Raw genomic sequence first — 72089 nt, forward strand, 5'->3', positions numbered from 1 at the left:
CCAGCAAGTCATCTAGGCTTGGAATTTTCATGTGGGAAGATTTTTTGTTATAGATGCACCCTTTTAATAGACACGGGTTTTTAAGACATTTTTTTAAGAAACTTTTTTTTTTTTAAATAATATGTTCATTTCATCTAACTGGTTGAGTTTATTGGTATGTTGTTTCATATAGTACGTCCTTATTGCCCCTTTAATGTCTGTTGCATCTGTTTTGATGTCTCCATTCCTCATATTGTGTTTTCTCTTATTTTCTTGAACTATCCTGCAAAAAATTTATCATTTGTATTAATCTCTTTTTTAAAAAAAACAACTTCAATTTAATTTCTCTTTTGTTTATATGACTATCGATTTCACTGATTTCTGCTCTTCTGTTTATTATGTCCTTCTCACTACTTGCTCTGGGCTTAATTTCCTTTTCTTTACTTAGCCCTTAAAAATGGAATCTTAGATCATTGGTTGTAGACATTTCATATTGTCCAATACAAGCATTACATTGATAAATAACCTTCTAAGCAGTGCTTTACCTGCATCCCAATTTTAGTATGTTGTCCTATCATTATCTTTATTTCAGATTTTAAAATATATATTATAGTTTCTTCTTTGATCTTTCTGTTATTTAGAAGGGCACTGTTTGATCTCCAGATATTTGAGGATATTCTAGATTTTATAGTTATTACTTTCTATTTTAGTGTATAACCATAGAATATACTCTATATGATGTCAACTTTATGCAATTTTTATGGCCCAGTATATGGTATATCTTGATTGATGTTTAATTTGTACTTGGAAAGAATGTTATTCTGCTCTTGTATTTGCTGTTCTATAAACTCCAATTAGGTCTACTTGGTCAATTATGTTGTTCACATCTTCTATATCTTTATTGCCTTTTTTTGGTCTACTGTCTACATAATTTACCAAGAGAGATTAAAATCTCATACTTTCATGGTTTATGTTTCTCTAGTTTTGTCATTTTTTGTTTTTAGTATTTTGAACCTCTGTAATTAGATGTATATACATTTATGATTGTTATGACTTCTTGAATTATTTTATCATTTGGAAATATTGATTTTTTTCTTTATAATACTCTGTTCTCAAATCTTCTTTTCTGATATGGTTTATTACTATAATTACTCCAGCGTTATTATTTCTCCTGTTTTTTTTTGGTATCTATTTTCTACTCTTTTACTTTCAATCTTAAATTTAAATTGTGTTAATTTTAATAGCAGTTAGTTGTATCTTGAGTTTTTATTCAAGTTGAAAATATCTGCTTTTTAATTGGCGTCCTCAGTTAATTTATATTAATTATAATTATTGACATACATGGACTTAAAACTCTTATTTTGATATTTTATTTTTACTTATTCCATTTCTTTAGTCTTCAGATTCTCCCTTTGTGTCTTCTTTTGAGTGAATTGTCTATCTTATAGTAAGCCATTTTATATTCTGATTTGGCTTTTCAGCTATGCTTTTTTTGTTTTTGTTTTTTAGCAGCCAATGGAGTCATTTATTTGCTATATGGTAAAAAAGCACAAGAAGAGGTGCTCAATATCATTGGTCATTAAGGAAAGGTAAATCAAAAGCATGCATAACCCTTCCCAATCACTAGAAAGTATATTATTGTAAAAAATTGTTTTTAATTTTTAAAAAAAAGGAAAACAAAAAGTGTTGGTAAGGATACAAAGAAATAGAAACACTTGTACAATTGTTGGTGGAAACGTAAAATTGGCTAGCCACTGTTAAAACAATTTGGTGATTCCTCAGAAGTTTAATCTCACTTCTAGGTATGCACCCAGAAGAACTGAAAGCAGGGACCTGAGCAAACATTCGCACACCAATGTGCATAGCAACATCAATCACAAAAGCAAAAAGGTGGGGGCACCTCTAGTGTCCATCAATGGATGAATGGGATGACCAAATTGTACATCCACACAATTGAATATTACTTAGCTGTCAAAGGAATGATGTTATAACTAGTGCTACATCTTGGCTGAACCTTGAAGGCATCTCATTTCCAAGAGTACATAGCATTTCATTGCGGGGCTTCTCCTCAAGGGATGATAGAAAGCTTCTTTATCTTCTCTGTGGTAGCAAATGACCTGGGAGTGTCCAACTGGCAAAACTCAATGAGCTCAGGCCACTTTTCCTGCCACACCAAGTGAGGAATTAAGGTGTCAATCACAGCCGAATTCACACAGCCAGTATGGATCGCCCTACACCTCCCAGGCCATGGTATTCTCTGAGATCCTTCTGTAGAGCTCGTCACTTGATGTCGCATGCACAAAAAGCCTGTTGCCACTAAGGCTGAGCAGGTAAGACAATGGAGCTACTTTTCTAAACATCTATGCCTTTTTTTTTTTTGACAGTTTTTTAATGGTAGCAATTAGAATGTCTTTTCAACATCTTTTAAATTATAAGTATGTCTTCAAATAATATTATCCTAAATCATAATCAGTGTATAAGTCATACAGCAGTATTATTCCATTTACCACTTCCCTACTCTGTGTTCTTATGTCTTATATTTTCCTTCTGTAAATGGTATGGGCCCCGTAATACATCATTCTCATTTTTGTTTTATTTAGAAAATATCATTTTAAAGAATTTTTAGTATCATATAACATTTATAGATGATATATACTTCTATACTAAATTATGAATAGGTATCTTATTAGTTTGTTTTGATTGCTAGTGTTAACGTGACAATTTCTTGATAATGTTCACTTTCTAAAAGTACATAGTAGTCTACAAATTGAAAAGATCTACAAGGCATGCCTTTAAGATTCATAGAGGTCTTCATATTTACCAGAGTGTCTAAGAGGTACACATTTAAGATACTTATGGGTATGAAGAGGAAAGCACATCTATCTTTTGGATATTGGTACAAAAGGTTTTATAGTCATATCATTGAGAGCTTTTCTCTGAAACCATGCTTTACTAGTAGCCTCCTAGATTGGATATTTGAGAGGTTTTTGCTAATAAAAGAGACTAAGGATGAGAAACAGCTTTATTTTCAATGCAGAAGGATTTTCTATTTTCTATTTCCTCTGAATTTTATGTGAAAATTGAATATCACTGGCTTTTAAAAAATCTCTTGTTATCTATATTTTATCATAAGGAGCTATGATAAAATTTGTCATTTTCAACTTTCTACTTGAAAATCTCTCACCATTCTAGATACCATGAAGACTACTTATGATTCATGGGAGAACTAGAATTAGAAGATGAGCCTGAAGATGTACTGAATTGCTGCAATCTCATAATAAAACTTAATGGTGGGGAAACGGACTTGGCCCAGTGGTTAGGGCATGTGTCTACCACATGGGAGGTCCGTGGTTCAAACCCCGGCCTCCTTAACCCGTGTGAAGCTGGCCCATGCGCAGTGCTGATGTGCGCAAGGAGTGCCGCACCACGCAGGGGTGTCCCCCGTGTAGGGGAGCCCCACGCGCAAGGAGTGCACCCCATAAGGAGAGCTGCCCAGTGTGAAAAGAAAGTGCAGCCTGCCCAGGAATGGCGCCGCCCACACTTCCCATGCCGCTGACAACAACAGAAGCGGACAAAGAAACAAGACACAGCAAATAGACACAGATAACAGACAACTGGGGGAGGGGGGGAAATTAAATAAATAAATCTTAAAAAAAAAAACAAAACTTAATGGATGACATGGACAGTCCAGAGATTCAGGTCCCCTGAGTATACACTAAACCCCAGCGCCAACCACAGGTCCAGTAAATGTAACAGGAGAGGCTTATGAACAAAGATGACATCTGAGTCCAACTCCATCACACTCAGGAACACAAACTCCAAAGTAGGGCCAACTGCCATGGCACTGAACTCCATATGCCATGACCAAAGAACCTGTGGATCTCTGTAGCTCTCAGAAGAATCAATACCTGGGGACTTGCAACTCCTACCCTCTAGTTTATTGGACTTCTCCCAGCCAGCTAACAGGAAGGTGAAGAAGGTCAACCACCACACCAGGGAGCAAAGAGTGCCTACAACTGCAAGCAGGAGAATTGCATCCATCATCCAAGTGGAATCTAAGCACCCTCTCGATATAGAGGTGGAGTAGACATAACCATCCCAGGGTCCACAGAATGGAGGAATAGAGTATGGATTAGAGTGGACTTACTGATACTCCATTCTGGAACTATTGTGATTAGTATTGGAAGTAAATGTAGCACTGATGTGGAGAAAGTGGCCACGGTAGCTGCTGAGGGTAGGGAGTAGGAAGAAGAGATGTGATGTGGGGGCATTTTCAGGACTTGGAGTTGTCCTGGGTGTTACTGCAGGGACAGTTACTGGACATTGTATGTCCTCCCATGGCCCACTGGGTGGACTGGGGGAAAGTGTAAACTATAATGTGAACCGTTGACCATGTGGTGCAGCTGTGCTCAGAGATGTATTCACCAAGTGCAATGACAATGTCCCATTACAATGGAGGAGGTTGTTGTTATGGGAGGAGTGGGGCATCTGGGGTGGAGGGTATATGGGGACCTCTTATTTTTTTAATGTAACATTAAAAAATAAATAAATAAAGACAAAAAAATAAAAGTCATAAAAGAAAAAAATTTAATGGATGAAAAGTTGCTTTTTATGGATGAGCAAAGGAGGTGGTTTCTTGAGACGGAAACTATTCTTGGTGAAGATGCTGTAAACATTGTTAAAATGACAACAAGAGATTTAGAATGTTACATAAACTTAGCTGATAAAGCAGCAGCAGGGTTTGAGAGGACTGACTCCAATTTTGAAAGAAATTCTACTGTGGGTAAAATGCTATCAAATAGCATTGAATGCTGTAGAGAAATCTTTCCTGAAAGGGAGAGTCCATTGATGAAGCAAACGTTTGTCTTATTTTAAGAAACTACTACAACCACACAAACAAACCTTCAGCAACCACCCCCCTGATCAGTCAGCAGCTATTAACACTGAGGCAAGAACCTTCCCCAGCAAAACAATTATGACTCACTAAAGGCTCAGATGATGGCTAGCACTTTTTATTAATAAAGTATATTTTAATGAAAAAACATAAAAAAGAAGAAAAATCTCCTTAGCCAAATACTCTAGGGCTTATGTATATATTTTATTTACCTCATTATAAGCAACAATGTTGCCAAACTTTCCTTCACTACATAAAAGGGGTCACATTTTTTCCAGTGTTCAGTACCAATAACCTTTGCTAATACCTTCTATTAACAATGATAGGACAGCTGTTGGGGTAAAGAGTCTTCAAACTAGAGAACCAATTGCTTCATCAATTAGGTTTTGAGGGCTTATCATCTACAAAGTCCCACACTAAATGTAATCAAGAATGTGATGAACTAAGCCTGAGTCCTAACTACATGAATTAACATGACATGAGGTAGAAAGTGATAAGTGCTGAGTTAAAGTTGAGGGATTTCAGAGGAGAGAAAGTTGTTTTGTTGTTTAGTTTTAGTTTAGTTTAGTTTAGTTTTGTTTTGTTTCCTGGCTGAACTTACACTTGGACCTGCAGAGAACTGGGGACAAGTATTTCAGGTCAGCAAAGAAGACATATGAGCAAAGACCCAGAAGCAAGGTGGGGAAACACAGAATCTATTACTCTGGGTGGATTATAGCAATGGCAGGGAAAGGAGAAATGAGAAATAGTGTAGCACAGTATATGGATTTCACGTTAATGATTTGGGGACATTTTTCCTACAGGAAATGTGAAGCATTGCTATTGTTACTGTTTTGTAATTATTTTTGACTTGGTTTTATAAAAAGTAATCTGTAGGTGCAGGATGGACCACAGAGGACACAATGGGGCGTGCCATCCATGAGGCACTCTGGCTCTATTTCAGGAGCAATGGTTGAGGATATATAAGAGAGCACTGGCAGTGGGTATGGTGGGAATGGAGAGAATGAGGCAAATCAAATTGAGTATTAAGCTTTCACTGTAATGCATTATCTCTTTTTTCTTACCCTATTACTATCTATCCATCTAAATGAGTAATTCCTTTTTATGTATAATTTTTCTAGAACTAACAGCAAAAATGGTACATGACTATTGCAATGAATTTAAATATTTGACTACCTGTTGTAAAAATATAAAGACTCAGTTTCAAAATACTGCTTAGATCTGGAAAGCTACTTTAGTTAAAAGGATTTATCAGTCAGTTCCCATTTATTCAGTTGCTAATGAGTTTCCTAAGAGAGCATCATTGAGATCAAGGAAATGGTAGCTGAAGTCTAGCAAACACTGCTGCTTGTTGTTGACTGGAATCAAAATGCAATTAATCATGCTCTTGACTTCTCCCTCAATGTCACTGTCACTCCCAGTGACTTAAATGTAAGATCATCTTGGACAGTTTTGAAGTGAGATTGCCTTTGCTATTGGACATATCCAAAGGCTAAGAGCATCTTAATTTATTTTAAATATGCTTTATAAAAGGAAATCCATTAATTCAAGAGATTTCCTCTTTATTTCTAGTCCTTCCTCACATATAATTTTCTTTCATAAAGAAAAATGACTGTTCTTTTGTTTGTTAATTTTATTTTTCTGTTCACCATAACGGGAGTAAACATCTCTTTAACTTATCAGTTCATTGACTTTAAGTTTGACTCCCTTCACCTTTCAAAACAACACCTGAAAAATTGATCATTTATCTTTAACATTCTGGCTCCAAAAGCTTTATTCTCAATATTCTGCCATAAAACCCTATGGATATAACAGTTCCAAGGGCAGGAGAATATCTCCCTAATATTTGGTCTGACATTAAAATAGAAATAACAATAAACTTGGTTTAAATCATACAGATTTAAAAATAAAGCAATTATATCATAGAATTCAGCAAGGATTGAAAATGTTTTTTTTTTTTTTCTAATCGGATTGGCATGAATTAACTGATTTTGGAGAAGTAGGATAGTTTCTGTGGTGAACAGAACATTCAATGCTTTTTAAAAATAAATTGATTGAGTTCATTTGAGAAGATAAGCATGAGTTTAAAAAATATTTAATTATTCCAGAACTATTAAGAATTGAATGTATTTACCTACCTGGTAGGTATAATTTGAATATTTCTTTATAACATGGTATTTGATCCCTTTGAAAAGAATTTGCTATGCAAATATTCCTTTATATTCTTTTCCTTTTTTTCTCAGATATACCATTATCTGATATCAGATTTCATCTAAATTACCCAAAATATTCTTGAAACTAAGAGCTACATGGACATGGACCACAACTATTCTGAATGGAAAATAAAAGAGAAAAACATAAAAGTAAATGAGGTACTGGAAATCATCCCAAATGATATTTAAAGAATGATAGAATTTGGAAAATAGAGTCAGTACTGATGCTTACTTGGCGAAGGATCTGGAGCTTGGAAATAAGAAATAAAAATTATCTAAGCCAAGTGACAAAGTACCTAAAACTAAATGAAACAGTACAAGCATGTGTAAGTGACATTTTTTGATGAGTGACATTTTAAGGAAAGTAGAAATGCATACTCTTCTTTAAAATATGAGATAGATAAAATGCTTAAGATTTAATTACTCTGTTGAAGTACAGAGTACACCCAGTTAGCCTGACTTGCCTTAAGACTGCTCATGATCTTTTTCTCATGGCGCAGTTAAGCATGAACTCATAGATTTCATGGTTAAGAGAGCTTGAGATGAGATGCCGGTTGCCTGCATTTAGTCCTGCCACTTCTTATCGGACCATCTGCTGTCACCTCAAAAAGCCAAGACTGTATAATTTTGGTAAACATACAAACCATTCCTGCATTTAATTTCAGTTGGAAGGAAGACCCCATTATGTGTATTGATTTAGAAGTGTCACTACCTTCTTTTGATGAATTCTAAGTACCTTATAGCTACTGACTGCCTTTGCATGAACATAATATAAAGTCTTAAAAGTGTTTACTCCAAACTTCTTACATAAATGCCTAACCAAGTTCATGCTCCTAGAAGTAAATCTAACTTGCACCAAAGCCTGCTTACAGATTTTATTCACCTACTGGATTTAAGTAGTGGCATTTGTCATCCATGGTCCTGAAAGTGCTGGAGCTGGCACGGACCACGTGCTGAGCCGAAGCAAGGACTGCTGGCTGTTGAGACCAGCAGTGTGAGTTAAGAACTCCTGAAAGTTTTCTTGTAAAGAAAGTTTCAATGTAAAGACTAGATTGTACCTGACCCCTGGGGCAAGTGTGTGATCTTGCAAGTGGGCCCATAAGAGTGATCTGGCCTATCAAGGGCAGGTGGGGTAGAGCTGGGGGAAGTCAAAAGAGATCAAGGAATCACAGCTCTGGGAAAAGGAAGTTTACAGAGGTTTTATCTTTTCTCAAATCTTTAGCTGTATATTATATGTTATTTCATTCTCAATTTTAATAATTCTAAGCTCTACAAGATCTATATATAATACCACATTCTTCTAAGCATATTCTCAATTGATTTTTTAAAAATGGAATTGGTTTGATAGTGCTCTTTCCTTTACACACAAAGTGCACTTTCCAAAAGGAATGGTGACTTCTTCCTTTCCAGAGCTTAGGCAGAACCTAGTAATAAAGTTCACTTATATATTAACCACAGAACTATTCAGAAACCTCAGTAAAAGGAAAAGCACCATTTGGGCTGATTTTTCTCTATAGAAACGGATTTGTTGGAGGGCAGGAATTGGAGGGGGTGATTTCTTAACACTTTTAATTTATTATATAACAGATACCATAGTTTAGATACATTACAAGGTATACCATGGACTTCTTCATTAGCAACAAATACCTTTAAATGACTGTGATAAGTTGGACATTGATAGAAACAATGGCTACTGCAGTGATGGAGTGTTGGATCTGAACTGATTTTAGATTTGATTTCATAGAGATAACTCTGGCTCGTGGAGAATGTGAGTAGAAAGACCCGTCTATTCATGAAAGGCCATTTAGGAGATCTTTGCTTTAGTCCAATGGAGACATGAGGGAACCTTGGAATGGGGCATTGACTATAGTTTGTGAGAGTGGGTAGAACTTCAGAAGCTGTAGATCCTGGAGGCATGATGACAATGGCTCAATATTTTAACTAAAAGAAGAAAAGAAAAAGTTCAGAACAAAGCCTGAGATTGTCTAATAAATCTAGACTTTGAGCTAGATATTAATGTCATGTTTACCTATAATGTATGAAGATATATAAATGGTATACTTATATTGAATTAATTTTCAGTGGCATCCATAAAACAAAATAAAAACATTAAGAAATTTAAGTGTTAGATAAAATGCTGTTTTCATTCCTTTATGTAAATAAGATAAAAAAGGATTGCAAAATGTTTTCTTTAGATTTAATATAGCAAAATAATAACACTCTATTAATAGTAGATTTTATACTATTAATAATTACTCATTTTAAATATGTAGAAAGCCTATTCTTTCAAGCTTTTAAAATGATTCCCCTGGGATAATTACAGTTTTGGCTTTACACAAGAAAGCTGGAGGAGTTCTGGCAAGATGGTGTCGGCTTAGGTGGACACTCCCTAATTCTCTCGTGAAAAAAAGGCTGAGAAGGGGCAAAATCCTTCCCAAGTGAGCTCTTTTGGGAACGCAAAGAGTAGGAGGTTTCAGGGCATCAATCTGGAGGGAACTTGAGAAAGAGATAAAGAGCCTAAGGGAAAACCAAGAGTTTCCCGCCCCTGTAGTTGGAAACTGTGGGCGGCTAAGCCCCACCCTCAAGGCAAAAAGCTACCATAAACCCCCTGAGACCCACCAGCCACCTAGTGGGATCCTTGGGAGCATTCTCTGGAAGAGGGTTCTGGTGAAGGGTGGAGAGGGGTTTCCTTTCTGTGGGCTTGAATATATGGGCCCCCTTTGAACTTCAGGGAACATACCAGCTGGCACTAAGGTGGCCCTGGGAAGAGGAGAGAGGCACATCTGCTCAGGCAGCATGACATCCCAGCCACCCTGGGAGAGAGGAACTTGGGTGGGGGAGAGGGGTGGAGACAGGCAACAGACTAGTTTAGCCCTGAAAACTATAAAAATTCCAACTGCCCTAAGGGAGGTGAGTGGTAGGGGGCGCTACTTAGGGTTCCCTGGGAGGAGGAGGGGTCTGCAAGAAGGTTTCTTTGCAGTGAGTTTGGTCACCAGGGTCCTCTTTGAATCCCAAAAGGGACCTCAACCTGACCAGGAGAGGGGAAGGGGGATCTGCTCATACAGGCTGTCATGCCCAGCTGCCTTGGGAGAGAAAGCAATTAGAACAGAAAGGGGGCGAGACAGAACGGCGCCTCATCAGCAGGAATCTTGAAACTGCTCCTTAACCTACTGAATGGACTGGGGAAGAGTGTGAACTACAGGGTAAAGTATTGTCTGTGTGGTGCAGCAGTGCTCCAAAATGTGTTCACCGAGTACCATGAGTGCGCCACAATGATGGAGAAGGTTGTTGGTGTGGGAGGAGTGGGGGGTGTGTGGGGGGGGACATATGGAAACCTCATATTTTTTTACGTAACATTTTGTGTGTGTGATGTTTATATCCTGAAAAAAAACACAATTTGCAAAAATGATGGGGTGGGGGGTGGGGAGCGGTGTGTATGGGGACCTCTTATGTTTTTATGGTTTTTCAATGTAATGTTCTTTGTGATCTATTAACTTTAATTTTAAAAGAGTGTAAAAAATAAAATATAAAAATAAATAAAATTGTGTTGAATTTCAAAAAAAAAAAAGAAAGTGGCTGATAGCTTTCAAAGGCTAACAAACCCAAGGAAAAAGTTTAGCTCAGGGGAGGAGTCCCTGCATTGAATATAAGAGACTGCTGGAGGTGGGGCAAGATGGAGTCTGAGTAAGTACACCATCGTCATCTCTCTTACAAAAGACCGGCTGTGTGGTAACCCGGTCCTACCGGAGCAGGCTGTTTAAGAAACCTGCAGGGCGGGTGTCTGGACATCGATCTGGAGAGACTGCAGCAGAATTGGTGTTTGCTCAAGGCAGAACTGCGGGTTTCTAACACTGAAGGCAGAATCCGTGGGAAGGTAAACCGCCCCCTAGGGCTAAGAGCCACAGCATTCACTGAGAACTGCGGGCCGTGGGGTGGAGTTTCCAAGCTTCATGTCCCCAAAACACGTGAACCCCAAGTCTGTGTCCCCTGAACCCCTGTGGCCTATGCTAAATATCCTGAGTCCACATTCTCCCAGGCCTCTGTTTCCCAATCCCAGCACTCCCAGAAATCCGGCATTTCCCTACCCCTCCGAACACGGATTAACTCTGGAAGTGGGAGAGTTCAGGAGGGAGGTACAGTGGGGCCAAGGAGTGCCGGTTCAATTTTCTGCCCCCCCCCCTTTTTATTGAGTTTGGAGGAGATATTAGCTGACTTGGGGAGAACCTAGGAATAGAGAAAAGGCAAATCTAGTGAGAGAGCCCAATTTACCTAAGCGCCCTGGGATAGGAAACTTGGTCTGGAAGAAGGTGGAGTCAGAAAATTAACCAGCTCCCTTGTAGCACACCTAAGGGAGAGGGACAGTAAGATGTGCTTTACAGGCTTCAATAGCATATTTAGTGTTCCTGCCAAGGGGAGGATGCTCTCTCAAGAAATTTAGAGTCATTATTTTCTCAGGTGAGTTGGTTCACCAGGGACCCATTTGAATTTCCTACAGGAGCCCTCACACAGCCTTCCTGCTGCCTTGGGAAAGAAGGAAGTTGAGGAAGGGGGAAAAAGGGAAGGTCAGACTCACAAGCAGTTTATTCAGTTGCAAAGAGGATTCTTTGCGTGGGGCCTTGTATGGTCTTTTTTGTTGGTCTATTTTCTTGTTTTTTCTTCCTCTTTATCCCCCCCCCCCCCCACCGCCCTTTTTTTTTTTCTCCCCTCTCTCTGCTTTTTTTTCTTCTCTTTCTTTCTCCTTCTGCCCCCCCCCCCTCTTTCTTTTTTTATATTAGTGCTGCTGGCAACATTTCTTATTTGCTGTACTTCCTCATCCTCAATTTTCTCTTTTCTGTGTGTACTGATTTTGGCTACCAATGCTATCTCCTTTCCTTTACATCATTCTCTCCTCCATCATTTATTTTTTCACTTTCATTCCACCTCTCTCTGTTTAGCCCCCATTATTTCTGATTTTTTATCTCTAATACCTCTAATCTGTTTTCTATTATTTATACACTCTTTATGTTATTGTCCTCTCTTTTTGTTTTCCCTCTCTCCTGACCACACTGACCTTTTAATTCATAGTATATTCCTCCCCATATTCAGTTTAATATCTCATTATAGGTACTCCACTTTTTTACAGTTATCACTATATACAGCTTCCGTGAGTTCTATATCCATTCTTCTAGATCTCACATGGTTCTTCTGCTAACACTCACTATCAATACTACTATTACATTTTTCTTTTCTTACCCCTTTTGCTTTCTCTGGACTGATATTTTCCTTTGAGGGAATTTAGCCAACAACAAGGGAATAGAATAAGAAGAAAAAAGTGACAAAGAGAAGATTTAACATGCACACAGAAACAACAAATAATTAAACCCCAAGGCTAGAATAAGAAGATAATCAACAGAATAAACTCAACAAGATAAAATAATGACCGAAAGCAACAAAAACTTACAGACCATACCAATAATCAGGAAAACATGGCCTAATACAATGAACAAACTAAAAACCAGGAAGAGAAGGGGAACACCAAACAAGTAATTAAAGCTCTCAAAACATGTACCATGGACCAATTCAATGAAGTGAAGGAAGAAATTAAGCATATTAAGAAAACACTTGGAATACATACAGGAGAAATTGTGATCATGCACAAAAAGATCACAGAGATGATGGAGATCAATAGCACAATCCAAGAAATCAAAAATACACTCTCAGCAAATAACAGCTGATTTGAAGAGGCAGAGGAATGAATTAGTGATGTGGAAGACAGTACATCTGAAATCAAACAGATAGTAGAATTAATCCATAAAAAGATAGAAAAAATCCAGCAGGGACTTAGGGCCATGAATGACAATGAAAAATGCACAAACATACACCTTATGGGCATTCCAGAAGGAGAAGAGAAGGGAAAGGGGACAAGGGGTGTTGGAGGAAACGATGGCTGAAAACTTCCGAAACCTATTGAGGGAGATGGATATACATGTCCAGGAAGCACAATGCACAATGAACAGCATAAATCTCAACAATCCTACCCCAAGACATATACTTGTCAAATTATCCAATGCACAAGACAAAGAGAAAATACTAAAAGCAGCAAGAGAAAAGAGAACCATCACATACAAGGGAGGTTCCATAAGATTAAGAGCTGATCTCTCATCTGAAACCATGGAGACAAGAAGGCAGTGGTATGACATAGTCAAGGTACTAAAAGAAAAGAATTTCCAACCAAGAATACTCTATCCAGCAAAGCTAGCATCCAAAAATGTTGGAGAGTTCAAAATATTCACAAATAAACAGAAACTAAGAGAGTATGTCAACAAGAAACCTGCCCTTCAAGAAATACTAAAGGAAGTTCTGCAGGAGGAAAGAAATGAAGGGGAGAGGCAGAGTTGGAGGAGAGTATAAGAACAACTAAAACTACAAAAAGAGAAAAAAATCAAACAACATAAGACAAACACAAATCCAAAGAAAATATGGCTAGTATAAATAATTCCTTGAAAGTAATAGCACTAAATGTCAATGGATTAAACTCACCTGTTCAGAGATGCAGATTGGAAGATTGGATAAGGAAATATGACCCAGCTATATGTTGTCTACAAGAAACTTATCTTAGGCCCAGGGATTTAAGGAGGTTGAAAGTGAATGGCTGGAAAAGAATCTTACAAGCAAATAATAATCAAAAAAGGGCAGGAGTAACTATATTAATATCAAACAAAATAGACTTTAAATGCAAAATAATTGTGAGAGACAAAGATGGACACTACATATTAGTAAAAGGGATAATCTTTCAAGAAGAACGAACAATCATAAACATTTATGCTTCTAACAAGGGTGCCTCCAAATACATGAGGCAAACACTGGAAACACTAAGTGAAAGAATAGATGCCTCTACAATTATAGTGGGGGACTTTAATACACCACTATCAACTTTGAACAGAACATCTCAAAAGAGAATCAATAAAGAAACAAAAACTTTGAACAGTGTATTAGAGGAGCTGGACCTAATAGACATATACAGAACATTACACCCAAATACAGCAGGATATACATTTTTCTCAAGTGCACATGGATCATTCTCCAAGATAGAACATGTGCTAGGCCACAAAGAAAGTCTCAATGAATTCAGAAAGATTGAAATCATACAAAATAATCTCTCTGACCACAGTGGAGTGAAGCTGGAAATATGCAAGGACCAGAGGTCCAGATTTTACAACAAGATATGGAAATTAAACAGCACATTCTTGGAAGAACAGTGGGTCAAGGAAGAAATCTCAAAAGCAATTAATAACTACCTTGAAACTAATGAAAATGATAACACAACATACCAAAACTTGTTGGATGCAGCAAAAGCAGTATTGAGAAGGAAATTTATAGCCATAAATTTATACATCAAAAAAGAAGAAAGAGCTAAAATTGAAGAACTAACTGCACACTTGAAGGAATTAGTAAAAAAACAACAAAGTAACCCCAAAGGAAGAAGAAAGAAAGAAACAACAAAGATAAGAGCAGAACTAAATGAAATAGAAAATAAGAAAGCACTTGAAAAGATAAACAAAACCAAGAGCTGGTCCTTTGAGAAGATCTATAAAATTGACAAACCCTTAGCTAGACTAACAAAGAAAAAAAGAGAGAAGATACAAATACACAAAATAAGAAAGGAGAAAGGAGATATCACCACTGACCCCACAGAAATAAAGACTATCATAAGATGATACTTTGAAAAACTATATTCCAACAAGAAGGACAATTTAAAGGAAATGGACAAATTTCTAGAAACATATAAGCAACCTCTATTGACAAAACAAGAAATTGATGATTTCAACAAACCAATCACAAGTAAAGAGATAGAATCAGTCATTAAAAACCTCCCAACTAAGAAGAGGCCTGGGCCAGCTGGCTTCACAGATGAATTCTACAAAACATTTCAGAAAGAACTAATGCCAATCTTGCTGGAGCTCTTCCAAAAAATCAAACCAGAAGGAACACTGCTTAACTCATTCTCTGATGCAAACATTACCCTAGTATGAAAGCCAAGCAAAGACACCACAGGAAAGGAAAATTATAGACCAATTTCTCTAATGAACCCAGATGTAAAAACCCTCAACAAAATAGTTGCTAATTGTTTTCAACAACACATTAAATGAATTATACACCATGACCAAGTGGGATTCATTCTGGTTATGCAAGGATGGTTCAACATAAGAAAATCGATCAATGTAATACACTATATGAACAGATTGAAGGGAAAAAAATCTCATGATCATATCTACAGATGCAGAAAAAGCATTTGACAACCTACAGCACCCTTTCTTGATAAAAGCACTGCAAAAGATCAGAATACAAGGAAATTTTCTGAACCTGATAAAGGGTACATATGAAAAATGCACAGCCAACATCATTTACAATGGTGAAATCCTAAAATCTTTCCCTCTAAGATCAGGAACAAGACACTGCCCACTATCACCCTTTCTATTTAACATTGTCTTAGAAGTACTTGCTCGAGCACTGACGCAAGAACCAGATATAAAAGGCATCCAAATTGGAAAGGGAGAAGTCAAAATTTCATTATTTGCAGATGACATGATTCCATACATAGAAAACCCTGAGAAGTCTACAAGAAAGCTTCTAGAACTCATAAATGAGTTCAGTACAGTCGCAGGTTATAAGATCAATGAGCAAAAATCAGTAGCATTTCTGTACATCACTAATAAACAATCTTAGGAGGAAATCAAGAAACAAATACCACTTACAAAAGTAAATAAAAAAGTCAAATACCTAGGAATAAATCTAACTAAAGATGTAAAAAACTCATACACAGAAAACTACACAACACTGTTCAAGGAAATCAAAGAAGACTTAAATAAACGGAAGAATATTTTGTGTTCATGGATAGGAAGACTAAATATTATTAAGATGTCTGTCCTACCAAAACTGTTCTACACATTTAATGCAATCCCAATAAAAATCAACACAGCATTCTTTAATGATCTAGAAAAACTAGCTATGAAATTTATTTGGAAAGGAAAGAGGCCCCAAATAGCCAAAGACATATTGAAAAGGAAAAATGAAATAGGAGGAATCACACTACCTTTTTTCAAAACATACTACAAAGCTATAGTAGTGAAAACAGCATGGTATTGGCACAAGGATAGACACACTGACCAATGGAACTGAATTGAGAGTTCTGATATAGATCCTCAAATATACAGTCATATAATATTCCATAAGGCTACCAAACCCTCTCAACTGGGAGAGAATGGCCTTTTCAACAAATGGTGCCTGGAGAGCTGGATATCCATATGTAAAAGAATGAAAGAGGATTACCAACTCACACCTTATACAAAAATCAACTCAAGATGGATCAAAGACCTAAATATAAGAGCTAAGACCATAAAGACTTTGGAAAGCAATGTTGGGAACCATCTTCAGAACCTTGTAATAGGAAATGGTTTCATGAACTTCACACCCAAAGCATGAACAGCAAAAGAACAAATAGATAAATGGGACTTCCTCAAAATTAAAGCCTTCTGCACCTCACAGTAGTTTGTCACGAAAGTGAGAAGAGAACCTACACAATGGGAGAAAATATTTGGTAACCATATATCTGATAGGACACTTATATCCTGCATATATAAATAATTCCTATATCTTGAAAATAAAAAGACAAACAACCCATTTAAAAAATGGGAAAAATATTTAAACAGACACTTCTCCAAAGAAGAAATACAAATAACTAAAAATCACATGAAAAAATGCTCCAAATCTCTAGCTATTAGGGAAATGCGAATCAAAACTACAATGAGATACCATCTTACTCCCATAAGATTGGCAGCTATGAACAAAACAGAAGAACACAAGTGCTGGAGAGGATGTGGAAGAAAGGGAACACTCATCCACTGCTAGTGGGAATGCATAAGGATCCAGTCATTCTGGAGGACAGTTTGGCAGTATCTAGTAAACTATCTATAGATTTGCCATATGACCCAGCAATTCCACCACTGGGTATTTACCCAGTAGAACTGAAAACAAGGACACAAACTGATATATGCACACCAATGTTCATAGCAGCATTGTTCACTATTGCCAAAAGTTGGAATCAACCCAAATGCCCATCAACAGATGAATGGATAAATAAAATATGGTATATACATACAATGGAATACTATTCAGCTTTAAGAACGAATATACTACAAACACATGTGATAACATGGATGAATCTTGAGAACCTTATATTGAGTGAATCAACCCAGGCATTGAAGGACAAATACTATATGACCTCAATGATATGAAATAAGTAAACCAAGCTGCCTCAGAGAGCTAGAGACCAGATGATAGGCTTAAAGGAATTTGGGGGGCAGAGGAAGGTTGCGAGCTGACACCTACCTGGGTCAAATCTATGATAAGATGGAGGTAAGTATTTCTACAGGAAAGGGATTAAATGGGGGCATAGGGATACCTTTGGGTGGGGCTTTGTGGGCTTGAGGGGGGCTAGGGATGGGAGGATGGGTAATATGGCCAAGAAATTGGGGGGAGGGTAGGAGAACATATGAACATAGGAGATTGTCAGGTATGTGGTTGAGAGTATAATGTTGAGAAAACTTCTTCAAAAATATAATAAGTAGGACTACCTGTTTAAGATGCTTAAAGGGGAGAATCTGAGAGAGGACAGGCTTCTAAAGAGTGTGTGAGTGCTCATTTTGTCATAGTGAGTTATATCATTGGATGGATACCTATACAATGAGAGTGAAGATATACCCACATCCTGAGGAGGACTGATGTTCTCAAATAGAGGGAATTGTATCTCTCGAGAGAAATGGTGGCTCCCAATGCATTAGGGCAGTGGAGTATGTCAAGCCCTCAACATTGTGGCAAGTATCTCTGAACATGGCCCTTCAGGCAATGAAGAGTGATTGTCACTGTGGGCCCTGAGGAGAGGGGGAAAGAGGTATTGAATAGGTGGAATCAGTGTAACTGTGGGGCAAGGGAAGTGTTCCACAAGATTATGCAAGGATGGATATAGAACATGTTAAATTACACCAAAAATGTATAGGGGCCTATAGGATAAAATGTAAATCATAATGTAAAACATAATTAAAAATTTAGAAAACTCTATAGTCTAAAATATAAACCATAATGTAAACCCAAGTTTAACCTTCTTTGAAAGCTATTGTCTCAATATCTGTACATCAGTTGCAGTAAATATAGCATGAACATGTAAAAATATTATTGTTGTGGAAGGGACAAAGTATCTGATTTGAATATGTGGGAGTACTGTATATTGTATATATGAATTACTGTGGTCTAAAACTTTTGTAAAGACAAGTTTAATAATTAGGAAAAAAAAAGAAAGGATGTAGACCCTGAGAAAGAGATGGAAGAAGTTGCCTTGCCAATGTGCATGCAGGGCAACACTTACTGCAGTGATGGAAGGCAAAACATCAAAAACAAAGCTTTTTCATTTTTTAATTTTTGATACCCCAATTTATTTTTACTTTAATTTTTCTAAATTAGTATGTATTCTATATCTGACCTTTAAACCCATCACTATATTCCATTTTACTCTTAATGGAACCTGGCAATATATTGGGCTTCATTTTCAGGGAGGTTTTGGACCACAGAGAGGTTCAATGGTGGTGGGGGAGGAATACTGGTGTGGGGTGTTATTGGTGGGGGGGTGCATGGTTCGGAGGCAGCTCTCCAGGGCATATGTGTGGGGTGCATAAAAATGTTTGGATATTTTCATAGTGGTTACAGTTGGGAACGATGGCTGGGAGAGTGCCGAGTTCCTGGCTGGGAGAGCTCTGTCGCATTCCTTAATGGAATAGCAACAATCCCCCAAGTGCAATGGCTAAGACCAATAAGAAAGGATGGTCCAACAATGAGCCCTTGATGCTAATGACTATGCTTGTGAGCCTGTGTGCCTGAAATAAGAACTAGGCCTAGAGTTGCAGGGTGCCTAAGAGTTACCTCCTGGGAGCCTCCATGTTGCTCAAATGTGGCCAGTCTGAAAGCCAAACTCAGCATATAAATGCATTGTCTTCCCCCCACCATGGCACATGACTCCCAGGGATGAGCCTCCCTGGCACCAAGGGATTACTACCAAGTACCAGCTGATGATGTTGCTGGAGAATGACCTTGAATAAAAGGGTCAACTCAGACCAGCAGAATATCTCAGCCTATATGTAATATCAGGAGTTAAAAATGCTTTTTGATCTTGAATAAAAGGGGGAAATGGAAAGGACAAATGAGTTTATATGGCTATGAGTCTCCAAAAAAGTCAGGAGGTCATCAGAGGGGTCGCCCTTATGCACACCTCAACAGAGTTCCAGAAACAAGCTAAAGTAGATACAACCCCAAGTGTTGGTTCTTCTGAGGGCTATAGAGACCCACAGGTTCTTTGGTAATGGCAGATAGACTTCAGTGCCACATCAGTTGGCCCTACTTTGGAGTTTGTCTTCCTGAGTGAGACTGCCCATGTGATAGCCAGGCCCTGAGCCTCAACAGACTTGCAACTCCCACCCTCTGGCTTATTGGTCCTACCCCAGCCAGCTAACAGGAAGGTGAAGAAGGTCAATCAACACACCAGGGAGTCAAGAGTGCCTACAACTGCAAGCAGGAGAATTGCATCCATCATCCAAGTGGAATCTAAGCACCCTCTCGATACAGAGGTGGAACAGACATAACCATCCCAGGGTCCACAGAATGGAAGAATAGAATTGGATTAGAGCGGACTTACTGATATTCTATTCTGGAACTATTGTGATTAATAATGGAAGTAAATGTAGCATTGATGTGGAGAAAATGGCCATGGTAGCTGCTGAGGGCAGGGAGTGGGAAGAAGAGATATGATGTGGGGGCATTTTCAGGACTTGGAGTTGTCCTGGGTGTTACTGCAGGGACAGTTACTGGACATTGTATGTCCTCCCATGGCTTACTGGGTGGACTGGGGGAGAGTGTAAACTATTATGTGGACCATTGTCCATGTGGTGCAGCAGTGCTCAGAGATGTATTCACCAAGTGCAATGAATGTTCCATGATGCTGGAGGAGGTTGTTGTTATGAGAGGAGTGGGGTGAGGGGGGTGGGGGGGGGTGTATGGGGTCCTCATATTTTTTGAATGTTGCATTAAAAAAATAAGTAAAGACAAAGAAATTTTTTAAAAAGGGAGAGAGACATTGTTGGTTTGATTCCCAGGTCTTCTTAGAGAAGTGATCCACTGGGTTATCAGACATCTCCCTGATACTTTAGGACAGGAAACATAGAGACACTTTTTCTGTATTAGCTTTTCTTGGATCTCTTATTTTTATTTAGAAAGATTCCTTTCTTCAATTTATCTTCATTTACTTGCTAAAACCTGGTTCAAAATCTGCAGAGAGCAGGCTGCAGGGTAATTGACTGCTGATCACTGGCAGCCTGAGGCACTCCTTAGGGACCTAAGAGGGAAGACAGTTTTTCCATGGTTTTTGTTTATTTGTTTGTTTATTTGCTTGTTTTTTGTTATTTTTCTCACTTTTATCCTCCCCAATTTTTGTTGTTAATTAGTTGCTGCTCACTTATTTCTTCTTTGCTGTGCTTCCCCTTCCTTTGTTTCCCTATTTTTTGTTTACCAATTTTGCCTACCTATGCTATTTCATTTCCCTCCATCATCGTTTTATCTCCTGCTTTCTACTGTTGCTCTTTCATTCCATTTTTTTGTTTGTTTGGTCATTAATTTTTCTTGTTTTTATTTGCCTCTCCTTTTTTCTCTGTTTTCTTTCTTTTTTTACTTTTTTGTCTTTTCTTTTCTCTTTTCCTCTCTCCTTACCATTCTGGCCTTATAGTTTATTCTATATATTTTTCTCTATTCAGTTTCTCATTTCATTGTTTGTACTCTACCTGTTTACTTTTATTCCTCTGCACTTCTTACTTGAGTTGATTACTCATTTTCCTAGGTTTTATATGGTTTCTCTTGTACCTTTCACTATTATTACTACTATCCTTTCCCTATTCATACGTCTGTCCTTTTCTCTGCCCCTAATTTTTTTTTTCCAAGCGAACACGGACAACAGCAAGAAAATGGAATAATGGGGGCAGCAGACTTGACCCAGTGGTATTAGGGTGTCCACATCGGAGGTTTGTGGTTCAAACCCCGGGCCTCCTTGACCCATGTGCAGCTGGCCCATGCACAGTGCTGATGTGCACAAGGAGTGCTGTGCCATGCAGGGGTGTCCCCCACGTAGGGGATCCCCACACGTAAGGAGTGCGCCCCGTACGGAGAGCCACCCAGCACGAAGGAAAGTGTAGCCTGCCCAGGAATGGTGCCACACACATGGAGAGCTGACTCAGCAAGATGACACAACAAAAAGAAACACAGATTCCCATGCCGTTGACAACAACAGAAGCGGAGAAAGAAGACGCAGCAAATAGACACAGAGAACAGACAACCGGGGTGGGGGTGGGGGGGAAGGGGAGAGAAATAAAAAAAAATTAAAATCTTAAAAAAAAAAAAGAAAATGGAATAAGAGGAAAAAAGCATCAAAGTAAAAACTGATCACACACACAAAATCACAAAATCTTAGATTAAAAAGGGAAGCTAATCAACTGAACAAACCCATCAATATAAACTGATGCCTAGACACCAACAAAGAATTACAATACATACTAAGGAAGAGGAAGATATTGCCCCGTCCAATGACCCAACTAAAAAAATTGGGGGAGATGAAAACATGGAACAACTAACCAGAGATGTCCAAACAAATATTATGAATCAACTTAATGAAGTGAAGGAAGAGTTTAAGATATTAAGAAGACACCGAGAAGACACCCTGAAAAAATTGTAAACATACATAAAAAGATAACAGATTTGAAGGTGATGAATGGCACAATACAAGAAATAAAAAATACATTGGAATCTCAATCTACATATATTATCAGGAGTTAAAAATGCTTTTTGACCTGAATAAAAGGGGGAAATGGAAAGGGCAAATGAGTTTATATGGCTATGAGTCTCCAAAAAGAGCCAGGAGGTTATAAGAGGGGTTGCCCTTATGCACACCTCAGCAGAGTCCCAGAGACAGATAAAGTAGATACAATCCCAGGTATTGGTTCTTCTGAGGGCTACAGAGACCCACAGGTTCTATGGTCATAGCAGATGGAGTTCAGTGCCATGTCAGTTGGCCCTACTTTGGAGTTTGTGTTTCTCTGTGATGGAGCTGGACTCAGATGTGATCTTTATTCACAAGCCTCTACTGTTACTTTTACTGGAACTGTAGTTGATGCTGGGGTTTCATGTATACCCAGGGGACCTGAATCTCTGGACTGACCATGTGATAACCAGGCCCTGAGCCTCAACAGACTTCAGCTCCTATACTCTGGTTTATTGGACTTACCCCACTCAGCTAACATGGAGTTGAAGAATGTCATCCACCACACCAGGGAGCCAAGAGTGCCTACAACTGAAAGCAGGAGGATTGCATCCAGCATCCATGTGGAATCTAAGCCCCCTCTTGATATAGATGTGGAGTGGACACAACCATTCCAAGGTCCACAGGGTGGAGGAATAGAGTATGGATTAGAGTGGACTTACTGATATTCTATTCATGAATTATTGTGATTAGTAATTGAAGAAAATGTGGCATTGGTATGGATAAGTGGCCATGGTGGCTGCAGGGGTAGGGAGTGGGAGGAAGAGATGAGATGTGGGGGTGTTTTCGGGACTTAGAGTTTTCCTGGGTGGTGTGGACATTGTATGCTCCCATGGCCCACTGAGTGGACTGTGGGAGAGTGTGGGCCATGATGTGGACCATTGACCATGAGGTGCAGAGGTGCTCAGAGATGTATTCACCAAATGCAATGAATGTCTCATGATGATGGAGAAGATTGTTGTTATGGGGGGAGGAGTGGGGGGCGGGGGTGGGGGGTATATGGGGACCTCATACTTTTTTAATGTAATATTAAATAAATAAATAAAGAGATGCTTGAAAAAAAACATTGGAATCTTATAAAAACAGATTTGAACATGCAGAAGAAAGAATCAGTGATGTGGAAGACAGTAGAGCTGAAATCAAACAGATAGTAGAACAGATAGATAAAAAACATAGAAAAAATCCAGCAGAGACTCAGGGATTTGAATGACAACATGAAAGGCACAAGCATATGCATTATAGGCATACAGAAGGAGAAGAGAAGGGAAAGAGTTTGTTGGAGGAAATAATGGCTGAAAACTTCCCAACCCTATTGAAGGACATGGACACATCTGTCCAGGAATCACAGCACACCCCAAACAGTATAAGTCCTAGTTGACCTACTCCAAAACACAAACTTATCAAATTCTTCAATGCTTAAGATAAAGAGAGAATACTGAACACAGCAAGAGAAAAGAGAATCATCACATACAAGGGAAGCTTGATAAGATTGAGTGCTGATTTCTCATCTGAATCCATGGAGGCAAGAAGAGAGTGCTATGACATAATTAAGGTGCTCAAAGAAAAAACTTCCAGCCAAGAATTCTCTGTCCAGCAAAACTGGCAATCGAAAATGAGGGAAAGTTCAAAAATATTCACAGATAAACAGAAATTAAGAGAGCATATCAATAAGAAACCTGCACTTCAAGAAATACTGAAGGGAATTCTGCAGGTTGAAAGGAAAAAACAAGAGAGAGAGAATTGAAGAGTGTAAGAACAACTAAAAAGATAAGAAGAGAAATAAAACAATATGTGGCATACATAAACCAGAAAAAAATATATGGTTAATGTAAGTAATTTTTGACAGGAATAACACAGAATGTTAATAGGTTAAACTCACCAGTCAAGAGATACTGATTGGCAAAATGGATAAGTAAATATGACCAATCTATATGTTGCCTATAAGAAACCCACCTAAGACCCAGGGATCCAAGGAGGCTGAGAGTAAATGGTTGGAAAACAATTTTACAAGCAAACAATAACAACAACAATAAAAAGGCAGGAGTAGCTGCACTAATAACAGGCAAAATGGACTTTAAATGCAAAACTAATGTAAGAGACAAAGATGGACATTATATATAATAAAAGAGGTAATCTATCAAGGAGAAAGGACAATTATAAACATTTATGCACTTAACCAGGGCACCTCAAATTACATGAAGCAAACACTGGAAAAACTAAGTGGAGAGATAGATGTCTCTACAATTATAGTGGAGGACTTTAATATACCATTATCACCGTTAGAACATCTTGTCAGAGAATATATAAAGGAACAAAGGCTTTGAATAATGCATTAGAGGATCTGAACCTATTAGACATCTACAGAACATTACATCCAAATACAGTGGGATATACATTCTTCTTTAGTGCACAGAGATCATTCTCCATGATAGACCACATGGTAGGCCACAGAACAACTCTCAATGAATTCAGAAAGATTGAAATTATACAAAGTAATATCTCTGACCACAATGGAATGAAGCTGGAAATCAGTAGGGGACAGAGAACCAGATTAGGCACAAAGATATGCAAGTTGAACAAGATAATCTTGGACAAAGAGTGGGTCAAGGAGAAAATTGCAAAAGAAATCAGTAATTACCTCAAAATGAATGAAAATGACAACACAATGAATCAAAACCTATGGGATGCATCAAAAGTGTACTGAGAGGAAAATTCATAGCTATAAATGCCTATATTAAAAAAGAAGAAAGAGCTAAAATCAAAGACCTAACTGCACACCTGGAGGAATTAGAAAAAGAACAACAAACTAACCCTAAAGAAATTAGAAAGAAGGAAATAACAAAGATTAGAGCAGAACTAAATGAAATTGAAAATAAGAAAGCACTAGAAAAAACAAACAAAACCAAAAGCCAGTTCTTTGAGAAGATCAATAAAATTGACAAACCCTTAGCTAAGCTAACAAAGAAAAAAAAGAGAGAAGATGCAAATACATAAAATAAGAAATGAGGAAGCAGTTATCACCAATGACCCCACAGAAATAGAGAGTATCATAAGAGGATACTTTGAAAAATTAAATGCCAACAAGATGGATAATTTAGAGGGAATCAACAAATTCCTAGAAACATACAAGCAGCCTACATGATGAAAGAAGTAATTGATGAATTCAACAGGCCAATCACAAATAATGAGATAGAATTAGTCATCAAAAACCTCCCAGCTAAGAAGATCCCAGAACTGGTTGCCTTCACAGGTGAATTCTACCAAACATACTGGGAAGAACTAACACCAATCCTGCTTAAACTCTTCCAAAAAATAGAAATGGAGGGAACATTGCCTAACTCATTGTATGATGCCAAAATCACCCTAATACCAAAGACAAAGACACCACAAGAAAAGAAAACTATAGACTAATCTCCAAAGAGCTTAGATGCTAAAATCCTCAACAAAATACTTGCTAATCATATTCAACAACACATCAAACAAATTATACACCATGATCAAGTGGGTTTCATACCTGGTATACAAGGATGGTTCAACAAAACAAAATCAATCAATGCAATACACAACATAAACAAATTAAAAGACAAAAATCAAATGATCATCTCTATAGATGCAGGAAAAGCATTTGATACAATACAACACCTTTCCTGAAAAAAAGTAGTATAAATGATAGGAATAGAAGGAAACTTTGTCAACATGATATGAAAAACCCACAGCAAACATAATATTCAATGGAGAAGTCCTAAAAGCTTCCTCTAAGATTGGGAACAAAACAGGATACCCAATTTCACTACTTCTATTTAACATTGTGTTAGAAGTACTTGCTTGAGCACTTAGAGAAAAAGATATAAAAGGCATCCAAATTGGAAACAAAGAAGTAAAAATTTCACTATTTGCAGATGACATAATCCTATACATAGAAAGCCCTATGAAATCTACAACAAAGCTTCTAGAGCATATAAATGGGTTCAGTTAAGTCACAGGTTGTAAGATTGAAGTGCAAAAATCAGTAGCATTTCTGTACACTAATAATGAGCAATCTGAGGAGGAAATAAAGAAAAAAATACCATTTACAATAGCAGCTAAAAGAATCAAATACCTAGGAATAAATTTAACTAAAGATTTAAATGACTTGTAAGAAGAAAACTACACAACCCTGTTAAAGGAAATCAAAGAAGACTTAAATAAATGGAAGAATATACCCTGTTTATGGATAGAAAAACTAAATATGATTAAGATGTCTATCCTACCCAAACTGATCTACAGACTTAATGCAATCCCAATAAAAATCACCACAATATTTTTTACTGAATTGGAAAAACTAACTATGAAATTTATCTGGAAGGGCAAGAGGCCCCAAATAGCCAAAGACATATTGAAAAAGAAAAATGAAATTGGAGGAATCACACTACCTGACTTTAAAACATACTACAAAGCTACAGTGGTCAAAGCTGCATGGTATTGGTACAAAGACAGACATACTGACCAATGGAACTGAATTGAGTGTTCTGATATAGACCCTTACATATATATTCAACTCAACTTCAACAAGACCACCAAGCCCATTCAACTGGAGAGAACGGCTTCTTTCAACACATAGTACTTGGAGAACTGATATCAATATCCAAAAAAATGAGAGAGGAACACCATCTCACACCTCATACAAAAATTAACTCAAGATGGATCAAAGATCTAAATATAAGAGCCAAGACCATAAAGACCTTGGAAGATAATATAGGGAAACATCTACAGGATCTTATAATAGGAAATGGTTTCATGAACTTCACACCCAAAGCATGAGCAGTGAAGAAAAAATAGACAAATGGGACTGCCTCAAAATTAAAAACTTTTGCACCTCAAAGGAGTTTGTCAAGGAAGTGACAAGGCAGCCTACTCAAAGGAAGAGAATATTTTGTAACCATATATCTGAGAGGGACCTAATAGCCTGTATATAAAAAGAATTGCTACACCTTGAAAATAAAAAGAAAACCCATTTGAAAAATGGGTAAGGGATTTAAATAGACACTTCTCCAAAGAAGAAATACAAATGACTAAAAAACACATGAAAAGATGCCCAACATCACTAACTATTAGGGAAATGCAAATCAAAATTACAATGAATATCATCTAAAACCCATTAGACTGGTGGTTATTAAAAAAAAAAAAAACAGGACTACAAGTGCTGGAGAGGATGTAGAAGAATGGAAACTCTCATCCACTGCTGGTGGAAATGTAGAATGGTGCAGCCATTGTGGAGTATAGTTCGGCAATTTCTCAGAAAACTAACTATAGAACTACCATACGATCAGGCAATTCCACTGCTGGGTATATACCCAAAGGAACTGAAAGCAAGGACATGAACAGATAGATGCCTACCAATGTTCATTGTGGCATTATTCACTATTGCCAAAAGTTGGAATCAACCCAAATGTTCTTCAACAGATAAATGGATAAACAAATTGTGGTATATACATGCAATGGAATATTACTCAGCTGTAAGAAGAAATACAGTATTAACATATGGGATAACATGGATGAAACTTGAGGACCTTATGTTGAGTGAAGGCAGGCCAGGTGTTGAAGGACAAATATTACATGACCTCACTGATATGAATTAAACAAATTGAGAAGACTCACGAGTTAGAGTCTGAAAGATAGGTTTACAGGAAATAGAAAGGGAGAAAGTTGTGAGGCAACACTCCAAATCTATGATGAAGTGGAAGTATGTAGTTGTATAGTGGTGAGTTTGATAGTGATGTAATGATACTGTTGGGTTGAGTGGTGCTGGTTTGTCAGGGGGGCGGGCAGGGTGTGTTTATCCATGGAACTGGGGGAGGAGTTGAGGGAGGAAGCAGGTGAACACTGGAGATTGGCAGGTCATGGTTGAAACTACGACGTTGTGACTGCTCTGTTGGCAATATGGCAAGCGAGGGTTGCTGGTTTGGGATGTTGGATGTGGGGGGCATTCGGTGCACCTGGGGCAGGTTTCTAGGGAGTGTGTGAGTGTTCATTTTGCCATAGTGTGTTATATCTGTGAGTGGAGAACCACATAATGAGTGGCAAGGTGGTGGACTCCCATCCTGGGGAGAATTGCTATGTTCTCAAATAAAGGGGCAAGGGTCTCTCAAGAACATAGGCAGTGCCTAATAGGGGAGGACAGACCAGTGTGTCAAGCTGTCAATGTGGTTGCAAGTAACTATGAATCTTGTCCTTCAAGGCATGAAGTCTGGTGGTTGCTGTGGATCCTGAGGGGAGGAGGAAATAGGAATATAATAGATGGAACAGGGGGCAATTTGGGGGCAATGGAAGTGTTCTACATGATCTTGCTATGATGGATACCGGCCAAGTTAAATTACATGAAAATTTATAAAAGTGTATGGTCCAAAATATAAACCAAAATCCAAACCATTGACCATCATTAGTGGCTATATTTCAATATTTGCTCATCAGTTATAATGTACCATCCACATATAAAATGTTATTAATAGAGGGAGGGGGAAAAGGGTGAGGATGTTGGGTATATAGGGGCCCCCTGTATGTGACTTTTCTGTAACCTAAAACTTCTTTGAAGACAAAATGAAAAAAGTAAGACACTGGGGGAATAAACAGAAGAAAATGTCACTGTACATATAGGACAACAGATCTTACAGTGATAAAAGGTAAAATGTCAAAAAAAAATTTTAAGTATTTTCCCATTAGTTTCTATAAACCCAAATTTTTTTAAAAAATTGTATTTTATTTCTTATTTTTAAAACTAACATTATTGTTTCATTTTCTTATTAATTGCATTTGGCTATTTTATTGTCTTCATTTTTTATGACATTTTGGATCACAGAAGGGTTACAACTGTAGCAGGGGATGATTATTTTGGTGCGGGGTATCAGTGATGGGGGATACATGGAAGGAAGCTCAACTGGGCATACATATAAGGCATATAAAATGTGTTCAAATGTTCATGGGGTGTTGTCACAGTGGGTAGAGATTCACATAACTACTGAAGGAATATCAAATCTCTATCCTGGGGAGCTCTGCCATATTCTCTAATGGAGCAGCAAGAATCACCCAAGTACAGGGGTAATGACTAGTAGTAAAGTAGGCTGGTCCATTGACAGGCCCTTGATATTGATGACTGTGCTTATGAACCCTTACTTTTGATATTGAAACTTAGCCTTGTATTATAGGATTCCTACAAGTTACTTCCTGGGAGCCTCCTTGTTGCTCAAATGTGGCCTTTCTCTGAGCTGAACTCAGCATATAAATACACTACCTTCCCCCCAGGGTAGGACATGACCCATGGGGATGAGCCTCCCTGGCGATGAGGGATTACTACCAAGCACCACCTAGCAATGCAACTGGAAAAAGACCTTGACCAAAGGGGGGAAAGGTAAAGACAAATGTGTTTATAGCTAGGAGACTTTAAAGTGAGTCAGGAGGTCATTCCAGAGGTTACACTTATGCACGTCTCAGCAGGATCTCATTGACTGCAAAAGCAGATACTACGCCAAATAGCGGGCTCCTGAGGGCTCTAGAGACATCCAGACACTATAGTCAGGGCAGATAGCTCAGGAGTTTGGTGCCTTGCCAGTGGACTCTACTTTGGAATTTATGCTCCCCAGAGTGACAGAGTTGGATTCAGTTGTGGTTTCCCTACAATGGCTCTTCTGTTCATCTATTTGAACCTATAATTAGGACTAGATTGGTAGATGTATATCCAAGAGACTAAAATCTTTGAGCTGTCCATGTGCCACCTGGGCCCTGAATCTCAACGGAATTGTAACAACTACTCTTCAATTCATTGGTCTCACCCAGGACAACTAACAAGGAGGTGACAATGGACAACTACCATACCAAGGAACCGAAAGTCCCATCCATCAGCCATATGGGATTGCACCCCCCTTTCAATTAGAGGCAGAGTAGATATCACCATCCCAGAATCCTCAGGATTGGGGAATGAATTATGGACTAATATAGACATACTGGTATTCTACTATAGACTTATTGTGATTCTAGCAATGGAAGAAATTATATCATTGATGTGGAGGCAGTGGCCACTGGAGGTTCTGAGGGCAGAGAGAGGGAGAAACAGGTGTAATATGGGGTATTTTGGGGACTTGGGAATTATTCTGAATGACATTGCAACAACAGATACAGGCTATTATAAATCATTCCATAACCTACAGAATTGGGTGGGAGACAGTATAAACTAAAATGTAAACTTTAATCCATGCTTAGTGGCAATGCTCCAAAATGTGTTCATCAGTTGCAATGAATGTACCACATTAATGAAGGATGTTGTTAACACAGGAAAACATGGGAGTAGTGAGGAGTGGGGCATATGGGAATCCCCTATATTTTTTATATAACATTTATGTAACCTAAGCATTTAAAAAAAACAGGTGCAATATGGAGGCATTTGGAATCATCCTGAATGATGTTGCAGTGATGGATACAGGCCATTATATATCTTGTCATAACTTACAAAAATGTGTGGGAGAGAGTTTAAACTATAATGTAAAGTGTAACCCACACTTGATGGAAATGCTCCCATATGTGGTCATCAATTGTAACAAATGTACTACTACTAATGAAGGATGTTGTTAATGTGGAAAAGCATGGGAGGGTTAGGGAGTAGGGCATATGGGAATCTCTTACAATTTTTATGTAACATTTATGTAATCTAAGTATCTTAAAAAAATAAAATAATAAAAATAAAGCTTTATGGTAAGTATGTAGTTTGACTTTTACAAGGGAAATTACCAAAATTTGTACATTAAACAAGTGACCCCCATTGTCTGTTCAAAGTGTCCATGTTCTGCAAATATTTAGCTGAATATGGAATTAATACAGTTTTTGTGGAAGGATAGCTTGTATTGAAAATCTTTGGGATATGTAAAATAGTATTTATAAGCTATTTCATAATAGTTTTTGTTTCTGCTTTGTATTTTAATTTTTAACATGCCAACAAATTTCCAGGTATTATTTTGTACTAAATGCAACTCTTGCAATGCATTATTTTAATCTAAAATAATCAATGATATACATCCATGAAGGTTTTTGGTTATGTTTTATTTTGTTTGAAGGGAGTGTGGAATAGGGATCGGGGAAGGCTAGTTAACTCTGGTCCTTGAAGGATTAACTTTCCTCCTAACTACTGTTAGACTGATAAAAAAGAAAAGAAAAGAAAAAAAGGATACTCAGTTTCCAATGTGTTTGTGTCTGAGCTTTTTAATCCCTTACTATGATTCTTAATATTTAAAAGAAATGCAACAGTAGATACCAGGAATTAATCCAGGGCTTAAATATCAATCAGTCAATCTCTAGTTTTAGACATCTTCTTATTATACTAGTCAGCTTCTGAAGAGGTGGGACTATAGAATTATTGAGATTACCCTGTCAGAAACCAAAAAACTGATAGATATGTCATGGTATGAACCAATATGGCATGTATGTAGAGTGCCACCCTCCCCTTTCTTAGTAATCAGGAATGCACTCAAACTCTGGGAACACATGGGGACACATACTTTTTGCTGTGTAACATTCGAGCCAATCCCCGTGGGATGACTGACTTTCAGTTTTGTAATTCAGCCCCTGGAACTGGCAAACAGTGACACTGGAAATTCTTATATCCTAATGTAAATGCCACAAAATCTTCATCTGGAATTTATTTTAAAGCACTTTGAAAGAATCATTAAAAGCTAATTCACAAAGGTTTTACCTCAAATATGGAAGAGTAAGCTCCTAACAGACTAATCCTATAGGAGACAACTATAAATTTTGGGGGCATGGTTGTGGAAAGGGGACTATCTGAAGGCTTTGGAGAGTAACAAAAACAGGGAGATTTTGAAGACAGAGTTGAAATTTGGAGGGAGCAACTTGTACAGGGTGGCTTCCCATTTTGAAAACATGCCCTGAACACAGCCCACAGTGGTGGTCTGGCGTATGGCAGCTACCACTCTGATAGAAATCCCACTGTCTCTCTGGACTAAGGAACCAGGGTCTGGCTATCAAGGCAAGCAGGACCACCGGAGGGTAAGAGGGAATCTTGAAGGAAAGCATCTTCAAATTCTATATGCAGACTCTGCATATAAATTGGACCAAATCTCTGGGTATTCCTTGAAATGTGTGTGCATGAGGAAGACCAGGTAAAGATAAAATAAATTAACTGAGATTTGAACCTCACTCTTCACAGGGAAGACAGAACTTGCAGTTTAAGTCTAACTAACTTAATTTTCCACTTAAACAAACAGACAATCATAGACACACTTTGGAGATATATAACCAATTCATAATCTCTACAGCATGACATTCAGAAAGGCTGGAATTTAGTGCAAAATTTTTTAATACATGAAGACACAGGAAAACATGTTAATTTTCAAGTCCACCCTCAGATAATAAGGATGTTAAAATGATCAAATAAGGGCTCTTAATCAGCTATTGTAAACTATTCAATGAGTTAAAAGGAAACACATGAGAAGAAATAAGTGAAGAGATCAGAAATCTATGCAAAGAAATAGAGAACATGAAATTTAGAATTCAAATGTATACTATCTGAAGGGTTAATAGAATGGAGATGACAGAATAAGTGAACTTGAAGATATATCAATAGAAATGAAACAATCTGAAGAAAAGAGAGATAATTATTGAGAAAAGGAAGGACAGAGCCTCATGGACATGTTTAAAATATTAAAAAATTAAAATATCAAAAGATATACTGGTAATTGGAATCCCAGGAATAGAATGGATTAGATAAAACATATTGAATGAAGTATAGTTGAAAATTCTCATTGTAGGTAGAAGACACCATTTTTTAAAAAAATATTTATTTATTTATTTCTCTCCCCTTCTCCCCCCTGCCCCAGTTGTCTGTTCTCTGTGTCTATTTGCTGCATGTTCTTTGTCCGCATTTATTGTTGTCAGTGACATGGGAATCTGTGTTTCTTTTTGTTGTGTCAGCTCTCTGTATGTGCAGCACCATTCCTGGGCAGACCGAACTTTCTTTTGTGCTGGGTGGCTCTCCTTACAGGGCACACTCCTTGAGCGTGGGGCTCCCCTACACGGGGGACACCCTTGTATGGCACAGCACTCCTTGCGCGCATCAGCACTGCATGTGGGCCAGCTCCACACAGGTCAAGGAGGCCCGGGGTTTGAACTGTGGACCTCCCATGTGGTAGATGGATGCCCTAACCACTGGGCCAAGTCCGCTTCCCAAAAGACACCATTTTGCAGATTGAAGAAGCTCAGTATACCTCACATTTTAGTCAAACTGGTGAAAATGAAGATAAAAAGAAAATCTTGAAAGCTGCCAGAGAAAAAATAACACATCTCTTAAAAGTCAATAATACCTCTAAAGATGGGAGACTTTTTGGAGGTGAAAGGCAGCGTGGATTCATCATTTAAAAAGTAAACAACTTCTTCCTTGATACATAAATCATACCACAATAAAGTTGATAAACAAAAATTTTTAAAACTTGAGTCTAAACTTGATTCAAAGAGTAAAATGAAACAAGCTGTTGAATGTAATATTAAAGCATTATCTTATTGATATTATGCAATATCCCCCCTCGTAAATAACCACACACATAGATTACGTGGGTCCTTTGCTCAGTACTGTGGGGGAACAAGACTCAAGCAGAAGTTCTGAAGGCATCTCCTGGAAACTCATTATCAGTGACTTTCATGAATCACAATGCTCTGTTCTTTTCCTCAAATCCTGTATACCAACTAGTGAGGGAGCTAGAAATAATTATACCACAAGAAAGCAAGAAGTGGAAACAAAACCACAAGGAAGTCCAGAAAATAGACTAATTTCCAACTGAACAGGATCAGAGAAGCCTTCACAATAGAGCTGACACCATATGCAAGTCTTAAAGACAGACGACATTGAGTAGCTAGAGGAAGAATAGCTAAACTAGGAAACCATGAAGAGTTATCAATGAGAGGGAAGGAGAACCAAGACTGTAGGGAAGTGGAAGCTAAGGGAGCAGAATTACAGGGAGGCAGCATCCCAGATTCTGTTTGATTCATCCTTGCCAACATCTTGTTGCATTATTTATTTGTAAAATTTAATACATCCCAGAAGCACATTAACAATGCCATTTTCAATTTAAAGCCCGTGTATGGGCTCTGAATAGTGATTTTGATGTGTTCAACTGGGAAGCCTGCCATTGATAAAATGAGACTTCACACATGCACATTGTCTCTTGGCTAACTCTATTATGGATAGAATAATGCCTATTCATCAATTAGTCAGACTGACTCACTGGAGCTCAGAGCAGCCAAGCAGCGATGATTTAGATCAGCTTTACAAGCAGTTTTCAAAGAGAATTAGTCCCACAGAAATCCTGTGGTCCACCAAAGTTGCCTCAATCTGGTCACAGACCTCCAGTTGGCCCTCAGTGCTCTCAGCCATCCCCACATTTGTCAGCTCGCGCTCTGTTCTTAGTCACTCTTGCCCTGCTTCCAAGTTTCCTCAGGCACCACCCTCACTATCACCAGATGTCGTTGCTTCCTATCTCACAAAGAAGTGGAGCTGAGCAGTCTTGAATTTCTTCAATTTACTTGCCCACTCTACCTTCAGAATCCTCTCAGGTTATGAGGAGTCTCTCTCCTTGCCCAATGTAAATTCGTTCCTCCCATATTTTTCTGACCTCCTTTAAGACTTTGTTCCGCATATTAATATATTAACTACTTTACCTCCATTGTGAAATCTTTACTTTCTTTCACTGAATGCACATTTCCCTTGTGATAAAACTAAAAGCAAGCGTAGAAGTCCTTTCTTCAAAATTGCCTTTTATTCTAGCTACCATGCCAAAATTCCTGTTTCTTCAAAGATGGAAGTTATCGAAGTAGTTTTTACTTCTTACTTTCCGCTAGGCTCAAGTAAATATGACTTGGGGTCAGACATCTTTAAATTGCCTTGTCTCTGTGTTCCTAGATTCAGTCCTGCAAAACCTACACTCTGCCCTATCTAGCATTCTAAAACACGCATCTCATGTCCTTCCTCATGGCTCTGCTGGTAAGAGATTAAACTCATCAGCCTCTCATAAAGAAAGTTTCCAATCTCTATCTACCACCTTGATCATGCTCCCTTCAAATGCCTATCTGTCCATCACATTAACTTATTTCAAACTGGTGTGTTCAATTTTGTTTACCTCCATGTCTTTGTACCTGTGGTTAGCTTTGCCTAAACAACCATTAACCTCTACTCCCTGCTTCCACCTACCTCAATACCATTCATTAATGTGGCAGATTGAGTGCATTATGACCCCCATTCTTCCATTCCCGCCTTGTGGGCAGGAAGTTCTGCCCACAACTTGGCCTTGAGATTAGCCATGTGATTTCCAGCCAGCCTTGGAAGCATGGGAGAGTAGAGCTGGGACAAGGGAACCAGCCACACTACCCTCAGACTTGTGAGAAATAATAACTGGTTGCTGTTTTAATCCACTACATCCACTGAAGATTATTATATAACAATGACTATCTGACACAATTAGTTTAGTATTACATAGATGAAGACCTCTCAAAAGCTATGTGTTAATCACCTTTACATGTGAAGTACTTGGCAGAAAGTTGTGGCTCAAAAATTGTGTGATGAATCAATTCAATAAATGAAATAGTATGCATTTATCAATACCCACTCCTCCTCCATCCTACTTTTTTCTCTTATCATTTGTACAACATTTATTTCATGCCTTTTTAAAAGGATGACAAGCATGTTACTGCAAAATATAAATCATAATTTCATCATAGAATAGGTTGTCATAAAAACAAGGCTAAAGAAGAATGAAAAATCCTTACTACTGAGACTCAGGTATATAGGATTATGAGCAACCTGTGCTTAATATACCAGATTTCATAGCTATGATGCTATTGCACATAATGAAATTTTGTAATTCAAGATGCTATTACTGGTGTGACATCATCAGCATGGTGATCTAAGGCACCCCTGGAAAAGTCTCCCCTCAGAATCAGCTAATAAAGGGTCTAGTAATTCCATGTGCCTATAAATCTGGAGGGCAGCAGAGACTGGAGAGAGACTCCACAAATGCTGAATCTAAGAAAAAGAGAAATATTCTACAAGATCAGGAAGGAGATTTTCTTCCTGGAGTCATGTCCAGACCACTCCCCATCCCTCAGTCCCAAACAGCTTGGGAGATGCAAAGAGGCAACACTGTCTGAATTCACTCCTGCCCTGGATGTAGACTATAGAGCCACCCACAGGAGTAAGTTAGAAACCAGGCATAACCAAGCACAGGGACCCAAGTCCACAGAGGCTTAGGGAGGAGAACAAGCAGCTAAGGTATGTTGCATACAAAAGGGTCTGCAAGGGAAAGAAAAAGAGAGAGAAAAAGACCATGGAAAAACTATTAGCAAGAGGTGCACACACTAAATACAGTTTCTGTTGGTATAACTACCTATATGAAAAATGGACTTTTCTGAATTTCTCAGTCTAGTTTCTGTTAAGTGAATCATTAAAAGCTGACTTTTCTGGATTGACCCACCTATCTGGATTGACTCCATCTGAGTCTCCAGAGTGGGATACACTAACAAGTAAACTGAAGGTGACTGAACTGCTCTAAGATAGGAAAGAACAGAAAAGTACAAGGAAAAGAGAGCATGGAGTGAGGGAGAGAATTTAAACAAATCATAGAAACTGGGGAGAAAATTCTGCATGAAACCAAACACAACCAATCAAGGTTCCTAGAAAAGAAATGGAGGAAAGGAAGCTTACACCCAGAGGTGAAACAATAGCACAAAAAGTACAATCTTAAAAACTGTACTGTATGTCCAGGGCAAGAATTAGATGTAGAAGAGCTGAGAAGAGCTATAGAAGAGCTTATCTGTTTATCTAAACAGATAAACACAAGTTACTCTAAAAGTCAAGAATAAATTGGACCAAGTGTTAAAGAAGAGCCTTAACAGAAAGCCAATCAATAAGAAAACCCTAAACAAGAGAGAGATACTGATTTTCAGAGTCAAATCAGATGCCCAGACATCAGCAAAAAATTACAAGCTTACTAAGAAAGATTTAGATATAGTTCAGTGAAAGGAACAAATTAAAATTCCAGAGGATTCATAGAATTTAGAAAAACTAACCAAAGAAGTTCAAACAAATCTAAAAATTATTTCAAGAAAGTGAAGGAAAATATGGATATAGAGATAAAGGATATTAAGACAAAAATGTGTGAACATAAAGAAGAATTTGAAAGTTTAAAAAGGAACATCACAAAAATTATAGGGATGAAAGTCACAACAATGGAGATTAAAAATACACTAGAGGCATACAGGGCAGTGGATGTGGCTCAACTGACAGAGTGTCCACCTACCATACGGAGGGTCCAAGGTTCAATACCCAGGGCCTCCTGACCCATGTGGTAAACTGGCCCATGCGCAGTGCTGCCACATGCAAAGAGTGCATGCACAAGGAGTGCACCCTGCAAGGAGAGCCGCTCCACATGAGAAAAGCACAGCCCACCCAGGAATGACACCGCACACACACAGAGCTGATGCAGCAAGATGACGCAACAAAAAAGAGATGCAGTTTCTCAGTACTACCTGATAATGCAAGCAGACACAGAAGAACACACAGTGAATGGACACAGAGAGCAGACAATGGGGGAAGGGGATAGAAATAAATAAAAAATAAAAAATAAGTACACTAGAGGCATACAATACCAGATTTGAGCAGGCAGAGAAAATAATCAGCAAACTAGAAGACAGGACAACTGAAATCATCCAGTCACAAGAAGAGATAGAAAAAAGAATAGAAAAGATTGAATAATGTCTCGGGGATTTAAGTGACAGCACAAACCACAAAAACATACGCACCATGGGTGTGCCAGAAGGAGAAGAAAAGAGAAAGGGTCAGAAAGAATATTTGAGGAATTAATGGCCCAAAATTTTCCAACTCTCTTGAAATATACATGTCCAAGAAATATAACATACTCCAAACAGAAAAAAATCCTAATAGATGTATTCCAAGATACATACTAATTAGAATGTCAAATGCCAAAGATAAAGAGTGAATTCTAAAAGCAGCAAGACAAAAATGATTCCTCACAAACAAGGAATTCACTACAAGACTAAGTGCCAATTTCTTATCAGAAACTATGGTGATGAGAAGGCAGTGTATGATATCTTTAAGGTACTGAAAAAGAAAAATGAGGGAGAGTTTAAAATATTCACAGATAAACAGAAACTGAGAGAGTGTGTCAATAAAATACCTGCCCTACAAAAATTACTAAAGGGAATTCTTCAGTTTGAAAGGAAAATGTAGGGGAGAGTAGCTTGGAATAGTGTAAAGAAATAAAGATCTTCAGTAAGGTTGGCTAAAAGGATAAGTACAAAACCCAAGAGTAATGTATACTCAATATTATTGAATACTGTATACTCAATATTCTGACTCTATTTAATTTCTATAAGAGTCAGAATACAACTAAAAAAGAAAAAAACATATTTCCTGATAATGGATGTACAAAATAGAGGTATTGTGAGACAAAAGCAACATAAAAGTGGGGAACCAGAGGGACATGTGATCAAAGAACATGTATGTTATTGAAGCTATATATTGGTATCTTTTCAAATTAGTAGGTTATAGATGTAGGTCATGTAATATAAATCCTAGGGTAACCACAAAGAAAATATTTTAAAAATATACAGAAACAGAAACGAGAAACTGATCAGTCAGATACATCATACACAAAAAAAATCAATAATACAAAATAGGAAGTTGCATAAAGGAAAAGAGAGGTAAAAAAAGAAAAGATATGACATATAAAAACCAAAGGACAAAATGGCTGATGTAAATACTGCTTTACAGTAATAACATTTAATGTTAATGAATTAAACTCCCCAATCAAAAGACACGGACTGGCAGAATGGATAACAAAACATGATCCAATTATATGTTGTTTACCAGAGACTCACATTACCCCAAAGACACAAATAGGTTGAAAGAAAAAATATGGCAAAATATAATCCATGCCAAATATTAGTAACCAAGAAAAGACCTAGGGTAGCTATAATGATATTGGACAAAATAGACTTTAAGTCAAAACCTCTTATAATAGACAAAGAAGAACAATGTATATTAATAAAAGGGACAATCAACCAAGAAGAAATAAAAATCATAAAATTTATGCACCTAACACAGGGCCCCAAAATACATGAGACAAACACTGGCAAAACTGAAGGGAGAAATAGACATCTATACAATAATAGCTGGAGACTTCAATAATGCACTCTCATCAGTAGAATATCAATATAGAAGATCAATAAGAAAACATAGATAAGTGAGCTTGACCTAATAGACATCTATAAAACATAGTACCCCAAAACAGCAAGCTATACATTCTTCTTGAGTACACATGGATCATTCTCCAGTATAGACAACATGTTGGGGCACATATCAATCTCAGTAAATTTTAAAAAAATGAAATTATACAAATCATCTTCTCTGACCATAAAGGAATGAAGCTGGATATCAATAAGTGGCAGACTACTGGAAAAAAAAAAAACCACATAAATGTATGGAAGTTAAATAGCACTTCAACAAACAGTGGGTCAAAGAAGAATCACAAGGGAAAATGGTAAATATCTTGAGATGAATGAAAACAAGAATAAAACATATAAATACCTATGGGATGCAGTTAAGGCAGTACTGAGAGGGAAATTTATAGTCCAAAGTGCTTACATTAAAAAATAAAAAAGAGGTAAAATCAAATACATAATTGAAAACCTGGGAGAACTTGAGAAAGAAGAGCAAATAAAACCTAAACTTTGCAGAAGGAAATAAATAAGAAAGCTTAGAGCAGAAATAAATGAAATTGAGAATAAAAAAAATTGAGAGCATTAACAAAACCAAAAGTTGGTTCTTTGACGAGATCAGCAAAATTGACTAAACAACTAGCTTGACTGAAAAAGAAAATAAGAGAAAAGACACAAATAGATAAAATCAGAAAGGAGAGAAGGGGCATCACTATTGACCCCACAGAAATAACTAGGATCATAAGAGGATACTGTACACCAATAAATTAGGCAACTTAGAGGAAATGGACAACTTCCTAGAAATACTAACCACCTATGCTGAATCTAGGAAAAACAGAAGACCTCAAGAGACCAATTACATGTAAACAGATTGAATCAGTCATCAAAACCCTCCCAACAAAGAATAGTCCAGGACCAGATGGCCTCACAGGTGAATTTTACCAATCATTCCAAAAAGGATTAACACCAATCCTGCAAAAAATCTTTCAAAAAACTAAACAGGAGGGAACACTACCTAACTCATTCCAGCATGCCAAAATCACCCTGATACCAAAGCCAGATAAAGATACTACAAGAAAAGAAAATTACGGACCAATTTCTCTTACGAATATAGATGAAAAATTCCTCAAGAAAATACTTGCAAATTGAATCTAACAGCACATTAAAAGAATTATATTATCAAGTGGGTTTTATCATAGGTATACAAGGGTGGTTCAACATAAGATAATTAATGAAATAGACCACATTGAAAAATGAAGGGAAAACAGCCACATGATCATCTACATTGATGCAAGTTTTAGTTTGTCAAAGGGCTGCTGATGCAAAGTATCAGAAATTTTTTGGCTTTTATAACAGGAATTTATTTAGGGTAAAAGTTTACAGTTCCACGGCTGTGAAATGTCCAAATTAGGCATCAGCAGAGATGCTTTCTCACCAAAGTCAGCTGCCATGTGGTGAAGCAATATGGCCACTAATTTCTGCAGAGATCTATCCCTTCCCCTCCAGATCTAACTTCTCTCAGAGCCAGCTCTAGAGTACAGCTCCCAGAGCTCAGATGTGAGCAATCAGGCATAGGGCTTGCCTCTTTCTGGGCCCCCTCTCTCAGTCTTGGTTGCTTTGCTTTCTTCCTAAATTCAGGGGCAGACTATCATGCTTATGGCTCATCTCTTCCTGGACCTCAGCTTCTTGAGCCCCTTGGGTGTTTCTCTCCTTGCAGCACAGCTGTGGGTAAAACTGGCAGGATTGAACATAGTGGTTCTCTTTTCCTGTGTCTTCATTTTTATCAGATCCATCAAGAGGGGAGAGACTAAACCTGAGTTATGCCTCACTGACATAGTTTAATTGAAGGGGTCTCACACCCACCAGAAAGGATTAATTCACAAACTTAATCTTCTTTCTGGGATCCATAAAGAATTTTAAACACCACAAAGCAAAAAAGGCATTTGACAACAATCCAGCATCCTGTCTTGATAAAAATGCTCAGAAAAATAGAAATAGAAGGAATCTTCCTAAACATAATAAGGGGCATAAATGAAAAACACACCATACTTAAAGGTGAAAAGACTGAAAGCTTTCTCTCTAAGATATGGAACAAGACAAGGCTGCCTACTGTCACCACTGTTGTCCAACATTGTATTAGAAGTCCATGTCTGAGCAGTTAGGCAAGAGAAAGTAATAAAAGACATACAAATTGAAAAGGAATAATTAAAGTTTTCTCTAGTTACAGATGATATGATCCTATACATAGAAAGTCCCCAAAAATCTACAAAAAAAAGCTACTAAAGCTAATAAAATTAATTTAGCAAAGTGGTAGGATACGTGATCAACTTGAAGAATTCAGCAGTGTTTCTATACGATAGTAATGAACAATCTTAAGAGCAAATCAAGAACAAATATCATTTATAACAGCAACTGAAACAATCAAATATTTAGGAATAAATTTATCCAAGGATGTAAAGGACTTCTGCATGGAAAACTATAAAACTTAGCTAAAAGAAATCAAAGAAGATGTAAATAAATATAAAGACATTCATGCTCTTGGATTGGAACACTAAATATTATTAAGATGTAACTCTAACCAAAATGATTTACAGATTCAATAAAATCCCAATAGAAATTCCAACAGTCTACTTTCCTGTTGGAAATGGCAAGCCAATTATCAAAACTATTTGGAAGGTAAAGGGCCCTGAATAGCCAAAGTCATCTTTGGAAAAGAACCTAGCTGGAGTACTTGCACTTCCTCACTTTAAAGCTTATTACAAAGCTACAGTGGTTAAAACATCATGGTACTGGCACAGGGATAGATATATAGAACAATGGAATCAAAATGAGTTCAGAAAGACCCTCATATCTATAGCTCTTTCTTATTTTTGGTAAGACTGCCATGTCCACTCAGAGAATAATCACTTCAACAAATGGTGCAGGGAGAACTGGATCCCCAAAAGAATGAAGAAGGACCACTATCTCAAGCCATACACAAAAATTAACTCAAATTTAATATAAGAACCAGGACTATAAAACTTCCAGAAGAAAATATAGGGAAACATTTTCAGGATCTTGTGTTAGGCAATGGTTTCTTAGATTTCTCACCTGAACCACAAGCAACAAAAGAAAAAATTGATAAAAGGGACCTCATCAAAATTAAGAACTTTCAAGCATGAAATGACTTTTTCATGAAAGTGAAACACAATTGTGACTGTTTGAAGTGGGTGGGTGCCAGAAAATTCTGTTTTTAAAGCTAATCCGTACTGTGCATAGTAAACCTACTAGATGGAAACTTTGAATAGATTCAATAAAGGGACCTCCCTTTTGATTAGATCACTTCAGTTGGGCATGACCCAGGGTGGATCTTAATCCTCTTACTGGAGTCCCTTATGAAGGGAAGAATAAAGAACTGCAGACATACAAACAAATGGTTGCAGAGACAGAGACCCACCATGAGAGCAAGAAGCTAAAAGCAATGCAGCCTGGAGAAGAAGGGATCAGCTGAACCACCATTGTGCCCTGCCACATGGCAGATGTCCAGGATTGCTGGATACTGACTTTTGGGGAGAGAGCTTCACCTGGTGCATTGATTTGGGCATGTTTCTGAGCCTTAAAGTTGTAAGCTTTTAACCTAATAAACTCACATTATAAAGCAAGCCCATTTCTGGTATATTGTTTCTGTCAGCTTTTAGGAAACTAAAGCATCCACCTTCTCAGTGGAGGAAAGTATTTGGAAACCACATATCCAGTAAGTGTTTGTATGGAGAATATATAAAGAAATCCTACAACTCAACAATAAAAAGACAAACAATCCAATTAAAAATAGGCAATAGACTTGAATAGACATGTTCCCAAAGAGGATATACAAATCGATAAAAAGCATATTAAAAGATGCTCAACATCAATGGCTATCAGGTAAATGCAAATCAAAACCACAATGAGATACCATTTCACACCCACTAGAATGACTACAATTAAAAAACAAAATAAAAAAATACAAGTGTTGGAGAGGACGTAGAGAAATAGGAACACTTATTCATTCCTGGTGGGAATGTAAAATGGTACAATTGCTGTGGAAGACAGTTTGGCAGTTCCTCAGAAAACTATGTGTAGAATTACCATACGATCTTGCAATCCCTCTACTAGGTATATACTCAAAAGAATTGAAAGCAGGGACTCAAACAGATACTTGCACACAGGTTCATAGTGACATTATTCACAATTGCCAAAAGAGGGAAGCCGTCCAAGTGTCCATCAATCAATGCATAAATAAAATGTTGTATATACATAAAATGAAATATTATTCAGCCATAAAAAAGAATGAAGTCCTGACACATGCCACAACATGGATGTACCTTGAAGACATTGTGTTGAGTGAAATAAGACAGACATGTTAAGACAAATAATGCATGATCTTACTCATATGAAGTAATGAGAATAAGCAAACCCATAGAGTTACAATATAAAATATAGGTTTCCTGAGGCTGGGGATAGGGAAGGGTCAATTAATGCTTAATTTATACAGAATTTCTATTTAGGTTGATTTTAAAGTTTTAGAAATTGATGGTGGTAATAATAGCACAATATTGTGAATGTAATTAACAGCACTATATTATATATTCTAATATGATTAAAATAGAAACTTTTAGGTCATATACACTGCTAGAATAAAAATTGAAAGACATAGGACTGTACATAGTGAATCCTATTGTAAATGATGGTCTATAGTTAACAGTACAATTTTAATATTCTCCTTCAATTATAACAAAGGCACCACACTAATGTAAAGTGTTAACAATAGGGGGGTATATTGGAATGCTGTATTTTCTTACATGATTTTTCTATAAACCTACAACTTTTCTACTTTAAAAAATTTTTAAATGGTGTTCCCACTTGTGAAATGACAAAACATTAAAATGTTTTAAGTCCTAAATTGATTTGAATTTGCCTGAATGAGAACTACAGACCCTAGCAACCTTCATGTCAAATATTAGTCTATTTTATGGAAATTAGAAGGAAAAATATTAAGGAGTTACCCATTAGTTCTCTTTCCAAATTAACCTGTTATGATTCCTAAGAAGTTGCCCTCCAAAATCATATCTCTTCTACTATAGTTATTCAAATATTAGCCTCTCTTATTTTACAGGAATTACAATAGAATTTCAAGCCCTTGTTTTCACATGCCATAAGATTGCTAATGGCAATTTATAGGTTATCTAATCAGTCAAGCATTCAGCAATCCACAAATTTTGCTCTGTTTAGTTTATTATTAATGAAGCTACACAAACCCCAGTGTATTGTCATACATTTAATTTCCCAAACATTGTGATAATATAAGCAATATACAAGAAAAATGTTTTTCATGAATATATATAAGAAGATTAGTTTTCTTTTTCCTATTTGACATGCACTAATTCATACATATATTAATTCAGCATCTATTTCGAGGGCCAAATATGTTCTAGCTTATGAGAAAAAAGGTAGAAGACTGATGGGTTTAGTGGGAAAGCATGATATTTAAATAATCACACCACCATGAGTGCTGCAATGAAGTGCATATTAAATCTTAGGGAAATAGAGTAGAAGTTGGTAAATCTGGTAAATCTCCAAAGGGAGTTGGCTTAAAGGCTAAGTAGGATTACACAGGTGGACAAAATATGAAAGCACATGCTGACACAGAAAGAATGGCATGACTAAAGTCAAAGTACCTGGGAAGTACTTGTTAGTTCTGGGAAAAATTCACTTTCGAGTATCCAATACAGTCCTATACAATGTCTTGTCTGGGGGCCAGAAGCATTTGTGCTAGCTGAGAGCTTATGAGAAATGAAAATTCTCAGGCCCCATTCCATTCCTACTGAATCAGTGTCACAGCTGGTAGGGCCCAGGAATAGGTGTTTAATAATTTCTCCAGATGATTCTGATGTGAGTTTGAGAAGTCTTATCTAAAGAAGTGGTACTTAAACTTAGGGTGTATCAAAATAACCTGGAGGGCTTATCAAAATAATCATATGTGGTCTGTCCTCCAGAATTTCTGATCCAGTAGGTCCGGAGGAGTGAGAGGGCTTGAGAATTGCATTTATCGCAAGTCCCCACTGATGACAATGATGCAGGTCCAGGGAATACAGTTTGAAACCACTGACCTAGAGGTGGAAGAGCTGATGAAGAATTTTCAAATATAAATTGGGTCCAGATTATGAATCATGGGAAGAATTCTAAGCTGGCCTCCAAATTTCCTGACCCCTGGTTTACATAAACTTCTCTCCATTGTTCAATTAAACACTATTCTATGCCCTACTGTGAAGAGAGCTTGCAGATGTAACTAAGTTCTCAAATCCATTGACTTTCAGATAAGATCATCCAGATGGGCCTGCACTAATTACTTGTGCCCTTGAAATCTAGATGTCAGAGATCAAGGAAATCAGAGTTTGGGAGCAGGAAGAAGGATTAGACACAGTTGGAGTGGCTCACGTGACAAAGAATATGGGGAACCTCTAGGAGCTCAGTGGGGCTCCCAGCTGACAGTCAGCAGGAAAATGGGCACCTCAGTTCCACAACTCCAAGGAACTGGATTCTGCCCCCCAAAATGAAATTGAAAGTGGAATTTTTCCTAACTATCTGGCTGACACCTTGACTTCTATTTTGTGATATCCTAAGCAGAGGAGCCAGACATACCATACTAGACATCTGATCTACAGAACTGTTGGCATCAGTTTAGGCTACTAAATTTGTGGTAATTTGTTATGCAGCTATAGATATAAATAAAGACTATCACTAACATCTTTATGAGGGCTTGTACTCTAACTTCAATCCTTAAAAACATGTTTAAGCTAATGTTTGTTTTCTCACTTATGTCTTTAGTCTTTAGTATTTCTAAGTCCTGGAACCATGAGGGAAAAAGTTTAGAAAGAGGCAAGAGAGGACCTGAGGAACTCAGTTCTGTGCCCATTCAAGAGTCCATGTGAGGCAAATGACAGACATCTGAAGTATGCATGCAGCAGTGGTCCTATTAGAAATAGGAAGGCGGAGACAGATTGCAGAGATCTGGAGAGGTTATAATGGGCAGGAGTTTTGTTGTTGTTGTTTTTGATGGACTTTATATGGAAGACCCCAAAAGGAAGGTGTCAAGGTGATTCCCAAGGTATCATTACTAGTGAATCTCTTAAATCCCAGTGAGAACATAAGCCCTAAATAAAGAAGAAGAGATGCTTTCCTTTATGAAAGTTCAAAATAGTAATACATTTTTGCTCAAGTTTCTAAACAGAGAAAATTAGATAGAAGCAAGTCAGGGGAAGCAGAAATGACTCAAGCAATTGGGCACCCATCTACTATATAAGAGGTCTTAGATTTGATTCCCAGAGTCCCCTGGTGAAGACGAAATGGCTCACCTGGAGAGCTGGCCCATGTGGAGAGCTGACACAAAAAGACTATGTCACAAAAGAGACACAGAGGAAAGACAATGAGAGACACAACAAACCAGGGAGCTGAGGTGGCTCAAGAAATTGAGTGCTTCTCTCCCATGTTAGAAGATCCTGGGATTGGTTCCCAGTGCTTCCAAAGGGAAGATAAGAAGAAAAGACAAGCAGACACAGAAAAATATGCAGTAGATGGACACAGAGAACAGACAGCAAGCGTAAGTAACTGGGGTGGGGGGAGGAAGGGATAAATAAATAAAATAAATCTTTAAAAAAAATTTAATATAAAATAAAAGCAAGTCAGATGAAATGTGTACCCCAAAATGAATTTAAAACAGAAACAAAACTTATGTCAACTATTAACAATTAACTACTGCTAAATAAAGTTGTATCCACCTTTCTTTCCAATGACTACCAAATTTTCCTTCAAAACATATTTGTTATGCCTTTAATTTCCTTAAAGATCTGTATTTTCCTCTCTAAGAGTAATATGAAGGCACTTAGAACTAAGATGTCAAAAATCTGGGAAAGTCTCAAAAGAACTGTTTCTGCAAATGAGCCATATGCCCCTGGGTTAAAGGACAATGAAAAAGTCTTAACCAGTCATGCAGTTTTCAGCTTGTACCCTGATAAATGGCAGGTCAAGGAGGGCTGTATTTAATAGTATATTCCTCGATGAAATGTCACTTTTCCTCAATGTGTCCTCTGTGTGAGCTAATTAAAATCATGTTTTGCTGCAATGTCAGCACATGAAGTTGCTGACTTTCTTGTTGTCTTAACACATAGTACAAAATGAATGCTGTCATATGATAAACTTGGGCTGTGAAAGGCTCTGTAGCATGGAATATAATGTATGATCTCTTACAATCTATAGCTCTTCCTCCCTCTCTCTTATTATATTGTATATTATTAGTGTCCATGCATATCACGTGTGGATAAAAATTAAATAAATTGAAAAAGCATGGCAATTTCTTTTTTACCCAAATGCATAAAAATAAATTCATACCTTACTAAATGTACCTGGCTCAGTTCTATTCAATGGAAACTTGCTTGGGTATCACAACATTATACAATTTTAACTAACACTAGGTAAGTATGTTTGCTAAATACCATTTAATCCTTGAAATTACAAAAGTAAGCGCTGATTTGAATAAGGTAAAGATACACTATTCATATGTACTAGTGCAACATTAATTATCTCTTCTACCCTCTCACACTCTTCCCATCTGAGCAAGAAATCCAATACTAAAATTGTATTGTATATTCTTGCACAACCTTGTCCTTTATCATAAATACCTAATACATTAACACATGGTTTTAAAAGTTTCTATCATTTTCCATTAAAGTATATTTAGACTCACAAATCTATGGCCAATTGATTTTTGACAAAGGTACCAAGTACATGCAATGGAGAAAGAAAAATCCCCTCAACAAATGGTGGTGAATCTCCACTTGCAGAAGAATGAAGTAGGACACCAAAAAGTATGGCATGACACCAAAAGGCAAGAGCAACAAAAGAAACAATAGAGAAACATGATTTCATCAAAATTACAAACTTTTGTGCATTAAAGGACATTATCAAGAAAATGACAAAGACAACCTATAGAATGGGACAAAATTGTTGCAAATCATGTATCAGTTTTAAGGCTTAATATCCAGAAAAAAATAAAGAACTTTAACAATTAAACAATAAAGAGGCAAACAACCCAATTTAAAAATAGGCAAAAGACTCGACTAGATACTTTTCCAAAGAGGACATACAAATGACCAATAAGCATGTGAAAAGATACTTAGCATCATTAATCATTAGGGCAGTGCAAATCAAAACCTAATACTATTTTAACAAACAAGGATGGCTATTTTTTTTAAAAAATGGAAAATAACAAGTGTTGGAGAGGACATGGAGAATTCGAAACTCTAGCACATTAGTAGGACTGAAAAATGGTATATCCACTGTGGAAAGCAATATGATGGTTCATAACAAAGTTAAATATAGAATTACCATATAACCCAGCAATTCCAATCCTAGGTATATACCTAAAGAAAGGAAAAATAGGGTCACAAATGGATACTTGCACACCAATGTTTACAGCAGCAATATTTACAGCAGACAAAATAGAAATAGCCAAGGTGTCTGTTGACAAATGAATGGATAAACAAAAGGTGACACATACAATGGAATATTATTCAGCCATAAGAAAGAATTAAGTTCTCAGGCATGCTACAACATGAAAGAAACTTGGAAACATTATGCTCAGTGAAATAAGCAAGATACGTTAAGGACAAACATTGCATGATGCCATTCATAAGCAATATCTAGAAATAGCAAATTAGCAGAAACAGAAAGTAGATGGTTACCAGGGGATGGGAAAGGAGAGGGTGGTAGCACGTGTCTGGTGGATATAGAGTGTTTATATATAAAACTATGAATAATCATAAAACACAAGTAATGTATTTATCAATAAATTATTACTTGCACTGTGAATAATTGAGAGTACATTACGCTATAAGATATGGAAAATTATATAACTCTCCTGTTATATACACAGTATGTTGTTATAATGTTATTCTCAAAGTACATCATTGAATCTTATTGCATATTATGTCCTAAAATATTGCCAAGTGAACAAAATTTCTAAAACCATCCATGAGCAATTAAAACATATAGAAAATAATTTCATTTTCTATGAAATTGAGAGCCACTTTTACAGTGAAATTTTATAACTGAATAAAAATGATGTCACAGAATATAGAATTAACTGCCATTAATACTTCACTGCATTTTACCTCTACTGCCATTATTCCTACCCTTTCCATAAAAGTAATTCCTGCAAAGTTTGGAACTTTGTAGCGCAGTGTTCATGAAAAGAACTAGAACTAAAGCTTTCCTTACTTATGTGTGGACTGCATCATTTGTTTTCTGAATAACCTCAGAAATGCTTTGATCCACTGGTTTACTAAGTGAGATCAGTTTTTAAGTGACATACCAGTAAGGCTTTCTTTCTTCCTGTCCCAGCACTAATGCATGGTAGAAACTACCTTGATAGAAAGCTTTTGTACATATGCAATTCTTTCCAGTTTAATGCTGATAATGCTTATGCACTCTGGTCAATGTTAATGCTAACTTAACACAGAAAACCAGTTTTCAGTTCAATAATCCAATTAAGAAATACATACAGGATCCAGAACAGAAGATTTCTGTGGAATGCTGCAGAGGTAAGTAAGACAAATTACAGAATTGGGGATTCACTTATCCATGTTTTCATTCAAATATTAATTTAATCTTACTATATTCAGGCATTTTTGCTACTCACAAAATACCTACAATAAGACCTATAAAGAACTTCTTGTCACTGCCTTAGAAGTTATCATTTCTTGAGTGTCTACTGTAGAAGCAATGCTTTCCAAATATCACCTCTAATTATTAGAACAGCCCTCAGAAACAGATTAGGATACTGGTTCAAAGAGAACAAGTCATTTAGCAAAGCCACACAATTTGTAGAATGTGAAGCCCGGGTTGGAATTTTGCATGTTTGAGGCCTATGGCACATGAAAGATGACCACCCTTCGCATCCAGAGGCAAAGTTAATTTTTCCACATCCTTGAGTCTAGGCTTGCTATTTGACTACTTTAATAAAATACGTTGGAAGAGTCACCTTGCCAGGACTGGGTGAGACCTTAATTGGCCCAGCAGCTTCTGCTTCCTCTCTTTTGGAACATTCCCCCTGGGCATGCTCCCTCCAGGAATTCAGAAGCCACACATAGGTGCTCTGGTCAAGAACCATAGCTGAGCTCCCCGCTGACACCCAGCGTCAACTGCTAACTATATAAGGGCTCTCTCAGGCATCCAGTCCATTTGAGTCTTCAGGTAGCTCACTCTCAGGCGCATCCAGCTGTGAGCACATCAAAGACCTCTGTGAGAATGCCCAAGGGCCCAGTGGAACCACAGAACTGGGAGAGATAATAATAAATTATTATATTAAGGCACCAAGTGGATTATGATGCTTTGAGATGCAACAACAGAAGACCAAAACAGTTTCCAAACTTTTGAACTTTCCACTGCTATTTCTGCCTAGAAGGGAATGAAAGGTGAATATATAAATAGCACAAATGATAGAGAGAAGATGACAATGTAAATGGGATATAATATCAAATCAATCAGAAGTCAAAGTATAAGCAACTGACATCAGGTGGTGGGGCCTAATGGTGTAGGTTGAGAAAGATTTAAAATATGAACCCTTTCCTTGGCATATATTCATGTTTTGGGCCATTCCAGATTTACTGTTTAGTACTACTTTTTTTAGTGTTTAGAATTCAACTTTGTTCTATACTGCTTGGCTTAAACTTTCATCTTTTCTTTGGCAAAAACTCACCACTCTCAACAGAGTACTCTAGACTGATTTTTTTTGTTAGAACATGAGAACAAGTCCTGGTTTTAAGAGAAAAAATAGGGGATAAAGAATAGATGAATGAATGGGAGTACTGAAGCGTGATGGAGGAAGTGCTGCAATAGCATTGAAGGGCATTAAAGGACGGTCTGAGGACAACCATAATCTTCACCCACTGTAATACTTTTACTAGAGCTGGTTCTGACAGTTCACTCAGAAAGCTTGTCTGGGTCCATCTCTGTGCTGATTTCTCTTTCCTTTCGTACTTATTGCTGGATTTACAGTGGCTCTCACACAGGCTTCTCTTCCTGGCTATTTCACTCCTGAAACCCTTAACCCATCAGAGTATATACATGGCATTTTATAGCATTATTTTACAATTCTTGAGGGCTATTGTTCATTATACTTCTCATACATGTTTCGTTATTCCTTACCATATTTTGAAAGGGGGCTTCTTCCAAATTATAATTTTCTGAGTTATTTTTACTACAGTAGTCATTGTCTTTAAATAAACATTTTTTCCAATGGATTACCAATGCTCCTGCCAAAAAAAAGCACAGGGAAGCAGTCCAGTAGCCCTGAAAAAAAAAAAAGGATTAGTCACTTTACTTAGTATTTCCCCCCAAAGATGAAGTTATTTAATCTTTCATTTCTGTCATAGCTAATCCCTCCCTAAGTCAATGAGTAGTGCACAGTCATTTTTAGTTCCAAAATCTTCTAAATACAATTAAGCCTAGTAGATTGTAAGGTCCTTTGTTTATGTCAATTCCCTAATTTTTATTTACTTTGAATCTTACCCCATTTCCATGCAAACTACAGCTAACACCATACTCTTTAATGCATATGGTCAGTATTCTCAAACTCGTAAACCATAAATACAGAAATAGGAGAAAGGATGTTAAGTTAGATGGAACTAGTGCATTATGTGTAGTCTTGAGTATATTCTGGAAGAGAGGAAAATTCGTAATGGGAATACACAAGGCAGAGCAATGTGCATTGCGTCCATCTCCTGATTTAAGCTACAGAACACTCTACTCACTTAGTGAAGAACTGAGGATTGAAAAAATGCCAGGTACACCTCTCTTTAGGAACATATATCAGTGCTCAATACTGATAACTGAGGATTGTGTGAAATGTTGAAATTGCCACTTACAAACCCACTTTTCATTGTAGCCCCTCCCTTACTGGTTCGTAGCCGTTTCTCCTTCCCTTTCATAAAATGCCTAACTCCCATTTAATCATAGGAGGTTTGCTGCCTTAGGAGATGAGTTACTGTTTCATCCCCACCTGGCAGCACCTGCTAAAACCAGCTCCAACCAGTTCTAGTCACTGAGCATGCTAGGTCTCTATTTTAAGACCAAACATAATTTGCAGCTGTGCATACTCCCGTTAACCCCACCTTTCCTGAACTTGATTGTCAAACATCATCCTTAACCATGCCACTCAGCCACATTTCCCAAACTGGATCGGTCCATGTCATCTTACCCCATCCTTATCCACTCCCTTAAGCCCGCCTTCCCCAGACAGTATAAAACCCCAGCACACATTTTGTTCAGCAGTACTAATCTGAGCTTGCCTCTGGTCTCCTTGGTGGTTGACCACACAATAATCTCTTTCTTTTCTCAAAATCCTGGTGACGTGGTATTGGTTTCTTTGTGCATCAGGCAAACGAATCCACTTGGGTGGTAACAATATCACCCTATATCTTCTCTATTGTTAAGGACTCTTGCAAAGTTACTGTGTTCTACTTGATGGAGTCCTTTTCCTTATTGTCCTCTGTGGTGCCTATGTTGAATTGCTATTAAGTACCATTAATTGAAAGTAAATAGGAGAGAAAATTATAAAGGACCATTCATCTCAAATCAATTTCTATATCGTCATCAACAATGCCTCATTTTTGTACTTTTAAAACTATCATTATTTTCCATTATTTTATTTGTAAATAGTTTAAGAATGTTTTATACACAAGACAAAAAACCTTGCTGTCTCATTTAATTTTTTCCTAAAGAAAAAGTGTCTCACTTGAATTTACAAGTAATGTGCTATTGTGTTGTCAATTATTTTTGAATCTATTATAACATGAGATTGGCAAAATCATAGGCCAATGTCTCTTCTTATTGAAATAAAATATTAACAGTCAGTGCCCAAGAACAAGGTGATATTTCAAAGGGCAGTCTGTTTAAAGTGTTCTTTTCTGGTTTCAAATTCTGCAATGTATATGAGAAAACAAATGCAGATTTCAAAGATAAGATTCAAAACAATAAGTAGAAATCTGGCAATGAAGAATATTTTAAATAAGCTGATTCTCAAAATTCAGCAACTGAGTGTGTTGCCTATTCCTTGAGTGCTGCAAGGCTCCCTTTGGGCCCAGTTGGGCACCAGTTGCTGTGATCAGCTCACAATAGGTTGGCTCGAAGGGAAGGCAACACAGAACTTTACCAAATGAAAGGTTAGAGAGATACACAAGAGAGGAGATAAAGATGGGACCAGGGGACTCACAGCTTCTGGAACTGAGAGCCTCGACCCTAGTTTCCACCTTGTATTTATTTATTACAACACATACACTGACATTGAACAAACACACACAAAAGCATTTTCAAATCTATTAATCTAGAATTTTTTCATTGCTTCCTTTTATTATTCAATATTTCTTTTCCGGTTTTCCTCCTCTCAATTTCTTTCTTAAACTCTTTCTGTCCCCAAGTCATACTTGCATTATGATGCCATGCTTGAACAAGTTCTGTAGTTTAGATAGTTTGATGTAAAGCCATTCTAGTCTTTGGAATGAGACCCAGCCGTGCAGTTTCCGGCGTCTGTCTCTCCATCTGCATGACTGGAGGTTCTGGGTTCCATAGGAACTTTTGTCCTCTCTTGGCGTTTATGGAATGGCTTTATCTGATGAGCTGGTACCCACACAGGACGTTCTCCATCTCCTGGGGAAATACAAGCAAACCCTCGAGGACTTTGAAGGCTTTCCAAAGCATTCAGGGCTCTATGCCATTACACCAACCTTAGTTTCTCTCGAGGTGATCCTTCTTCCCTTTGTTCCCCACATTGGGCACCAGTTGCTGTGAGTCTTCTTCCCTTCGTGCCCCATGTTGGGTGCCAGTTGCTGCCAGCCTCCCTTTGGGACCCACATTGTGCACCAGTTGCTGCTATTAGCTCACAATAGGTTGGCTCGAAGGGAAGACAATGCAGAACTTTACCAAATAAAAAGATAGAGAGAGAGACACAAGAGAGGAGATAAAGATGGGACCAGGGGACTCAGAGCTCCTGGAACTGAGAGCCTCGATCCTAGTGTCCACCTCATAGATACTGGAAACTACCAAGCAGCTGTTTGCTATTAGAACTGCAACATCCTCTACAATAATAAGGAACAACTGTAACATCTAACAAGTGCAGCATCTACAATAGAACAGGAGTAACATTTACAATAAGGAACAGGTAAGCCAGTTTTCCACACACTTGAGGAAATAATTCCCAGTTTCTATGAACCAAAGCATCTATAATGTCTAAAATAATTATACAATTTCTTCTATCATTTCCCTTTGATATATAATTTAAAAACAAAATTTCTCATTATGAATCTTTTTAATTCTTCACATTTATACCACTGCTCATTGTGACAGTTTGAAAGTGGATAGACCACTGAAAAGATCATATCCTTAGAGTTAATCCTTTCCTGTAATTGTCAACCTATTGTAGGCGGGGCCTTTTGTTTAAATTACCTCCACTAAGGGTCTTTCATTAGATTGTATGACCCAGGGTGGGTCTTAATCCTTTTACTGGAGTCCTTAAGAAAGGGAAGAATAAAACTGCAGAGAACAGAGAAAAGAGCTGCAGAGACAGAGGGAAGGCTCCAGAAGTTGAAATCAATGAACCTAGAAGAGAGAAAAAGCCACAGACAGCACAGCCAGAAGCAGAATTAGGAGAGGCAGGAAAAGAGCCAGTGTGGCCCTTGTGCCCTGCCATGTGCCTAATTGACCACAGCTACAGCTCGGAGAGAACACATCTCTAATGATGCCTTGATTTGGACACTTTCATGGCTCAGAATACAAGCTTTTAACCCAACAAATTCTCATTGTAAAAGCCAACCCATTTCTGGTATATTGCTCCCAGCATCTTATAGCAAACTAAAACACTCGTATTTGGACCATAATGGTGGGGGCTAGAGGATTATCCTTTAACAATAATTGATGATTTACTTTCCACCACACTTCTACTTTGGCCTTCCCTCCATGTCAATGTTCCTATTTCTTGTATTGCTAATTGTTTGGTACCTATTTTTAAATCTTAATTCTATGTCAAGAAAGAATCATTCAACCATTTCTTCATCTTTTTCCTTTTATTCTCTACTCCCTCCTTTTAATCATTAGAGCTCATGGGTTGTTTCTCTTCTTTTCACCCGAGTTCTCATGGTCTCTTTTCATTGTGCCTATGTCAAAACCCCAAAGCTCTCATGGCAACTTTATAGAATTGATGGGATAATACCAACTGTTGGGCTTCCCTACCTGGAGCAAAACTAATTGTAGGTAGGGTCATTAGTAGACAAAACCTTGCTAGAAGTATTTACCTATGAGGTGTGCCTATTATTTCCTTTGTACTATTCTAATACCCACTGTCTATATAGTAATATTTGAACATGCCTGTCCAAGTGATAACTTTGTGGAAATGTATTATGTATTTCTTGGAACAATTAGTAAAAACTAAACCAGAATTAGCTTAAACAAAGCACAGACCTTCACTGTCTTTGAAAACACCAAACCAGGGATGGAAGCATATCTGACTCACAGGAATGACTACATCTAGAGAATGGAACCAGGCTGGGCTCCTTCACCAATCACCCAGCAACTCTCAGACTGTTGGCTTCATGCTCCCCTACAGAACGTGGTTTCTTCCACACAGAAAATGCTGGACTCTTAACTCTAACTTTACCCCTTGGGGAGGGGTTGTGGTGGGTGAACCTCTTCCCTGATCCCCATTAGAGAAGTCCTGGAGAGGGCTTCTGAGTAATCAGCCTCAGACACTGAGCCAGGCAATACAATTATTATACCTTCCTTAGGAAATCATGGTGACAGGAAGGGCAGGGCAAAGTTAACTCATTAGAAGAAAAGACTTCTCTCAGAAGAAAGGAAATATGATAGACAACAGAGCAATAGATTTTCATTCCTGACTATTAATTATTGGTGTTCATATCTATTTCTTTCTCTAAATTGTAATTTCATCAAAGATAATATCTAAGGATTTTCATATCTGTTTCCCTAGTACAGTGTCTGGCCCATACCAAAAAATTAATGAATTTTTATTGAATTAATGAATAAGGTTCTCCCACTTGAAGATTTCTTTTGATAAATACAAGTAGTTATAAAAATAATGCATCATCTCATGTACTGTTTACCATTGCATCTTTTTTCTCTCTTTGCTTGGTCTTTGTAACTAAATCTGTTAGTGCATTGGATTATAGCCGTGTTTTATCCATCCTGCTTAACGTAATCCACAGTCCAATGCCAGCACTCAATAAATAAAATATAATGATATATTTCCCTGTGCACTTTCACTATCTCCCAACCAGAAAAGGCTTGTAATTTATGTGCCATCTTGGACTAATAACTCTTTTCTTCAGGACATCTCAGATTTTATCAATCCTATTGACCTTTCCCCTTCCACTCTGACTGCCCTAGAGACTTCAGCTTAACTTCAGCTTGGCTGTCAATTCCAGCAGGCACACTGATTTTCTGCTAGGTTTCTTGTCTCCCAGTCAACCTAGGACTTCCCTATCACAAGCCACTAACTTCTCCCCCTTCTCACCCATTTGTCAACTGCCTAAAAATTTGTCACCTTTGAATAGAGACGTGGCAAATGCCTGATTGCAACTCTATCTGTATTTACACATGATTTGAGAATCAGTGTGCTACCATGAGTCATTTCACGTGTTTTCATGCAAACTATTCAAATTTCCAACGACACCATCAGTGTGTATTTTTTCATCAAACCAGAATAACTGCAAAACCCATTACACTAAAGCAAGCTGCCTCTCTTTGTCATTTAAAAGCTTCTTTACTGTGCCCCAATTTTATTTATTCAAGTACTTAAACCAAAATAAATTTCCAAAGATTTCAGATAATAGGTAACTTACATACGGCAATTGAAATACAGATCCTATTGTAATTATATTACATTTCCTTGGATTCTGCTTTATTAATTCTATCAGGTTGAAAATGCTGGAATTATAAACAGAGATATAGACTCTGCTGTAACACTTGAGCAAGTTCTTTCTCCTCTTTTCCTCCTCTATAAAGTTGGGCTATAACAGAATGTTTCAAAATAATGTAATAAGAACATAGTAGGACTTTCCTTTTTGCCCAAAACCTAAGGACTGGGGCACCTATTAGCAGAAAACAAGTAGCACTGCATGCCTCATATTATAAGGCAAGCGGCCAATATTTGGTGCCAGGGAATGCCTTGCCAAGAGGTGGCAGAACTGCTCTTAATATCATCAGACATTTCTCCCCTCTATATAGGAAGAGCAGAAAGGAGAGGGATAGCGATTCCTGATAGTCATCAGCATCCTGGGCTCTATGAGAACTACAGTATTTCTATTCTGAAGCATTTATCCTACACCCAGCTTGGATGACTACAGGAATCAGTGGCTAGCCATGCTTTCCCTTCTGGGATGTCCCCTTAAGCATCAGACTTTCTGCTCATCCCCCATGCCTACCTCTTCAGTGTGAAGAGAAGTAGAGACAGATGGCAGGCACAAGCACAGAGTAGAATGACAGCTTAGAGTTCCAAGAATGTGTGACTTTCTTGTGGATACTGCAGAAAGTTCCTCTCTTGAGCAGCCTTGCCAATACTGTATCCAAGAGAATGGGCTCCATAGAAGGACCCATAGTGACAAAACTGAAGGGGGAGAGATGTTGACGGTGGGAGCAGGAGAGGGCTTTAAAAGATCTAGCCCAGGGAATTCTGCATGAGACACATCCTGGCAGAGCTCTCCAAAGAACCCACTCCATACCACTCACTGTCCTTTTAGACATCTCCTCCCAAAGGATATTATTGTTAGACAGTCAGGGTTGTTTTTTTTTTTTCACCATGTAATTCCTTTATTTTCTACAAATATTAGAGCTTTACCAACACAATAACCATAAAGAACACAATTCCCAGTACTGTACTTTTTAGTTTGGAAAGATCACAGTCTACAGACTCATTTACTTATATCATTCAAAACTTACTGCCGTTTATAAATTTATATACAGAAGTTGATGTAATTAAAGAAAAACTTCAAGGTCTTATTTTTAAAGCAATGTTTTTTGGTTTCAACTTTTTCTGCAGGTTATTACCTGCCCCCATGATCACCACTAGTTATGGTTCAGTTTAACTACATTAATTATAAACTCTTTTCATACTTAAAGAAAATGTAAGTGCAAATTGCAATTTCTTAGCAAAAAAAAATATTTGTTCTCCTATCTCACCTCCCTTTAGCCAGAGAGTTATCAAAAAATCAACACAAATGGGATCACAGTAGTTAAGAAAGTGATGGATTTTATTTTTTACCCAGTCCTTCAACCAGCCCCTAATGTGAAAGTATAGCAAGTCAAACAGAGAGAAAATGGAAGGAATAATAACAGAGCAGATACATTTCTCCTTCTAGCTCCATGCCTGACCATATGTTCAGCCAGGGTTGAGTGAAAGGGAAAGCTTTGAATTGGATATGTCGTTAAAAGTTTTAGACTAAAGAGGGTAATTTTAATTACTGAAAGCTGCTGGAAGGTAAAGGTTTGGCATCTATCTGAAATATTATGTGGCAGGAAGGATTCAATAAAGCACAAAGTAGTTAGAAACAAAAGTCATAAATATCATGCAGATACTTCATAATAGAAAGAATGAAATGTGTAAGTGAAAAGTCTCTCGAATACAAGTCAAGAAATCTAAACTCTAGTCTTGGCTCTATCCCTAAATCCTTGCGCAAGTCATTTCTCTCTGAGCCTTTTGGTAAATTGGACAAATTATTTCCTGCTTTACAAAATAGGCAGAACTCTGAAATAAATTTTCATGTATATTAACCATGTAACTGTAGCTGGTATTTAATGAATGTATTAGCTTCTGTTTGCTGGGTAACAAATTTCCACAAACTTAACAGTTTAAATATAGTATCCACTTATTAGCTCACAAGTTCCATAGGTTAGAATTTGGGATGGGCTCAGACGGGTCCTCTGCTCAGGGTATCACAAGACTGAAAGCCGGTGTCAGCCAGGTTAGTTTCTTATTTGGGGGCCCCAAACTCATTCAGACTGATAGCTAAATTCAGTACCTTGAGAGTGTCGGTGGGGGCTCCCGATTTCCTCGCTGGGTGTCAGCTCAGGGCTTCTTTCAACTCCTAAAGGTCCTTGCATTCCTTGTCATGTGCTGTGCTCCTTCTTCAAATCTGGGAAAGGAATGCTGCACTCCCTCATGCTTGGAATCTCTAACCTCCTCTTCTGATGCCAGCCGGAGAAAAGTCTATACGTTTAAAGAGCTCCCTTGATTGCACTGGGCTCTCCGGAATCATCTCTGTATCTGAAGGTCAACTGACTTAAGACTTTCCTTACATTGCAAAATTCCTCCCTGGCCAGATGTAGATTAATGTTTAACTGAATAAACAGGGGGGCAGGAATCTTGGAGGGCCAGGCCATTCTTAGAACTCTGTTTACCACAATAAACAAACACTTAGTTTTATTGTCAAATAAAATTGACCTATAATAAATAAATTTGTATGGAAAAGTTAAAGAAATTAAATAAATTTGGGTAGAATGGAAAAAGTTATTCTATTTAAATCTGAAATAATTTAAATAACTTAGTATTAGCTTACTTTCCATAAACACATAATTATACAAGGGCTAAAGGTGAAACTAGGGCAAATATCATTGTGAAGAAAAAATGATCAGAGAATTCAGAAATTCAAGGTATGAGCATATTTATTTTCTTCATTGAAAAGTAGGACATTTTGAACTAGCCTACCATCTTAATTTTTGCTCTTATTTACAGAACATTTCTCACAATTTTCCAAAGATGATTGAGTTATACAAGTATCGATTTTCAATAAATGATATAAAATTATGCTATACTTTCACAGACTTTTTCATAAACAAAACACATTGATTTTAAACTGACAGTAATTACCTTTAGACTGTATTCTAAATGTCTCCTCTTTATAGATATTATTTAATGATCATGTATATGTGTGCATAATGTATTTTAAGGTTTATGGAATACTTTTACACATATTACCTTTTTCTTTAGCTATATATAAAATTATTCTGTCTTCCTAAAATCTTTCAACCCCTTTTACTTCCCAACTATTTTTATAAAGTCATTAATGTCATTACTTTATTCAAAAACAAAGTCAGATTTTTCAGAAGCTCAGAATCAATCACCTTCTTAATAATTACCGTTTAGGTGTATCTAAATTAAACTTGAGCTAGAGAGTCTCTACATCAAAACTATAGTGAACCAGTGGTTCATATTTCTTTGGTTTGTGGCTGCTTTTATATTTTCTTTCGTTTCGTTTTGTTTCCATTGATATCAGCAATGTTGCAGGGCTCCTTTGTTCCTATTGCCACTCTGAGCCACTGCTTTATTGGCCTGAACTTTTACTCACCTCGGTTCCTTCTCCTGACTCTCCTGCCTGTAGGACTCTATCCTGCCAGCACATCTCTCCATGAGGGTAGAAACCTCTCTGTCCTCAACAAGCTCTTCTCACAAATTGAACATCAACAAGGACTCTTTTGTCCTACTTTTATCCCATGGTCCTAAATCTCTGCTTCTTTAGGTTTCCAACAGGCAGAACTTCTGGTGTTTGGGTGGGAAAGAAAGAGCTCTGATGTAGGGCTGAGGCTTGGGAGAAATCCACGTAAAACGGAATTTACGGTAAGAACACCACAGAAGCCAATTTTGAGGGCAGATGGACCACAGACCAAGAACGTTTCTCACATTCTTGAGATCTTAGTGTGGATTTTAATAAATGAGGATTTATGGTCCTAATAATTCAATAGTCTATGCTAGAAATTGTTAATATCAACAACTAATAGTGATGTAAAATAATTTTAAAAAGAGAGAGGGATAGGGGAGAGTAAAGTAGAGGTGGCACAGGTGATAGCTAAAGCCTCTGGGCCTGGAGTCAAAACCTATCTCTGCTACATATCAGACCTGGGGCCTTGGGTAAATTTCACAACCTTTCTGAGACTTGATTTTCTTACCTGAAAAATAGGAGTGATGATATTTCAAAGGCTAAGTTTGTATTATTTTTGATATGATAAAAATTATTTTAAATGCTAAAGAGAAGAAATGATAGCCCATTTAAATACAAAGTGATGTTTTTTAACTTGACTTCACTCTCAGAGAGTCCACATGTGGAAGACAATTTGAGATGTTATGAAACTCTGTTACTTTATAAGGCAACAAAGTTAAAGACTTATATGTTTCCCCAAACTATTTTGACCATATAAAATATATTTGATCACTTGAATTGTTAACAAATATAGAAATGACTTCTGAATTTAAAATTAGTAATATGTTACCATTTTAGGATGTTAAACAAAAGGATTCCACCATGGCCACAAATAATACATTTTGCAATTTTAAAGGTTATATTTCAGTTTGACCAGTGTGTTGCGGCAACTTATCCATTCTGATAAGCTAGAGTCTGCTGAAGTTTAAATATATCTACTTCTAATTATTCTTTTTTAAAAAGCTGAGTAGGGAGGGGTGGTTGAGACAGGAAACATTTGTTCATTCCTTGTCTTTTGACTCATCACTTGGAAACTGATGGGGTATGATAGAAGGAAAAGTGTGTCCGATAAACCTTAGAGAGTTTGGTGGTGAGTTCCCCATTCTTATAAAATTTCAAGTCCCTCTTCTACTAGTTCATGATCTCATCCTGGTTTTTAGGTGAAAAACATCCAAAGAAGATATAGTAAATAATACTGAGATGAAAACATGTAATAAAAGATCAAATAAGAAAACTTCTATTAAAAATAGAGCTATAATTACAAAAAGAACCTGGAACTGAAAGACAGGTATTCAGAGCATTAAAGATTCAATTTACAAAAGCTGGATATATGTAGAAAACCATATTTGTTGGCTGGTGATTTAGTTTCCTATAGTGCTCAAAGCAGATACCACGAAGCAGTTGGCTTTAATAACATGAGAATTTATTAGCAAACAGTTCAAGGTCGTGAGGACATCAAATCAAGGAATCAAGGTGATATTTTCCTCCTGAACACCGGCTGTCAGTGATCCTTGGCTCCTCTTCCATATGGCAAGCACATGGAGGTGTCTGCTGGTTTCTCCCTTCTCTTTCTGGCTTTGTTGCTTAAAGCCTTGTGCTTCTGTGGCTTTATTTTCTTGCTCTCTTAGTCTTTTTATTCATACCATTTATAAAGGAGTCCATTAATAGGATTAAGTCTTATCCTGAATGAGGTGGCTCATACCATAACTGAAGTACATCAGAAGGTCCTACTTAAAATGGGTTCACATCCAAAGGAACAGAATAAGATTAAAAACATGTTTTCCTGGGGTACAAACAGCTTCAAACCACCACAGCTGGTGAGCTCACTTTCTTTGATAATCCATTAGGTCCTTTTGTTATCTATAAAATGCCAGGTTACAGGTAGGAATAGGGGTTAGGTGGGAAATCCAATCAAAATATTTGAAATTTTTAAAAGAATTATTGATGTGTCCATGGAGTGAGTCATTCTACAAAGTAGATTTTATATTGTCTATGAATAAGACAGTCTCTCTTTTTATTTTTTATATTATTTTTTACTTAAAAAGCAGAAACTTTATTTACATGATCCTGATTATTTCTTTTCAGAACAAAATTATCAAGAAGAGTTAACTTTTCAAAAACGGGAGCATAACGAGTGATATTTCAAACATGCACGTCCCTTCTGTTAGACTGAAATGAAAATGAGTCAGGGGAGTGGAGGATAAGGATGGCCACAGTCAGCCTATGGCAAGGAGGAGCAAGGATGGAAGTGGTAGCAACTTTTACAGGAACTCCTGTAGAATGAGTTCTATATGAACTACTAACTGTGGTAGGATGAGTAACGCTCCCTCAAAGATCTTCATGTCCTAGGACCCAAAACCTGTGAATATGTGACCTCGCATGGCAAAAAAGCACTTTGGAGATCAGGTTAAGTTAAAGATCTTAAAATGGGGAAATTATCCTGGATTACGAGAGTGGGCATGATGAAGTCACAAGAGTGGGAAGGATCAGGTCAGTGGTAGGAAATGGGCTGAAGGAAGCAGGAGGTTGGAGGTGTGCAAAGAAGGGACTATAAGCCAAGGAATGCAGGAGGCCTCTCACAGCTGAAAAAGACAAGGAAATTGATTCTTCCCTGAAGGCTGCAAAAGAAATGCAGTCCTGCCAGGACCTTGATTTTAGACTTCTGACCTCCAGAAATTTAAGAGTATAAATTTGCCGTTATAAGCCACAGTGTTTGTGGGGCTTTGTTGCAGCAGCAAGAGGAATCTAATAACACTAATTCCAATATTTCCATGTTCATGAAACAATTTCTTCTAATTGTTAAATATTTCAGAAACTAAAACACTGGGTACCAAAATGATCATTTTTAGAAGAGTGATGAAGAATTGTGAAGAGGTTTTTAATTCAAATGACAAAGTTGAAATAATCACAAATACAGTAATAGCCACAGATTATTAAACTCATTCTATGTCCCAGGCACTCTGCTAATCTTTTAAATCAGATGAACACAGTAAATTGCATTCTCACACAATCATATTTGGTAAATGTTAATATTTACCTCTCGTAGATAAGGCAAAGAGGTCCAGGGAGGGAGTTCAGCTGGTCAACAGGAGAGTTTAGAACGCTGCTGCTGCATGTCCATCATCTAGAGGGCAGGGAGGACTGGAAAGAAGAAATGAGTTTTAAGGAGTGTTATATTCCAGAATGAAATACAAAATACCTCAATTTTTTGTTAGTATTTGCACTTAAGATAAAAGGGGTCAGGGCATCTTTCTCTATTAATTGTAAAATATCTTTAATGACTTTATTTTGTTTTTAAAAGATTTCTTTTTCCCCCTTCCCCTTCCTCTCTCCCTTCCCCTCCCCATCTCCTCCCCTGCTGTTTTTGCCCCATGTCCATTCACTGTGTGATCTTCTATATCTTTATCTCTCTCATTTTTTTGTCTTCTCATTTTTTCTCCTCTATGATTCACTAGGATTCAATTCTGGGGACCTCTGACGTGGAGAGAGGTTCCCTGTCAGTTGCACCACCTCAGTTCCTGGTTTCTGCTGCACTTCACCTTGACTCTCCCCTTCATCTCTCTTTTGTGGCATCATCATCTTGCTGTGACTCACTTGTGCAGACACTGGCTCACCACATAGGCACTCAGTTTGCCATGCGGGCACTGGCTCGCCATGTGGGCCCTCATGCAGGCACTTGTCTCACCACGCAGGCACTGGCTTGCCACTCAGGCATGCTTTCTCTTCTTTTTCACCAGGAGGCTGCAGGGATTGAACCTGGGTCCTCCCATATGGTAGGTGGAAGCCCTGTCACTTGAGCCACATCTGCTTCTCTTTAATGACTTTCAATATCTCAATGTAAGTTTCCTTTTTATGTTAATTAGATAACGTTGATTTTTCTGCGACTATACATCTGTCAACAAGGGTAGTTTTATGGCATATTTATATTCCTTTATACTTATTTCACAACAGCATTCATTTAGGTGCCCCAAGCTATTATTTGGTATATATGTCTACCCTATATTACATTGGAAGCTAATATTTTAAATGACCTTTCCAAATTCTGGCTTCTATAGTATTGCTTCAATCTTTCTATAACATGCTATATCAGAGGAATCTTGAAAAACAGTGACTGGGTCCCAACTTCAGTATACTCAGAAGGTCTCAATATTGGAAAAAAGAAACAGCAGTTATTCAGCCCAGTACCACTGTGGATGCTTATATTCAGACCTTAGATTTCAAAAGATACAAGTTGCTGCTTTCTTAAAAAAGAACTATGAATAAGATTTTGCAACTGCTATAATGTTTTATGGCATCTAACACTCTTCTCTTTGGGAAATGTTTTCATGACTAAAATAATCTTCCAAATTAGGCACTTCAATTTGACTAATACATGTGTTTAGAATGCATGATTTTAATGTATCAGATGTACATCACTAAGCCAATTGATTAATTTTCAATAAGAAATAGAATTTCCACCCTGCTTGGGAAACTTGTTTCAGCTTTTGAGAGCATTCTCTATCAAGAAGAGGGCTGGAGACAGATGGCCAATTGCAAGTTCTTTAGATCATCTTTTTCCTTGTCTCCTTACAGACAATCACTTTTTCTTCAACATGCAGTTTCTTCAGACAGATTAAGTACATTTATAGGAATGCAGATTTTTTTAAACATTATGATTCCAGCCATGGTTGATCTGATTGGGCATTTGCATTTCATGCATTTTAATCCAAAACACTTGAAAACTATTCTTTTCATGAAATACATTTTTAGACATTGAACTCACCATTATTGTTCATCCTGCCTAATTTTGGGGAAACTCTTACTGTTGTACCCATGAATACAGAATTTATTGAACTGATTGTGTTTCTTTCTTTCCTTCTCCACTTTCCTTTCTCCCTCCTTTTTTTATTTCTTCCTCTGTGATTTTCTTCTTTTCCTAATTTTCTTTCTTTCCTTCCTTGTGATAAGATTCTAGTCCTCTAACCTGGATGATGAACTGACTGAATAGTTTCCTGAGTCCCTATATTCATATACCCCAAGTATATGGGGTGCTACTACCTACCACCTGAATTCCAGCAATCAGAACAGTTTGGGATTGGGTACTTCAATTTTTATCATTTCTTTCTTCTTGAGTCAAACCAACCTGCCTACATGCACCATGATTTCTGCACAAGCTATCCCTGTCAGCATCAAATTAGTAACTATTAGACAATTTCCTCTTCTTATTTCTCCAATTAAGGTATTTAAAATTGCATTATCTAGATATGACGGTAAGATGGTAGGGGGTATAGACTTACCAAAGCCACAATGTACTCTAGTAGAAAATACATGAGGTTTAGAATCACATATCTTGAAGTTAGCATGGCTGTGGGTATGTATAGTACACATAGTATTTCTTATAACTAATGAACCAATATTGTTAAATTATTATAAACTAAGGAATGAAGTCTACATTAGGGTTCATTCTTTTTGTTGCAAAGTTCTATGGGTTTTGACAAATGCATAATGTCATGTATCTACCATAACAATATCATACAGAATAGATTCACTACCTTAAAAAAGCCCCATGCTCACCTACTCATCCCTATTCTCTCCTCTCCCCTAGCAACCACTGATTGTTTTACTGCCTCTATAATTTTGCCTTTTCAAATGTTATACACCTGTTTTAAGACAACTCATTTCACTTGACTATATATACATTTAAGCTTTTTCCACGTCTTTTCAAATCTTAATAGCTCCTTTCTTTTCATTGCTGAATTATACTCCATTGTATGGGTGTGCCACAGATTGCTTATCCATTAACCTATTGAAGGACTTTCTGGTTACTTCAGTTCTTTTTGCAGTTATGACTAAAAGCTGTTGTGAACAATCACATGTAGGTTTTTGTGTTGGCATAAGTTTTCAACTCATTTAAAATGAATAAAAGGAACATGACTGCTGAGTCATATGGTAAGCTTTGTAAGAAACTGCCAAACTGTCTTCATAAGTGGCCTTACCATTGTGCATTCCCACCAACAATGAATGAGAGTCCCTGGTCCTCTACATCCACACTAGCATTTGGTATTGTCAGGGTTTGGGATTTTACGCATGCTGATTGTTCTGTACTGGTATCTCATTCATCGCTCTTTCCTAATGACATAATTATCTTTGCATAATTATTTATGCATTATTTACCATCTGTATATCTTCTTTGTTAAAGAAAATAGGCTCTTCTGCCCATTTTATAATTGTTTCTGCTTTCTTAATGAGAGTTTTACAAGTTCTTTGTTTATTTTAGATAGAAGACCTTTATCAAATATGCATTTTATGAATATTTTCTCCCAATCTGAGGCTTGTCTCCTCATCATAGCATGTGTCTTTCCTGGAGCAGAAGTTTTCACTTTAATGAAGTCCTACTTATCAAATTTTTCTTTCATAGAGTGTGCTTTTGGTGTTGTGTCTAAACAGTCTAAATGAAATGCAAAGTCACCAAGATTTTTTCCAACATTATTTTCTAGAAATTGTTTAATTTTACATTTACATTAAGATATATGATCTATTTTGAGTTAATTTTTGTGAAAGGTGAAACATCTGTGTCTAGATTCATTTTTTGCATGTCTAGGCCCAGTTGTTTCTGCACCACTAGTTAAGAAAGACTATTATTTCTAAATTGAATCATTTTTGCTCCTTTGTCAAAGATCAGCCTATTTCTGGGCTTTCTATTTTGTTCTATTGCTCTGTTTGTCTATTCTTTCACCAATACCAAAATATATTGATCACTGTAGCTGCATAGTAAGTGTTGCTTATCAGGAAGTGTCAGTCCTCTGATTGTTTCTTCTTCAATATTGTGTTGGCTTTTCTAGGTCTTGGTCTTTTGCTTTTCAAAACAAACTTTAGAATCTGTTTTTGGGTATTTTTAAAATATTCACAAAATAATTTGTGGCAATTTGGTTGGCTTTGTGTTGAATATATAGAACAGTAGTTTGGGAAGAATCAATATCTTAAGAATGCCAAGTCCTTCTATCCATTAATATGGGGTATCCTTCCATTTGTTACGATCTACTTTGATTTCTTTCATCAGAGTTTTGTTGTTTGCCTCATAAAAATATTGTACATATTTTGTTAGATTTATTCTGTGTACCTCTATTTTTTGGTGCTAATGTAAATGATGTAGTTTTTTTCATTGCAAATTCCAATTGTTCATTACTGATATATAGGAAAACAATTGACTTTTGTATATTAACCTTGTACCATACAACCTTGCTGTATTTGCTTATTAGTTCCAGGAAGTTGTTTGTGTCTCAAATATTTCTACATAGACAATCATATCATCTGAAAACCGTTTTAATTCTTCCCTCCTATATTAAGTTTTTAAAATATGTTTTAATTGAGCAATTCCTTAAAAATAAACACAATAAATAAAGACATTTTAGTACTGAAAACATTAACATGGGTTATTAAATGGAAAGTTTTGATATTTTTAACTAGTAAATTAACAAAATTTACTTGATAATATTTTCTGCATGAGGAACAGTCAATCTGAGAATATGCAAATGTTCAACAAGGTGTGGAACATGAAATATCTGCTTCAGTACTTTTCAGTCATATCAAACCACAAGTCAAATGTAAGATAGTTTCATAGAACAGAAAACCCAAGAACAAGAGAGTAACTCTTTAATGAGCCAATCACATCTAAGAATGGAAGAAGGATGAGGTGTCGAGACACCCCAGGGTTTTCTTGATAGAGAAGGGGGATTGGAGCAAAAGGGTAGAATTGATCCATTTGGCCAGTGTTTATTCCCAAAGGGACTAAGAGTTTCAGATCTTTACTTTTGATATTACCTTCAAATGACAGAGTATTCAGGATACACTGACAGGACTAATATAAGATATTTATCATGAAACTTCAAATCTGTGTCCCATTGCCAGTCCACACACCTATTATATATCATAAATGAATGTTTAAAAGTAAAATACTGCAGTCATTTCATGAATAGAACTTCTGAATAGCATTTGTGTGCATGTGTATAAAACATATTTGCATTGTACACTTTGTTCAATCCAAATTAAGTTTAATTAAAATGAAAATACACCACCTTTTCCATAAACTTGCTCTTTTTATTTTAAAATGCTCCAAGAGGAGATTTGGACCTCTCCAAGAGGCTCTGCTTGTCTTGGGCCTGTCACTAGCTGGCTGTGTGCTGTTAAGTAAGTGACTTTACAATCTGAGCTTCATTTTTTCACCTATTACATGAAATGGCTAAGATTAGATGGCTTTTCATGTACCTTCCAGACCCCACACTCTGTGATTTTCCTTCCTTGTCTTGTGGTTGTGTTTGTACCTGTTTTCCTTCCCTTATCCGATGTTACTGGGATAAGCTCTTGTATTGTACTCCTCCTGCCTTCCTTATGCTGCCTAAAGCAGTGATTTTTCAAACTATAAATAAATTTGATGGTTCTGAATAGAAGAAAAACAATAGAATAGAAAAATAGCAGAATACATGGTCCAAAGAATTGTTTTTGTAAAAACTTTTGTTTCCAAATATATTTGTGGAACTGGATTGAGGGAGAAAATACATGTCTTCTTATAAATGGCCAGAAAACTTTGAAAGCCACCAGTATAGAGCATAGTGGGCATTCAACAAAGATGATATTAACTCGTAATTTGGCTTAATGTTTGACCAGGGTGATTTCAGAGGTGTTTTATTTCTTTATTTCCTGAAGAGGAACTTGTTAGACCTCATATTGGCCTTCTATCTGGTCTCCCCACATTCAGCCTGTCCCCAGTCCCACTTGTTGTACACTCAGCTCTGATCATATCACTGCCCTGTTCAAAATCTCTCCATCAGTTCCAGTGCCAAAGTGAAAGAAAATAAGTCCCTATATTAAATTTTGAGGGAAAAATCAAACATGCTAAATTTGAAATTTTAGTTCTAAATATCTAAAAATGAATTTAATTAATGTTTTGAGAAACTGTTAAATAATAGGGGAATTTTATGTTTAAAATTGGAGAGTAAATGTAAGATAAAGAGATTGATTTTACTGTTACAAATATCACTCTATTTAATTTTTAATACATTACATAAATTGATACATAAATTGAGCTTAAAAGCTTAATGCAAACTTGATTTTTTAAAAGTATAATTAATGAGGTAATAATTGATTAAAAGTATATTAGTTTTAAGTATTCCTTTAGTTTAGTTTAAGCACAGGATTGTGAACCAATGCAAAATATACAATAAGGTAGAAGGGTGTAGTAAAAAAAAAAATATATATATATATATATATATTTTTAGTTTTAAGTATTCCTTTCCAAGCAAAAGAAACCTCCTCATATATTAAAATATCATAAATTAAGGTCTATCCATAAGATAGGGTACTTAACATTGAATAATAACAGTCAACTAATTTAAATGAAAAAAATTGAATATCTCTTGATTCTGTATAAAATTGTGCATATATAAGCACAGAGAGAAAATGAATAATAGAAATATTAATATATTAACTGTGGACACTATGGAGCATTTGAGATTCCAAATGTATTAGTCAGCTAAAGAGGTGCTGATGCAAAATACCAGAAATCTGTTGGCTTTTATAAAAGGGTATTTATATGGGGTAGAAGCTTATGGTTACCAGGCCATAAGCATGAGTTACTTTCATCACCAAAGTCTATTGCCATGTGTTGGAGCAAGATGGCTGCCAATGTCTGCAAGAGCTGAGGCTTCCTCTTCCTCTTAAGACTCTGTGGTCCCAGTTTCTTCCAATACCAGCTGAAGACTGGGATAAATATCTCTCTCAGAGCTCATTTCTCTCTAGGTTCAGCTGCTCTGCTCTTTGCACAAGGCCAGCTGTAAACTATCAGGCAAATGGCTTGTCTCTCTTCCTGGGGCCTCTGCCATATCTAATGGAGCCTTCTTTCTTTCCTCATGTATCTGCTTTTCTGTGTATTATTTCCTGAGCTCCAGCATTAAACTCCAACTGACTCCTTTCCTTTTAATTTTCTCTGTGAGTCCCTGCCTACCAAGGCTGCAGGACTTGACGTCCCACTGACTTGGCCCAATCAAAGTCCTAATCACAATTCAGTCAAGTAAAAGTAAAACCTCTGAATCCAATACGATCTAATATGCCCAGAGAAACAGACCAGTTCACAAACATAATCCAATATCTATTTTTGGAATTCATAAATAATACCAAACTGCTACACCTAGTTTTCTCTTAATATTCTTTATGACCCTTTCATGCAATAATAAAAATGAAAAGTGAGTGTCCCTTTAGAATACAGACTACATTCTCAGTCTCCCTTGCAAATAGTTGAAACAATATGATTAAATGATAGTTCCCAAGAACCTTCTTAAAGAGTCAGCTCACAACTATCATCTGCTGTCTTCTTTTGTGTCCCTTTCATTTTTTCCATCTAGAATGTGGATGCTATCGTGTTGGAATAGACCACAAAAGTGATTCTTACTTGAGTAGCAAGAGAGGTGCCTGGATCCCTGATGGCATGGAGTGTCAATCCCAGCTCTGGAACACCAATGTGAACATCTAAATGAGATGGATAAAAGCTTTCACCTTGTTTAACTCATGAGCAAAGCCATCATTTGTTTCCATATATAATCCTTACTATGCAATGGGGATACAGATACTTAAAATCTCCATTGAACTTTTACGCATTTTCCAGTTTTACTTCAAAATAATTTACTACAATTGTCAATGAAAAAAAACCTCATATAATTTAAAATAATGTTCCCTGAAATCTGAAGCCTAATATGTTATTTTTCTAAAATTTGAGCTAACATCCTATGAAAGAAGAAAAAGGAAAAATTACCTTAACTATCTAGAAGATTGATGATATTTTTATAAGAATCATTCTTTATCACTACCAGTTGGATTTTAATATAAATATCCCAGCCATAATGGTTACAGTTTTGCATCATAGTTCTCTTCTTAAATATCTTTCATGATTACTTTTAATTTATTGTACAAATTATATAATTGGATTACGTCCCCCACAAAGCTAGGTTCAGATCCTAACTCCAGTTCCTGTGGATGTGAACCTATTTCTAAGTAAGGCCAACTAGAATCAGAGTGGACATTAATCCCATATGACTGGAGTCCTTATATGCAGAAGAAACCTGGATGCAGTAGGACACAGATGTGGTGAGTGATAGCCATGTGACAGAGGCAGAGATTGAGTCGTAGATGGCCAGCAAGCCACCACCACAATGCCACACAATCCAGCACACAATCCAGCAAAAGCATGATCCTGCCAACACCTTGATTTCAGGCTGCCAGCCTCCAAAACTGTGAGACAATAAGTCCCTGTTGTTTAAGCCACCAGTCAG

This window comes from Dasypus novemcinctus, chromosome 17 (genome assembly GCF_030445035.2).
Source record: "Dasypus novemcinctus isolate mDasNov1 chromosome 17, mDasNov1.1.hap2, whole genome shotgun sequence".
Taxonomy (NCBI): Eukaryota; Metazoa; Chordata; class Mammalia; order Cingulata; family Dasypodidae; genus Dasypus; species Dasypus novemcinctus.